We start from the raw sequence: 72,089 nt of genomic DNA on the forward strand, positions 1-72,089 counted from the left end.
GCTTACAACAATTCGAAATGTTCTTAGGCGTGAAGACTTAAAAAAAAAAAAAAAAAATGGAGGGGTATATATAAAGAATGGTTCTATGAATTCTGAGCCAAGTAGCATATGTGAATTACTAGGATGTAGTCCCTAAAGGAAATTTACAATGTCAATCAAAGACCTGTCTTCTTCTCTATAGTCTACTAATATAAGGCTCTGTCAAGGACACAACAGCAATAGTTGGGGGAAATATTGATGACAACTCAATCCAAGGACCTAGTTCAGCTAATTGGTGAATGTGATTCGAGACGGACTTGGCAACATGGACCTAGTGATTTGAGAAGCAAGACGTCTCGTATTCGGTTCCAGATTGGCATAACCTTGTAAGTTGAAACGGATTATGTCAGTTTCTAGTTGTGTTCCTACTCATTTATCTCTTTTCCTATTGTGATGACCCAGACCCAGGGCAGTACGGAGGGACAAACTAAGATTGCCTCGGCAGTACGTGGGCAAGGAGAGTGTGACGGTCGAGCGGCGGTGCGCGGGGAGGAGGGATGGCGGTGCGTCCACGCCTCGGTCCCTGGATGTGCGCAAGGAATGGGTCTCTCTTTTATCCCACATCGCCTAGGGAGGGAGGTCTGGGCTGCCTTATAAGGCAATGGGCCCTCTAATTGTACATACGCGTTTTCTTGGGGTAGTATAAGCTACCCTAAGAAGAACAAAACCGTGAAGACTTAGTGTCCAAAGCGGACAATATGTGTACAGTGGAGACTCAGAGTGTTACAAGTGGTATCAGAGCCGACTCCCAACCGCGTGTGGGGCCACCCACAGCGAGGACATTGTGCTTCTAAGGGATGGAGAGTGTGACGACCTAGACCCGAGGCAGTACCTCGGCAGTACGCGAGCGAGGAGAGTGTGACGGCCGAGTGGCGGTGCGGCGGGAGGAGGGATGGCGGTGCGTTCGCGCCTCGGTCCTCGAACGTGCGCAAGAAATGGGTCCCTCTCTTGTCCCACATAGCCTAGGGAAGGAGGTCTAGGCTGCCTTATAAGGCAATGGGCCCTCTAACTATACATACGCATTTTCTTGGGGTAGTATGGGCTGTCCTAAGAAGAACAAAACCGTGAAGACTTAGTGCCCAAAGCGGACAATATGTGTACAGTGGAGACTCAAGGTGTTACACCTACTCCTATGATTAATCATATCGGGCATAGATTGGCCAAGAAAAAACAAGAGCATTCAAGTGCACAAGGAACAGAGTTTTCCCTCATGCCCCAGACTTGGTGAGTCCCCACCTGTAGTAACCATCATAACTATCCAGAACTTGAAATGAACTAAAGTTTTACTCGAGGAAAGGCAAATTGCACTAACGCTGCTTTAGATCAATAAAATGTATGGCGCCTCTGGTTTATAGAATTTGCATATTTATCCACCTATGTTCACTCGGGTCACCGAAATTCTTGCATCTTCCGTTCGCTTAGCAAATCAACCTTCTCCATATGCCATAATCTTGATTGTTTATACAGTGATTTTCATGAGCAGAGTAATTCTTCCAAACATGACAAGTTCCTCTTTTCAACATGAAATTTTACAACCATGGGCAAATGGAACCTTAATTAGCTGGAATACGTGCTTGTTCACCTAGGTGAGATACTGGAAACAGTTATGTCATTGGCAGAAAGATTAGGTGCCAATGATTGATCGAGTTCTTGGGCAGCTCTACCAACCCAAAAAGCTGGTTTTTTCGGTTCCGGAGGAGTTCCTTTTTGACCTCCTAAAAGTGTCACTACTTCTGACATTGTCGGTCTATCTTCAGGATCTTCTTGGACGCACAAAAGGCCGACGTGAACGCACCTGACTATTTCAGCTGCTTGGCCTGATTCTGCTAAAGATGGATCCACGAGTTCCAACTCTTTTCCTTCGGTCCATAGTTTCCACGCCTGCAAGATTAAATTAATTGTGATGCAAAATGAATGATTATAAGGCAAGATTTTGATTCCCATGAACCGTGGAACATACATATGCAAGAAGTGTCTGAGCCTGTTTTGTAAGATAAAATCTGCTATTTCGTTTTCCACTGATGATCTCAAGCAAAATTACACCAAAGCTGAACACATCTGATTTCACAGAGAACAGTCCCCCCATTGCGTACTCCGGGGCCATATAACCGCTGTCACAAGTATCAAAGTTCACATTAGTCTTTCCTATGTAGTACCTTCTTATTGACAAACCAAATATAGAGTTTTCCTTGGCAAGAGCAAGAAACTCCTAGGTTTTTCAGCTGACCAAAATCAGAAGATGCAAGGACCTACTATGTTCCAACAACTCTTCTAGTATTAGCTGAACTTTGGTTTTCGCAAAATATTCTGGCCATCCCAAAATCTGATATTTTGGCAACCATTTCATGATCCAGCAGAACATTGCTAGGCTTCAGATCCCTGTGAATAATCCTCAGTCTCGAGTCCTCATGCAGGTAAACTAATCCTCTAGCAATTCCATCAATAATATAAATGCATGTGTACCAATCAAGCTGTGCACGTTTGTCTGAATCTGAAGATAAAGGCATCATGCAAAAACGTTCGTGATGAGGACAATTTAACACATGCAATTTCTAAGTAAATGAGTTATTTCTTAAAGTTGGAGAACACGAGAAATTGAACCGAAGATGTAGATATCGAGGCTTTTGTTAGGCATGAACTCGTATACAAGCAGCTTCTCATCTCCCTCTATGCCGCATCCTAGAAGTCTTACTAGATTTCTGTGCTGGAGCTTTGCAATCAAGATGACCTCATTCTTGAACTCCTCGAGACCTTGCCAAGACTTCCTTGACAACCTTTTAACTGCCACTTCTTTTCCATCAGAAAGCAAACCCTGAAAGCAAATTCGGTTAAGCCCTCCACTTACTGGACTTCAACCACCGACAATCGCAAACTGACAGCAAAAGATAAACTACCTTGTAGACAGTACCAAACCCCCCTTGCCCGAGCTTGTTTGAACTTGAGAAGTCATCTGTAGCGGCCTTTATTGTAGCTAGATCCATGAAAGGAAGTTCCTCAGAGCTAACTAGGTTGCCTTCTTCAGTAATTTCCACACTGACTGGATTTACTAAATCATGGAGGACAGCATGCGGGCTTCTTTCCAGGTCTAAAGGTACCCAAGTTTGGATTAGCTTTCCTATAAATATAAATTAAGTGGGACATTTTCTCATACATACCTTGTTTTGCTTTTCTCCAGTTGAAGTAGACAGCGCAAGATCCAGCAAGAACAGCTAATAGCAGTCCCAGGATACCAACAATTAAGACAATCCTTCCTTTCTTCCATTTATCCCCCGTTCCTTTTATGAGTCAAATAAACATCTTGATTAATGGAATATTCTGGAATATCAATAGGCTATGAAGAGAGATGTAATGTCTACACTAATGGTGAACTGCATCCCATAATAATAAAGAGGCTTATTAGAAATGTTCAGCTTGAGCTGATTACCTCAGTAATTTTTCTGCATATTTGGCTATTTCCATAATCAAGGATATGTAAGCTAAGTCTCTTTAGATTCTCTATGTTACAAGTTTCACTATAGGCTATCCCTGACTGAATAAAAGCGATGTAGGCAACTAACAGTATTTCTGAGAAAATGAGGCCACACTAGAAAAATGAATTTGCTAAAAGTTGAATTCTTCATTGGAGGTGAATGAAATAATGGTGTACACAAATTTCTAAGATCTTGATCCTTGTAGATATCTCCTCTGTCATTTTGAAAGAGAACTTTAACTATAAAAGTCTAAGAACACCCATTATGTAGATTAACTTTCTCCACAATTTTCTATTTTGTTCGGACCATAGCTCAAATTGTATAAGCATAGAAGTTAAGTTAATGGCAGGAACTATAGCTTTCTTCTCCTACTAACCGTAACTTCAAATAGATTGCATGTTCTTACCTGTGGAAGCAGGGTAAGATAACACAGAGGTTATCGAGCCATTGAAAAAGCGGTATGGCTCATACCTCACATTGCAATTTCTGCTAACAACCGTGCCACCTTCCCGCAAATAGCAGCATGCTTTTAGATCCCCCAAGGCAGAGTTCAAGCAATTGTAACAGTCATTGCCTGACATATCCCTAGTACACTGGACTAGCCCATATATTGTCTGGCTCAAAGAATAATTTATTTGCCCCGTTGCGAACATTTGGTTAGAGTTAACAGCCTCAGTGGATATGTTCTTCATTAGATACATCAAGTAGGTGTAGTAATCAGCTGGGTCCGATGCAAGTTTTTCCTGACCATTTGAATCTGGGTATTTACCAGTATAAGCCGTGTTTGAAAAGAAATCTTGGAAGGAATATCGCACTTGGCATAATTCATACCAAATTAGTGCATCTTTAGCATTGCACAGCTTCATGATCCCTTGGCTTGCATCGCTGACACAACTCTCACACGCTGTGGAACTGGCATCTCCTCGGCAAAGAGCTTGTCCATTAATTCGGTTAAGGCCTTCTCCGACAGTAGTGTTGTAGAATCCCGTTGTTGCGGTGTTGTGCGACAGTGAATCAAGAAGGAGCTTCAGGTTTGATTCAAACGTGTCATTGGTCAAGTAATTTTCATACTCATACTGACAAGAAATTGTAAGATTATCCGCTTCAACACTCATGTGAAGGCCTCGTGTTGACAGTAATATGAACGTGAACAGAAAATAAAAATGTGGACCTCTCTCCATTTTCTCCTTCCGGCACATCAAATCTTCACATTCGCCCAGATAATTCATTGTGGAAAGCAGCAATTCACGATGAACAAACACAAGTTTCTGGAAAGTAATTTAAACACATATCACAGATATTAGCATTGCGTATAGACTAGAGATCAAATGAAGCCGTATAAGAAACATCGTAATGAACCTGGAAAGTCTTTGTGAAAATGTTATCAGTCATATATGCTGTCTGCTGATGGAGATGGCAAGAACTTACATTGCCACCAAACTTCAGAGAACCTGAAACGTAGAGCCTTTTCATGGAAAATGAGATGCTACTTGTCCCCAAGAAATTTAAAACCCACATAAGACCAGTTCATACTTGATAATGACAAATGAAGAAGAAGCGAGATTGTCGATAAGGACCTACTGCATGAAATAACACGGATGTTTCCGTAAGGCGTTCTATCAAACCGTTGAATCATTCCTGGGGTTTACCGGGGAGAAAGTGGTTTTTTGGAAAATATTTTCTAAATTACTCATTTTCCACGAAACAAACGCCCATTAATCTCGTGGTCACTTTTTTTCTTCATTAGCAAAGCTAATCAAGCATTTACCGAAAGAGAAACCACCAAGTACATAGAAAATGATAGAAAATAGTTTAGTTGTTGCTCTCCCTCTATCCATCATCTCACATATGCGAGACTATAATCTCATATTAGGCATCTTTATTACTTGCAGTCTTGTTAATTAATATATCACAAAAATAATTTTCAACTGCGGTTTTGTGTAATCAACCGTGGATTTTATACCCATGCAAACAATTTAAGAAATTTTTTAGATATTTTAATTGAACTGTAAAAGGGAAGAGCGACATAGAAATTGAAAAGTCTAGATCTGGTTAGCTGCCTTTCTAATTTCTGATTGGGACATCATGGCAAATAGCAAATGACTAAGAGCGCGCATGACAAAATTTCTGTTTCTCGATTTATCTGTTTTCTGTTCCTCGGAACATATTTGGAACAATCCCGTTTCTTGTCACGATTTGATTTATTTACAAAACAGTTTCTTTTCGTAAATGAGAAATTGAAGAAATCGGAAAATAAAATTTTTAACTTCTCGTTTAAAATGGAATCGATACTGAAATCAAACCATATAAAAGAACCTTGTGCTTTCTTGCTAACTTAATTCACTCATAACCACAACTTCACAAATTATTGCTAATTTTCTTTTTTTCTTTATTTTGCTCTTCTTCTTTTTTTGCTTTTTTTTTCAATTTTTTTTTATAACTTCCTCTTTAGAATAAAAGGCAAATGAATGAGTCCCCAATTTTCAAAAACGACCAAAGTTCTTAAATACTTACTTAAAAACAATGAGGCTATTTCCTCCTAGAAAAGGCACACGCATGGCCAGTTGAAGAAAAAATTCTTATGTAATAGATGAATAAAAAACGTGCCTAGAAATTTAACCTTATTTTTTTATGGATTCAAAAGTCTTGCAAAATCAAAATAATTAGATTGTTACACGATCTTGAATTTTAATTCGAAGGCAAGAGATTCAAGAGAATCTCTCTCTTTGCTATGCAATGGCCATTAAAGGTTCATTGAGCAACAATAAAGAAATTAGGGATGAGCAACGAACGATTCAATTCGAGAATCAAAATAAACCGACATTCCCCCGATTGGTTCCTAACCATAAACATTACTTTAAGGTAGAATTCTCATATATTCCTTTACACCATTAATTTTATTTTGTTGATAATTTTGTATAATACTAGTTTTTGATAAAATGACAATGCTGTATAAGCACCATTGATGGCATCCATATTCATGCTTCCGCAGTACTTGTCTAAACCTACGCAAATGAGCTTGTAAACGATATATTGACCGAGGAGGGAAATCAAATAAATACGCTTAGGAAAACAATTGCTAATAAAATTGCAAGGGATAATAATATGCCGAAATTCCATGAAATTGTATTTTCAACTTTTGTAATGTATTAGTATTATTTCGACTATTATTTTGTATTTGAGGATTTCCCATGTTATTTTAGTATTATTTCGATTATTATTTTGTATTTGAGGATTTCCATGTTGTTATCTAATCAATTTCTATTCCTGAAATGAAATTTTGTTCTGTTATCAAACGGATTTTTGTTTCAGAAATAGAAATTTTGAAATCGTTATCAAACGGGTTTTGCTCAGAAACTTGTCCGGGAATAGAAATTAAGAAATTGATTTCTGACCAGAAATCAATTTCTGTTTCAGAAATTTTTTCATGCGCAACCTAAACCAAATCCAACTCTTCCTTTGTCCCGTCCTCTGCCGAGCAAAAGTGATGTCAGGACCACCATCATGTTCATGCCCTTGTCTTGTCATTTTTATGGAAGGATCAATCACGTTTCCCAGAAAGTCCTGACCCGCCAACGCATCAATTTGAGAGGACCATTCGTTTAGAGGACCACTGGTATGAGCCCGTATAGCCACTCAATTTACGCATGCTCTGATGTGAAATAATGCGGAAAGTCATGAATCTTGCTATTCAACACGAGAGAACGAAATTATCAGGGAAAACAACGAGGAACAATGAATAATAGGATGACTTCTCGCAGTTTGGTTTGAGCATTGCTATCAAATAAGCAAGTCAACCACAAAGGATCCACTAATTATAGAGTTGCACTCGCTTACTTAAATATTTCTTAATACCCGTAGTTTTGAGCTTTATGTAATTACTTGAATGTCGTGGCAACAAGCCAAAAGTCACGACAAAGAGAATCAGCCTCAAGGGATCAATAATTAATTGGAGAATTACAGAATTATAATCACTTGTTTCTCAACTCTAGATTACACTCATACCCACAGTGTTTAGCTTCATCTAATTGATCTGATGTCGCACACGACGAGCTAGAAACACGGCACACACCTCCGCAAGAAAGACCCTTCAAGGAGAAAATATGGCAATGAAATATTGTATATTTATGTGTTAACAAAACGGACAAGTAGCCAACTACTAGGAAACAAATTCATTCACGTTTCCTTGCACGACATTCCGACGTCCACACAAAATGGAAATTCAGTCAAACACAAGGGCGACCATAAAATTCCAAAGTTGACTATTCCTTTTCAATTTACGTCGACTTCAGCTTAGGAATAGGATTCCGAATAGGACTTAAAGACCAAGTTACACGCATCCGGGCTTATCACTTTCACGTGGTCCACATATTCCGAGTCACGTTCCATTTGACGGGTTCAAACTTGGGACATAACCCTAACAAGCTCTATAGCAAACAAACTTATAAGTTTTAAGCCAAGTCCCAAACAAAGTTGAAGAAGATGCTGAAATTGTCACAACTCAGGGCACACACCATTACACTGGTGAGGAAAGTATTAAAGTAGGAGAAGAAAGAATAATTTAAAAACCAAAATCATATTTCTATCCGATAATGGAGGACCTGATTAAAAAAAAAACACTAGGAATACATTATGATAAATTAAAGAATTTGGATAGACATCTTGTTAATACCCAAATTTTTTCCAACTAGTCATTTATCGCATGAAAAATTAGGGATCAAATTCAAATCACTTGCATCAGCATTTTTACTTAAGTCATTACATGTAAGATCACTGCTTATCTGATGACGCCTCCACGAATAAGCATACATCAAATCACCTCTCCACAAGGTTGGAATTGAGTTGATGTAGACTCGAGATTTGGCAGATAAGGAAAGAACAAACTTACCCATCTGAGCAAGAGCTTTCAAGATAAACCGAAGCTGATTATGGAAAAGATGGAGGGCAGGTCGTGAAAATGGAAGAGGAAATAAGGAAGGCCAACTAAGTGATGAAAATAAAAAGGAAACGATAGTGGAGATTGGTAAGGGCCACCCGTCTGAGTCGAAGAGGCAAGAATAAGAAGCTGGGGAATCAATGGAATATCAGCAAGAGATTGATGGAATGGGCTGGCTGATGGCAAGTGAAAGGGTCACATTCAAGGCAATATGAGTAGAAGCCGAAAAAGGAAACCAAATGATTGCAAGTGCTAGTTTGGAAGTGAATTAGAGAGATTCAATATCAATTCTCAGTAACAAATCAAAGTCAAAATTCTGCAATTCTCCGGGAATCATCAATCAGCTCCTCGAATCCAGACTTTCCAATGATACGTGGGAGATTTTTGCTATAAAAGGAGACGGACGCACAATTGGGGGAGGCAGTTCACTCACGAGATTCCCAAAGATTCACGAATATCTCATCATCATCACATCCACATAACTTCTCTTGGAGACCTCTTCCTTCCGCTTCATCCGTCATCTATAGTCTCCCACCATGACCTCTTAATTGGTCACTGTCATACAAGGGGACTCTGCTGGAGACTTGAATTATCGAGGAAAGTGATGGTGGAGACAATTGAAATGGCTGGGCATTCTGCGGAGAGTGATGCTTCCACCCTCCTTTCCTCATATTCTACCGATTCTTGTCATGTATGATAGTGACCAATTAAGAGGGCATGGCATGGAGATGACCGATGGAGGAGAGACTATGGATGATAAATGAAGTGGAAGAGGTGTCCGAGAGGAATTATGTGAGATTGTGCTGCAAGAAGGTTGTGACAGTTTGGCGATGCGCTAGGGCCTTGAATTGAAATTCATAGTGGACTTAGGCTCACATTTCTCTTTTTGGAAAATGTTTTCACTTGGCAGTGGAGAGATTAGGTACACCACCAACGTTAGGTGTTAAATAGTTTTGCAAAAGGAAGTTATAAGGGGTGGAGTGTATGCAACCACTTGTTTTGTATGGAGGTGTTGCAAATGAATGCTTTAATTCATTATTGAAGCGATGTATGCATCATATAAATGTTGTGTTTGTTTTAAATGCTTAAGCACTACATCTTGGCACACATTGTCACACCCTAAATCTCGAGCGCATGCACATCCCTTTGGTGGTTGATCAAGTTGCGACATTCCCAGATGCGTCGCCGACCCATTCATTTTATTACACATGCGAAAGATAATTAAACAAACTCCAAACAACAAATAAACATGTGATAGAAAAATAGGACAGTCAATTCACAAAACATATTTTATAAACAAACCAAGTTATATACATAAGTCGAAACCCAAAACAAGCTACTAGGCTAACCCTACCCTAGACCCGATCTACTTGGGATTCGGGTCTACTACGACATCATTAGGGATGTCGATGTCAAAAGGGTCAACCACCTCTACTGTAGGCTCCTTAGCCTCGGGCACTTGGTTTGCCTTGATATTAGCTATAATATCGGCATCCATGACAGGGTCGAGTTCCTCCACATACCCATCATCAACGGCGGGTCCATCAAAGCCATCCAAGGGACCCTCCCGAACTCTATCAGGCCCGTGATGAAACCATGCTTTGAATCGAGAAGGTACCAACTAAGATAGGCCCTCATCTACCCCAATGGTGGTAACTACGAGCTTGCGGGTCCAAGTAGACCCGTGGATAGGGAAGATGGTATGCTCGGTCTCTGCCTCTCGCAGCCACCCAAAACGTACGGGTCGGGCCTTCATCTAAGGACTTGAAAATGTTGAACCATGATAGGGTGTCACAATGTCTTAGTGAGTCTACACCCTAAACCTCAATTAAGATGAAAATTCACCTAGAAGTAGCCTAAACACACATCATATAAGACTTACCTCACCTCAGTGCCTCCCTACACATTAGTACAGTATATATAACATATATATACACAACAAGCGTAAACATTAATTGGAACAATTCAATTTCTTCTATCAACCAATCACAGGGATCTTGATTATAAGGTCAAATCGTTATGACACGTCTCATTCCGTGTCACACAATTTTGTCACATAATCAAGTGCGGTTATCCAATCATTCACACATGTCCCAATTATTATGACCCATCGACCATGTCCAACTCAACAAGTTGGCGGTCATCCGACATAACCAGGCATCATCTCGCCCCATCGAGCACAACAACGTCCACATTTAGACAGCATTCCCAAAGGAGCATTGGTCCGGCCTTTACTGCAATCCGGCATCCATTGTCAAGGGCATCTGAACTTAATCAAGTATCATCCCACGTAGATGCGTCAGGACGGGTTCACTACCCCGCGTAAACATGTCAGGATATTAGGTGATCACATGCACATCCATACTCAACCAAGGACATTGTGCTTTGTATTCAAATGCCTCAATTTCAAATAATATACTTGGACTATTTTCTTCATATTAAAAACACTCGGTAATATAATTGTGTGTGGACACATGATCGATTGAACCATAAAACACGATATCCTCTCTTTTAAAAATCTCACGATTTTATATAGTACTTAAAACCTTTTTGGCATTAAAACTCGACACCTAGTATTTTTCTAATTAAATACAAAAAATCATCTTTTTGAAATAATAATTCAAAAATTATCACTCAGCATCCAATTGCATAAATTTGCAATCAATTTAACAAACCAACACAATCATGATGATCGGCACGAAATTCTAACAAATGACTAGCTATCTCGGTATAATTTACACTAATTAATAAATAATTAAACAAGTTACAAAATATATAAATTAAAACACTTAATTAAATTAAATAACCTAACCGAACTAATCTAATTGAAATAACTAATTAATCTAACCAACCTAACTAATTTAATCTAACGGACTAACTAAATATTCTAACTAATCTACCAAACTATTTTAACTACCTAGTTCACTCAACTAAATTACTAACTAATAGTCACTCTAACTAAATCAACTACTAAACCAAGCTTAAGCCTAAAGTAATTCTCTATAAGTGCAATTAACCCCTAATTAGAGCTTAGGAGGTTAACTCACCGGTTTAGCGCGAAAACCGATTCACGGCGACAGCAGCCAAAACCTGGGCCTACGGCGACACCAAGTGAGGTCAAGAAAGGGCCGGAAAAGGCCTAACACTGCTCAACCCAAGGGCTCAAATCTAGTTCGCCTTGAGCCGGTCGAGGGGGCCGAGGGACCGGAGCGGGTTGGGCTCGAGTTGGCTAGTCCGGAAAGTGAGTGGAGATGGTGGTCTTTGGACGATTGGAGTAACAAGTGGTGGTGGCTACGACTAAGGCGGCGAAATGGCAGTAGCGCTGGTGGACAGTGCACAAGCGGCGTGAGGCGGTCGAGCAGGCTGGAGTCGCGAACAGGGATGGGCTCAAGGGCTGCTTGGCTCGCGGCTTCGGGCTGGCTCAAACACGGAGAAGGGGGCGACGAGAGGGTGGTGGCTTCGGTTCAGGGGGGTGCAGCAACAACAATGGGGGAATAAGGAAGATGAAGTGAAGAGGAAGAAGAAGAAGAAGAATAATAATAAGTTGCTGCTAAAAAGGAGGGGGGAACAAGAGGGGGACAAGAAACCTTAGAAGTCCACCCTAAATATCTAAACACTTGAGTACAAGCCCCTAAAGTCTTCAGCCATCTTCATCAACCATTTTCCCTCCCAAAACTACCTAAGCAAGCCAAATTGAAGTCCAAATGTTGCAGACTGGCAGTGTGACATTCTAATTTTCAGGTTTTGATTTCGATTGAATAAGACAGGCATTTCATTAATGCGACTATAGTGTTTTTCTCTGAGATGGCCACTTATGAGATAACTGACTTATCAAGTGAAGCCATTAAGGGATTTTAATGCAATAGACTTGAGAATTCGACTAGGAATCGACTGCTTGACCGTGCTAGTCTGCAAGGGTCATTACGGCACAATTAAAAATCGATCGGAGACCGGAGATAGGTCGATTCGATTGAGATGGTGATCAAAGTGTGAGTGATTCCATCTAATTGCAAAATTCTCGTCGATCGGCACTAGACCAATTTTCTTTCGTTTTGGATATTGTGTGTTTATATTTGAAATCTCAAGATTTTCACAACCACCGAGAGTCGCTAATGTGTCGAAGAGGTATGTGTGGCTTGAAGAAAATCGACCACTGGTCAATTGTAACAAAATTCATAAAAGCTACCCAAGAGACTAGATCAAGCTAAAACCACGTCTAATTAAAATTAACCACGAATTTGAATTCAATTTGTAAATTGAAAGTCATGTCATATCACGAGTTATTCTAGGAATGTTGACTCACATTTTTGGAATTTCCGTGAGTTCGAGATTTTTTACGAAAAATCAATACAGACAATTCGAAAAACGAACAGAAATTCAGATTGACCAATTTAAAGGGATTTTTGGCATCTGATGTGAGTAAATAGGTGAAAGAAAATTTCATGGACTTTTTCCGCATCAATCGGACCTCAATCGGAGAAGTTTGTTCAAAAATCGAATTCCGAGAAAAAGGAAATAGAATTCAAAATTGAGGGGAATTTGTAGGTTGGAGAGACCGTCTTGTTTTGGTCTTTAATTGGATTTTGAGTTGTGCAAGATGGTGAAACAATTGGCCTTGGGATGACCAATTGACAAGTTATTTTGAAGTTGAACAAATTATAACTTTAGTTTTATGTTATTTTCCTCTTTTCCTTGGACCCACACCCCCCTCCACACGTTTTCTTTTTCTCTCTCTCTCTCACTCGCACATCCCCTCCCAAATCGACAGTTCCTGCGCGTGGTCTCCTTTTTCCCTTTGCCTTGGTTCTTTTGACTTGAGTCAATGTTTATCTCTTACCTCTCTCTTTGCCAACGTCGGCCCTTTCCTCTTTGGCCGCATCTATCCTTTTCTCTCCTTTAATTCGCTGTCCCACAGAAGCCGCGGTCCCCTCTTCCTTTATTCTCTTCTGTTGTCCATGTCCCTCGCATTTTCTGCCACAGACGCCCCCACCGTTTTTCCTCCATTCAGCCACGAGGACCTTAGTCAAGATTCCCAGCAGTCTTCTTTCGGTTGACCCCGATCAGGCCCGTCTCCGCTGCATCGAGGCCGCCTTCTCATCCACCTACGTGAGCCCGTCTTTGAAGCCCAAACAGCAGCCGTTTTAGCACGTCCAGCAGCCATAATTCGGCCCGACTCATGGCTGTTCCAAACTCGACCCGCACCACCACCCGCAACTATCGAACCAAGCCTGAGCCATGCCCGAATCAGCCTCCGTTGCAGCACTTTTGGACCCAATTTCTGAAGCAATTTCCAGCAGGGATTGTGGACATCAAGACCTATTTTCAGGCCCGTCCCGCCCCGCTTGGCGGTCTTGCTTTGGAAGCTATCGTTCCTCGCCGTGACCCTGTCATTTTGATCCGAGCGGACCATTAAAATATCTTGGAGCCATTAAGATGTTTGTTATTTCCAAGCCCTGAATGCCATCGGGATGCTTGTTTGCCAAGTCTACTTCGAAGATCCGAGGGCCATCTTGGGTTCAAGTTTCTTAAGGATCGGCAGCCTTGAAGACTATCCAAGTACCTCTTTTCCCATAACCTTTCAAATTTCTGAGGACCATCCAGGTTAGCGGCAACAGGTTCATATTCCACCTTTGAAATAACATCATTCTCATCACATTTTGAAAGACTTTTCAATATCTGAAAAGAATTCAAGATACTTGTCAAGACTCCCAAAAATTATTTCTTACCCCCAGATCCCCAATTAAGAAGCGACAGGTATGTATTCTATCTATCTTAATTAGCATTGACATTTACATGACATATGAAAATGGGATTCCTTGAAGTCCATTCCTAACAAAAAGATCATTGCATTGCATAGTTTAAATCATTAGCATTTACATCGCATTCTTTATTACACATCATTACATTTTGATAATGGGATCATATTCTTTGAAGTCCATTCCCAACAAGAAAAGATTGTTGCATCGCATTTGCATGGTTTAAATTTAAGTGTCATTTATTTTTGAAGGAAATCTCTATGAGCTTCCCTTTAAAGAGGAACAACTATTGATACTTAAATTTTGATTATTCCACCTAGTCATTTACTACATGAAAAATTAGGGATCGAATTCGACTCACTCGCATTTGCATTTTTACTCAAGTCATCTCATGTAAGATCACTCCTTATGGTATGAGCCCTCCACGGACGATCATTCATCAGATTACCTCTCCACAAGGTCGGAATTGAGTTGATGTTGACTAGAGATTTGGTGGATAATTAAATAACGAACTTACCCGTCTAAGCAAGAGTTCTCGAGATAAATTGAATCTAATTATGGAAAAGACGGAGGGCAGGCTATGAGAATGGAAGAGAAAATAAGGAAGGCCAACTAAGTGATGAGAATAAAAAGGAAACGATAGTAGGGATTGGTAAGGGCCACCCATCAGAGTGGAAGAGGAAAGAATAAGAAGTTGGGGGAAGAAATGGTATCGGGGAGAGGTTGACGGAATGGGTTGGCCGATGGCGAGTGAATTGGGACACATTAAAGGCAATATGAGTAGAAGCATAAAAGGAAATCAAAAGATTGCGAGCGCTAATTTGGAAGTGATTTAGAGAGATTCACAGTCAATTCTCGGTGACAAATCAAGGTTAAAATTCAGCAATTCTCTGAGAATCATCAATCGGCTCCGGATCCAGACTTTCCAATGATACATAAGAATTTTTTTTATTCTTTTTTGGCCCTATGAAAGGAGACGGACGCACACTTTGGGGGAAGGTACACTCACGAGATTTCCCCAAACATGCACAAAAATCTCATTATCATCACAAGCACATAATTTCTCTAGGACACCTCTTCCACTGCATCCATCATCCATAGTCTGTCTCCATGCCATGCCTTCTTAATTGGTCATTGTCATATACGACAAGAATCGGTAGAATATAGGGAGGGAGAGAGGAAGCGCGCAACTTTCCGTAGTGTGCCCAGCCATCCCCATTGTCTCCACCATCACTTTCCTTGATATTCTCACCATTACCCACTCTCCATGTAATGCCCATCATCAAGAGCACATTTACTCTTTAAATTGTCATGAACAGAAGGCAACATGGAGCCGAGTGGAGGAAAAGACCTGCATGAGCGTGGACATCTTCAAAGGAAGAAGCGATCTTGTGCAAAATGGGGAAAAAAGCCAAGCGGTGGTCATGTGGTAAAAGCGACTCACGATAGAAACATACGTACTGAGACACCGAAGACAACGAAGTGCTCTCCTCATGTCGTTGACTCAGCACCTCTCACTGCCTCCGCGCCTCCCAGGATCTTGCTGCCGTGGACTGAATCCTTCGGCCATCGATCAGGAAGCTTCTAGCGGGCCTGGCAAGTGCCGTCTCGTCGTGCCGCCACTGTGTCCGAAGTTCTTCCAACGAGCACCAACATCCTTGGTGTTCAGCTTGGAGCATCCCCAGGCGTACCAGCAAGTCTTTGTGTTCACGACATACTCTTCCCGTTGGCTGTGGTCACCTTCCAGTAAGCGGTCAGACATCAGTCTGCACTCGCGCACCGGTAGGGAACATTGCTCCCTTTGGTGCTCTGTTCCGGGCTCGCCGGACCGGGTTGTTTTGCTTGGTACGAGCGAGTTCCGGTCTCATTCGAGTGCGTGACTCGGTCGCGGGATCTTGGGTGTCGATTGCTGTGAATCCCGGCTCGAGTCCGGGCTCGGTCGTCCCCCTTTCTCACCCCTCAGTCTGCACATATGAAGTGTTCGATAAAATGCCTATGCTAGAAGCCCGTTCTCGATTTTCATTGTGCCCGAGACTTGCTGTCCTTTTGTTCATACTAACCATTATCGATCTGTCCCTTTGCCGAAGCTGAACCTTGCTCGTTCATAGCTTGCTGATTTTGGTCCAAGTTCGTGTCTTGGACAAGCTCAAAGCTTCCTTTTAGCCGACGCCCTCCGCGTGTTCGAAGAAATGTCTGACTGAAGTGCGCGCGTTTATTCTTGGTCTTCCGTTCGTTTTTGTGTCCACCGCTACCCTAGTGTCATGGTTTCTTTCGGGGTGCGTCATGTTCCCACGGGCAACCGGTTCTCGGTCGGTGAAGACAAGGGGCGGCGGCGGCGGTTGTGGCCGCCCATGACAGCTGTGTGGTGGCCGGCCGCGGCTTGTATCGCGCCTGAACAACTCTGATTCAAACTCGGAGTGCTTTTCGTCGTTCGCATCAGCCATTGTTCTTGCTCCTTGGGGAAGAGCGCAGCGTGTGTTCGGGCGTGGGAGTGTGCTTCTGTGAAGCCGCGAGGGAGAAGACGTGGGTTTCGACTAAGGTGGGCTTGGTGTTGCTTTTGGAAGAGTGGGCCGTAGAATTGGGCCCGAGCCTTTTGCGAGTCCAGTCCCACATCCGGACTGGGCCCAGAAGGCCCGTTTTTGTTTCACGGATGGGGGCTCAATTTCGAGCTGAACTGGTTTCGTACATCAGGCCGAGTCCAGCCGAGGACTCAGCCCGGCGGGCCCGGTCGGTCCGACCCGGGTCCGCTCGATTTTATAAGATATTATTATTTTTAATTAAAATAGTTTTAAAATAAAATTCAAAAAAATTCTGAAATTAGGAATGGCGAAAAAAGTAGTTTTCAAGTAGTTTTCTCAAAAAATGAGAATTAGACCTCAAGGTTGAAATAAGATTAAGTATCAAAAAGTTAGTTGATATAAGTGTAATCAAGTCTCCTATCTTAATTTCTCTGATTAGTAGGAGTAAAATATTTCTCCAAATATTTTACTTAGGCTTCTATTCGACCCACCACAAATCGGTTAGGGGCAATTCTTAATTAAAAATAATTTGCAAGTTAAAAATTCAAATCATAAATCAGGAATTGATAGGTTTGGGAGAGCTCAAACTAAGCTTAGACTTAGTAAGCCATCAACCTTAGTGCACGCCGCGGGAGGGCTCCAAAGAGGTCGCGACACTCAGCATAAGCCATCTCGTAGTTACACGGTGGCTTTTGTCGCGTCAGTCTCCGCCTCCCCAGACCAATTCCCAACGTCCTCGCAGCAAAGAGCCAGCAGACTGCGGACACATCTCGCCACCGCTCGACCACACCCCATCGTGTCGTCTCGATCCCCACTGCCTTAGACCAATTCTAGTCTAGGTGAGGATGAGTTTTGTTTGGGTTAATGATGGACGGTCCCAATGTGGGATTTAAGCGCATGTTTTTGGTTGATAAATTCTTAGGTCACCGTAGTTCACTTGTTTCCGTGCATCAACAAAGACAAATTCGGCTTTCGAACCTTTGGACACTAAGATGGAACCCCAACATTGTCTTGCGTAGATTATTATGGTTGAATTTGTTATCAATGATGTGAATAATTCGTTCATCATCATTGCAGGTCGTTGTATCACGCACATGTAGAGTTTAGAGTACATTCATAATTTACATTTTATGGTTTTCATAGTTAGAGCCATGCATGATTAATCTCATAATACTTATAAGTTTAGATATGCTAGTTTTAGAATGCACGTAGATTCAGGCTAGTCTGTAGATTTCTTTTTTAAAAAATCATTAGAAAATGTTATTTAGTTTTCATTTAGAATGCATGTAGACCTAGGGTAAATTAGACCAATGTCATACAATGCATGTCATTCAGCACTGAGTTTTAATAATAATATAGTTTAATAATAGTGGATAGTTCACTAAGCCACATTACAGTCTAAGGTTTTAATCTTGCTATTTTTTATAAAATAAAATAAAATTATATAGCTTGCGTTATAGAATAAATTCATGGTTTCACTTAAGTCATTCATGCATGTTAATTAACTTAAAATATCATGCATGTATTATCGTAGAATTAAAACTATGTCATCTCAAACTAGGATTTAGATTGCATTTTCACTAGTAATGTAGATGTAGGATTAGGAATCATTTCATCAACAATCATGCATAACATTTACGCATACTACGTATTTTTCCAAATTAACACTTTGCAAAATTTCCATGATGATTGATAGTGACATGCTTTGCTTAGCGCGTCCAGGTTCTTCAAAGTTTCTACAATTTATTTATCACTTTAATTATTGAGTGTTACTTTCTTAAATACACATCTGCACGATCACTCCTTACATCTTAGTGGCATAAGATAAAAAGATATAAAAACTGCAAGCAAAACATTTTCAAAATAGAGAGAAAATGTACTTAATATGGCATTAAATTAATCTATCGTAACCAAGTCCTAAATCCATTGAATCTCTAGCTTGCAAAGGTATCTAATTGACCCATAACCGGTTTGGGGAGGTGACAAAAGGTAAGATTAATTATATATCGGATTGAGTACCAAATTGCGATTGGTAGAACTCAGGAGAGCCTGCATTAAACATGAGCAATTACTTTGTGAGAGAAATCTTTGTTCCCGTTTAGTAATCTATTAGCCTTGCCTCTAGTGGGTCACCTCCGAGAAAGCTGCAACACATCTTTTTAAAGCTTGTAAGAAAGGAAACGTTTTTCTTAATCAAGAAAGAAATGAGAAGTCGATATCGTGACTTTCATTAGGAATGAATTTCCCGAGAAAAATAATCTCGGATTTATAATTGTATAACCCGAAGAGACCAACTGAGAAGGGGAAAATTAGAAAATTACAAAGAGCTTTGGTGAATACACTTGATGGTCACTATTAAGGGCAAAGACCCCACGTATATATAACAGATAAAGCATAGATTTTTCACCTAGTTGGGCTAATTAGTCTAAACTATTGTTAACTTATTTTCGCTTGCATTAGCATAACACGTCAAATAAGTCAGGTTAATTTAATGAAATGCAACCAACCCATGACTAAACTGATTCAACACACTTTGATAATTTAAATTGTCAGTAATGAAAAAGTCAACTTGGGATGGCCAGAAGAAAGATATAATTTCAAGTATTATATAATATACGACTCAATGTACTTTTGTTTCATGCATGATGAAATAAGATAATCGGCACGCAATTATCCATCGGTACTTCATGTGATCGGCTCATTTTTTTGGGTACTATGACCATGAAAGTTTCAGGCAAGAAACGCACAAACCATTATCGTGTCAATGGAGCAACATTCGTGAAAGCCCTGAGGCCATTGTGTTTCAGAGAAATTGCAGATGGATTTTCGTACGACAATTGATTTTTCCTAGACTCAGCGACGACAAATCGAATTTGTACTGCAATTAAGCTCCCGCTTTCATCTCCGTAGGCCATGGCAAGTGTGCCATCATTCGGATGAATCGTCATCTTTCGTTTTCTTCCCTAGAGAGAGAGCCAGAAATTTAAGTATATACTAATCACCAGGGGTTATTCCTACACGTTGTAAGATCCAGCGAAGAATAAGAACCACCAGGGGTTATTCCTACACGTTGTTAGATCCAGCAAAGAATAAGAATCACCAGGGGTTATTCCTACACGTTGTGAGATCCCGCAAAGAATAAGAACCGCTTTTGACTTTAAGGTTTGAAGTAATTCAAGCACATGACGAGGTCGAATTTCCACGTGCTATGGATAACTACGGGGCGCTCTGACTTCTTGAACATCGGACACCTCATTTTGATGAGATCTCGTTCTTTTGTTATTGGTCAATCAGTGATTTAAAACATTTCTTATGTTGGGTACTCAACTTTTTTAACTCATTTTTAAGGTATCTAATTCGTTAAGCTATGTCAGATGTATGCAAATGCTTCATTACTTCTGCCAGAAAAATCAGCAATAAGAGATGACTATTAAACCTGTTAAACAAGTGGGTCGGGTTTGGGTCAAATCAAATGTGATTTGAGCCAAATAGATCATTTAACCTATTTTTATACAATGCAAATCTAATGACTCATACCCAACTCGACCCATGCTCAACACAAATTCAACCCAACCCATATTGCTAAAATACTTATATATTCAATATAATTTACAAAAACTCAAACCCAAATTGAGATGAGAATGTGGAGTAAATTAGTGCAATATCGAATGAGGGCAAGAGAAAATAAGAAGAGAATTATAAAGATAGGTTGGATCTAAGTAAATTGTTAATCTATTTATGACCTACTTCAACGACTCAGCCCATTATATATGGGTTAATAAATGGGCCTATGACTCATTTTGACAGGTCTATTGATGTCATTGAGCTAGATGAATGATCATCAGCATGTTGCGTGGTATGAATACTGTGTATAGTATTTTCTTATGGATATTGGAGAAAGTAAGATCGATGGCGTAGTTCATGAGTGCACACAAGATTAACCGGGCGAGTGGCTTAGGTTTGATTACAATAATAACGATGATATGAAGTGCTCCTAATCGGAATGGTTGTCTCCGATTGATGGTCCACCGATTTTATAATTCCGACCACGTGCAATATGTACTGGCAATGTCCCATGTTCTTCCCGTCATGGCACCGAACTTCTTTGCTTTTCTATTGAATTCTAATTCGTTTTATCATTAGTTGATTTCCATTTTCATTTTCAAAATTGCCTAGTTGTAATTTCGTTGGGAATGGCCACCTAATGCGCTTGACTGTTCTAGCTAGTCGACAGTCAAGTGAAAGGGCCTAAGAATTGTAATGTCTCATTGCATAGTGAATCACCACAGCACATGTCTCATTAAAAAAAATTATGTCCAAACGAGTTTCATGTATTGAGATGCACATGTCAGTTACATTAAAATAGCTTTACATTGGAGAATTGATAAATGTGGAGTAGTCAATATATCATAATTGATCAATAACTCATTAATTTAAGTTTTTTGAGAAAAATGTGAATTGAACTAAATATGTTGACGAGTTCAAACTTAGAATCTCTCTTGGCGATATCTCCAAATGAAGCTATCAAATTTCCATTGCGTGTTTTTAAAAAATGGTATCAAAGCCAGGTAGTCTACTCCTCATGTGTATTAGTGTTTGATGAATATAACAAGGAAGGAATCTTGTGACCAATGCAGTTTTCGAGCACCCCTCCCCACGTCTATTAGACACAGTGTCTAGGAATATCTTAAGTAAGTAATTTTGTGACCAACACGGTTTCGATAGTATTCATGATTTGGTAAGGCAAAAGACACCTGGGGTGAAAGTGGGCATTGTGTAGATTTAAGTTGAGACATGTAGATGTATAATGATACCTGAATCAAGATGGGGCATACCTAACATTGTGCTCACATGTGATGGGGTTATGGTTGAGATGCACATGTAAATCGTGTTAGAAAAGTCTCATATGGAGAATTGGTGTTGAGTGAAATAGTTAATATATAGTCATTTGTTCATAACTTATTGATTTAAATTTTTGAGTAAAGATGAATTCAATAGATGCATTGATGGACTCGAATTTGGAGTCAATCTTCTCAAATAAAGGTATTAGATATCTACTTCTGCTCCCAACACGCTAATGAGGCATTTAGGATGTATATTAAGGGTTTTGTAGGACAGATTGCATGTTCCAAAAAGTCAATAAATATGTGTTGCGGAAGGTGGACGATACAATCGACCCAACACGCTAATGAGGCATTTATGATGTACATTAAGGGTTTTGTAGGACAGAAGGCATGTTCCAAAAGTCAATAAATATGTGTTGCGGAAGTTGGACGGTACAATCGATCACACTAGCGAGATAAACGGAGGAATAAGCAAGAAATAGAGGAAAACACGAACCACTATCTATGTGATTCTATCTGAGATTTGAAACCAACTCAACGAGGAGAATAGCGGCAATAAATCCACCATGAACGATGGATAAACGAGCTTAGAACAAAAGCTCTCTCACACCCAAGCCCCAAATCATACCCAATCAATCCTCACCTGGTGTTAACTGAATGTCTCGAGTGCTTTCCTCACAAAACTCTCAAAGAAAACCCCTAGAAATACTCTCAAGAGGTTATGGTGTGTTGTATTTTTTTCTCTCATGAAAAACTCGCTAAAGTAGGGTCTAAAACACATGCTAGGCAGGCTGCCTTCTCGCGTCCTTCAGTCGTCGGCCTCTAAGTTTCAATTCTCGCTCGAGACGTTCGCCAAAACTCAAGACATGCTTAACAATATTAAACTAACTAGCACTTCCTTGATGTTTCTGTTCACATTTCAGAACGTCATAATATATTCTTCAAACAAATCTATATTGCACAATGGGTGTATTCGGCGCTTATTAATAAATGGTTCAAACAACCGATTAGCTGCTATCACAGCTTATTGTTCAATTATTGAGGTTTCACGTGGAGTGGGCAATTATTGGGGCTATTTATATGTTACTGTTGAGGTGTCATCGGATTATATCTGGACAAGTTTCGGGGGATGAATGGCAAGTAGTAAAAAGGCATGACAAATGCATAGAAATGTTTAAAATTTGACACTCTCGAGGAAGAACACCTCAAAGCTTTAGCCCTTGTGAAATAATTTGGGAAAATTATCAAAAAAGTCTTAGACCTATGTACAAATTTAGTCCTAAATATTCTTCTTCTTCTTCTTCTTTTATATTTTTTATTTATTGTTAATTAAGTCATAAACCTTTAACATTTGTACTAATTCAGTCTATCCAACCAACATTGATTGGAAATCGTTGACATGAACATCACCTATCCTACGTGGTGCATCTGGCACCGACGTGGACAATTTCATAATATATTTTAAAATTATTTATTTATTAATTAATTTCTTTCTTTTTTTTTCCTCCTTCTTTTGTTTCTCGTTGGGGACGATAAAGATCACTAGAGCTTGCCAACCATTGAGCGAGGGCCACAAAGCCCTTTCTAGCTAGCTGTGAGGGTAGTGGCCCTTGCCCGACCTAGCCTGGATCTAGGTGAGGCCGTAGCAGCCATAAGCGAGTTCACCTCGCCCAAATTTGCCTTGCTCAAATTTGGGCAAAGGCAACTTTGCCATGGCCTCACTGGCTGCATCTAGGAAAAGGTGCCAAGGCAAACTTGCCTGCGACCGCTATGGCCTCGCCTACTACCTAGCAAGCTCTAGTGACTCTTGTTGGCCACAATGGTAAACAAAAGAAGGAAGAAAAAAAATATGAAAAATTCAAAAAATTCAAAAAATAGATAAAAATTGAAAAACTTATCCATGCTGGCACTATTTGTGCCACGTAGAATAGCTAATATCCATATTAGCGAATTCCTCTCAAAATTGGTTGAATAGATTAAATTGGCATAAATGCAAAACATTTATGCTCAATTGATAAAAAAAAGAAATTATGACCAAATTGGCACAATTACAATTAATTTAGGACTCTTTTGATAATTATCCCAAAGGAACTCCCACGGCAATTTTTCTATCTTAACAATTTTGTAGGTTCTCTAGATGAGAAATCCTCGGATTCTTTGCCTGGTTGGAAGAACTTGGAAGGCATTATCTCGAATTGTGACGGTCATCAGGCATTAATGAACTCATCGTGGTTGCGTAAGGAGCTTATCGTTTGTCCACTGTCATGATAAAATTTTTTGTCTCACACTTCATTGTAAGTTGGCAAAGATATAATGGAATTTTCATCTTCCCATGTGTAGATCATGATCATGTTTCTTCGATATCGATTCGGTGGATTGAATCCAGCAAGCCCTTAAATTAAAACAAAGTCAAAGTCTCAATGCCATGTTCTAATTAAGAGAGTGGATCCGTACAAAATATGGAGGAGTTAGCTCCCAAGTTGGCTCATGCGAAGATGCAAATCGCATATAACAAAAGCATGCTGAACTGTCGTGCGAATGACAGCCCATAAATCATAGCTTAAGAAGCTGGTGCGAAGTATATAAAAGGCCAAAGCGGTTTGTTGATGGAAACATCCACACCAAAACACTAAGATCAAGCGAAAGTAGTCATCGTTCTTCTTGGCACGAAGCAATGGCTTGTCCGAAGCTCTTCTTGTCTTGTTTGTTGCTTCAGTTGATGTTCTTGTTCCTTGTCCCTGAGGTCGCTCATGGTCAGGGTCTCAAAGTAGGGTTTTACCAGAAGACATGCCCAAATGCAGAGGCCATCGTGAAGAAGGTCATGGATCAAGTCATGTCCGTCGCCCCGAGTCTCTCTGGCCCTCTCTTGAGGATGCATTTTCACGACTGTTTCGTCAGGGTAAGTGAATGAATGACCGCACGTACTTCTCTTCCTACTTGTGGTTGGGAAGAGTACTATCTTATGAGCACCTGTATAATGACTGAAAAGAATGGTTTTTACTTTCGTCGAACCATCTGCTAAACATCAATTAGAACAAGTTATAACCTAACGAATGGTGTTTAGCCCCTCAACGTACTTTTCTAGATTCATCCGTGGATACGAACTGTTTTCTGCATGAACTCACAGTCGAATAGTGTTTCTTTCTGGGTTTTTCCACAGGGTTGCGAAGGTTCAATACTCTTGAACTCTTCGACCAATCAAGCCGAGAAGGACGCGCCACCGAATTTCAGCCTTCGCGGTTACCAGGTGATCGATAGAGTCAAAACGGCGTTGGAGAAGGCATGTCCCGGCACCGTTTCATGTGCTGACGTCTTGGCCATCGTCGCAAGAGATGTCGTCGTCGCGGTGCGCATATGCATATGTCACTTGCATTATTCATTCATTCTAATTTTAATGTTCCTCATTTACATATGACATCAGTAGAAATCTCGATTTTCACAAACAATCCATCCTCTCTCATTGGAAAAAAAATTCCGCCCATACGTATCTTCGGATCTAATTACTGCTTGTCAAAACCGAGATTATTTTCACATCGTGCATCATGAAACTCAATGATTTTTCCATAAGAGAAAAACATATTTATATAGGAATTGGGTTTCTTTTTGTTGTCACTTTAGACCGGAGCACTTTCCTATGATGTGGAAACTGGACGAAGAGATGGGAACGTCTCTAGTTTAAACGAGGCGCTTAACAACTTAGTACCGCCTAATGCCAACATTACAACTCTGAAAGCAGATTTTGCAATGAAGGGCCTCAGTGTGAAGGACCTTGTCGTCCTATCAGGTAACACTTAATCTTCAATCATTGCTTCATATGCTTTATCGATTATTTTGTGGAAATTGACATAGATTAATAGGAAGAAACTATAATTTGAGCACGAGATTCATAAACAGTCTGCACCGCAAGGAGAAAACGTAATTTGTAAAGTCAGATCATGCTAATTCTGATTTCTGTTGACCAGGTGGCCACACCCTTGGAACTTCACACTGCTCTTCCTTCTCCGACCGCCTCTACAACTTCACCGGAAAGGGCGACACCGACCCCAAGCTCGACTCTAACTACATAGCAAGACTAAAGCTCAAGTGCAAGCCGAATGACCAAACCACCCTCGTTGAGATGGACCCAGGAAGCGTGAGGACGTTCGACATCAAATACTTCGATCTGATCCCGAAGAGAAGGGGACTCTTCACTTCGGACGCCGCACTTCTTGATGATAGCGAAACCAAGGCGTACATTGACCTCCAGATCAAGACCGGTGGATCCACCTTCTTCAAGGACTTTGGAGTGTCAATGGTGAACATGGGTCGGATCGGCGTGCTCACCGGAACGGCTGGTGAAGTCAGGAAAGTGTGTGCAAAGGTTAATTAAAAGTCTACGAGGAGGATGCATGATGAAGCATGGAATAATTGGAAGTAGTCCATTATTGGTGTTAACTCTGTTTGTCGGTCTATCATTTGTTCTTTTTGTATTATCTGTTTGTTGCACGTTCTACGTTAGGTTCCTCTCATTGTTTCCACGCGGCAACTATTTATTCATTTGGTTTTGTTAAATTTTCGGGTAGGCAGATTCTTGATTTTAAACAATAAAAGAGGATATATGTTGAAATATTTCACACATCTGACTATATGGTTTTGTACTATTTATATGCTTGTTTATATACTATTTATATGCTTGTAGTCGCCCCGCACCTACTATCTTAAGCTTTTTAGTTGGATTTGTAAGAGTTTTTCTAATTGTGGACTACATTAATTGATATTGTAATTTACCGTTTAACGTTTACCATTTTACGGGGTTTGGTCTAAGGTGAGATGGAAGGTTTCTTAATTAGTCGAATATGGGCTGACTAGTATGAGTCGAGTTGAGCCTAGCCCGTAATGAGGGGGACTGGCTGGAAACTTTATAAATAGTGCTCAAGTCTCTCCTCTAACCATAATTCTCACATGTATCTTCACCTAAAAAGCGTTTACCTAATGCTAAATGTGAGGGGACCGCCTCATTGAGCCAGTGATATGGAGGGCAATAGAGGAAAAGGACTTGATGCGTGGATCCCCTTGATATGTGGGTAATCCTTTTTCTGCTTCCGCTTTATGTTTGATGGATCCCAAAATAAGTGCATTAATCTTTCTACTCAATTATGCATGTTCTTGTTCTGGTTATGGAGATCTTGGGATTGCGCAATTTGCATCCTATAGAATTTTCTAACAATATCATATTCGCAAGCCTGTGTACCTTCAAGAATATGAACGTGTTCTCTACTGCTATTGCTTGCATGCATGTTTGATTTGTTATAGCTCCAAAGAGCTTGGATTACTAAGGGACGATAAAAATATCATAACAAATAATAACACTAGTGAACTTATTAAAATGAAGGGAATTCTTGATTTTCACGAGAATAACACTAATATATGCACAAAAGTGACAATGTATGAAGCACCGACATTCTTCAGGAGCTTTCTTGTTGTGTTGAAATATCCGACGCTCTCCGATACTTAGTTAATATATATCGGAAAATTTGATACTTGATCAACTCTTCGACATTTTCTGACATTTGAGTCCAAAATTCTAATATGCGAGTTCGAAATTCTGACACGTAATCCTGAATGTAATGGTCAATTTTAAATTTTTTGAATAAATAAGGAGTCAAAATGTAAATATGTATAGAAATAAAAATAATTAAAAAATAAAAATAAATGGTGAAAGAAGAAAAATATAGCCTTCTCTTCTATTCCGATTCTCACTTCCTATGGTATACAATTCATCCCCCGAGTTTTTTTGTTTCTCTTCTCTTTCGATATACTCTAGCACGAGAGTTCGAATATGGATTGCTTGCTTTTTGGTCCTCCAAATTTTATGGATTATTGCACTGTAATTGAATTTATCAAATTGAAACAATGAATGACATAAACAAATGGTGTATTAATTTTTAGTGTAAATTCATTCTAAACTCTTATTTATTTATTTATTCATTTGTGAATTTATATCAAATTAATTTGATTAAATAATCATAAAAATGATAATTTGTCATGCATATATACGTGTTCTAATGTGTCGAAGTTCTCTATTATTTTAGAAATGACATATCGACGTATTATGTCATGTCGTATTGCGTGTCACGTGTCAGTAACGATACTACTTAGACGACAATTAGTCAAAAAAGGTAACATGTGTCATGTTGAAGAGGAACTTATGTCACTCTTCAATATATTTCTATTGAAGAGAGTTGCTTATGTTATAACGCGTGGCGTTAGTTCAAGGTTGCATGACAAATAACATAGATACGAGAGATGATATTGCATTTGTTGACACCCAAATTTTACTAGCAAACTCATCATGTGTTTCTAGAAAAGAAAATGCCGGGATCCAATACGCCAATGATAGTGCAATTCCATCTTTAATCGAAAATGCCGTGGTTTCATCATCTAGCATTTATTTTTCCCGCCAAACTTATTCTGCACTTTTAAACTACAGACATCATGGTTTCCTCACTGGGCCCGGGCAACCAAAATTTCGACTGACAGAGGCTCAGGGGTCAACCAAATGTCGCCGCTCCGATCCGATTCTTGCAGTAGGGTCCATTGAGAATTTTAGCCCAGTTCGGGCCCATTAAGCCCAATTGCTTAACCGGGCGAGTGGCTTAGGTTTGATTACCATAATAACGTTGATATGAAGTGCTCCTAATCGGAATGGTTGTCTCCGATTGATGGTCTACCGACTTTACAATTCCGACCACGGGCAATATGTAGTGGCAATGTCCCATGTTCTTCCCGTCGTGGCACCGAACTTCTTTTCTTTTCTATTGAATTCTAATTCATTTTATCATTAGTTGATTTCTTTTTTCATTTTCAAAATTGCAAAGCTGTAATTTCGCTGGGAATGGCCACCTAATGCATTTGACTGTTCTAGCTAGTCGATAGTCAAGTGAAAGGGCCTAAGAATTGTAATGTCTCATTGCATAGTGAATCACCACAGCACATATCTCATTTAAAAAAATTAGGTACAAACAAGTTTAATGTATTGAGATGCACATGTCAATTACATTAAAATAGTCTTACATCGGAGAATTGATATAGGTGGAGTAGTTAATATATTATAATTGATCCATAACTCATTAATTTAAATTTTTTGAAAAAAAATGTGAATTGAACTAAATATGTTGACGAGTTCAACCTCAGTCTCTCTCTTGGCGATATCTCCGAATGAAGCTATCAAATTTCCACTGCGTGTTTTTAAAAAATGGTATCAAAGCCAATGTTGATTGGTAGTCTACTCCTCATGTGTATTAGTGTTTGATGAATATATCAATGAAGGAATCTTGTGACCAATGCAATTTTCAAGCACCCCCTCCCATGTCTATTAGACACAGTGTCTAGGGAATAACTTAAGTAAGAAATTTTGTGACCAACACAGTTTCTGATAGTATTCATGATTTGGTCAGGCAAAAGACACTTGGGGTGAAGGTGAGCATTGTGTAGATTCAAGTTGAGACATGTAGATGTATAATGATACCTGAATCAAGATGGAGCAGATCTAACATTGTGCTCACATGTGATGGGGTTATGGTTGAGATGCACGTGTAAATCGTGTTAGAAAAGTCTCGTACGGAGAATTGGTGTTGAGTGAAATAGTTAATATATAGTAATTTGTTCATAACTTATTATTTTAAACTTTTGAGTAAAAATAAATCTAACAGATGCATTGATGGACTCAGATTTGGAGTCAATCTCCTCGAATAAAGGTATTCGATATCTACTTGTGCTCCCAACATGCTAATGAGGTATTTAGGATGTATATTAAGGGTTTTGTAGGACAGATGTCATGTTCCAAAAAGTCAATAAATATGTGTTGCGGAAGTTGGACAGTACAATCGATCACAATAGAGATATAAACGGAGGAATAAGCAAGAAATAGAGGAAAACACGCACCACTATCTATGTGATTCTATCTGAGATTTGAAACCAACTCAACGGGGAGAATAGCGGCAATAAAGCTCTCTCACACCCAAGTCATTCCCAATCAATCCTCACCTAGTGTTTCCTCACAAAACTCTCAAAGAAAAACCCTAGAAATACTCTCAAGAGGTTATGATGTGTAGTAAACTTTTCTCTCATGAAATACTCGCTAAAGCAGGGTCTAAAACTAATGCTAGGCAGGCTGCCTTCTCGCGTCCTTCAGTCGTCGGTCTCTAAGTTTCAATTCTCGCTCGAGCCGTTGGCCAAAACTCAAGACATGCTCAACAATATTGAACTAACTAGTACTTCCTCGATGTTTCTGTTCACATTTCTTGAACGTCATAATATATTCTTCAAACAAATCTATATTACACAATGGGTGTATTCGGCGCTTATTAGTAAATGGTTCAAACAACCGATTAGTTGTTATCACAGCTTATTGTTCAATGTTCAATTATTGAGGTTTCACGTGGAGTGGGCAATGATGCGACCTCTACGAGCTCGCTCAACCGGCCAAAAAATGACTCAAGACCCGACTCGAGCTGACCCCAAAAGTCAATATGCCCATATTCCAATCCAATCCGAATTTGAAAGAATTTTGTTAGGTCTGGGCAAGGTGCCGACCCCCACCCAAAGTCCGGCCGGGCAGGCAAAACGAGTTAGATATATTGATTGTGCATAAAAAGTTTTACAGGATGAAAGGGTAAATCTTACGAGTTAGAAGATTGATATTAGGCTTAATCCATCGAGTTTAGAAGAATGTAACACTATGAGTTGATTTTATCGAGATATGATGAAGATAAATCATAATATAAGGACTGTCTTAATGTGTACACTTACAAATCTTGTTGAAGCTGGAAATGGGAATCACGAACTTGATCTGCAAATGCGCAGGAAGATTGGTTTGCACCCCAACAACACTGATCAAGGTGTCCGGATTTTTTACCCTGATTGGCCCTCGGATGCTTATGTTAGCATTGAAATTGAGGGAAATTTAGAGGAGAGAAAGAGGATATGAACGTTGAGAAGAGAGGTGTACTCTCATAGTGAAAAGTGGAAGAAAAAGTACCTAGTCTCATATTGCTATTTATATGTTACTGTTGAGGTGTCATCGGATTATATCTGGACAAGTTTCGGGGGATGAATGGCAAGTAGTAAAAAGGCATGACATATGCATAGAAATGTTAAAATTTGACACTCTCAAGGAAGAACACCTCGAAGCTTTAGCCCCTGTGAAATAATTTGGGAAAATTATCAAAGAAGTCCTAACCTATTATAATTGTACAAATTCAATCCTAAATATTCTTCTTCTTTTATTTATTTATTGATAATTGAGTCATAAACCTTTAGCATTTGTACTAATTCAATCTATCCAACCAACATTGATTAGAGATTGCTAACATGGACATCACCCGTCCTATGTGGTGTATCCAAAGACCGACGTCAACAATTTCATAATATATTTTAAATTTATTTATTTATTTATTTATTTCTTTTTTTTCCTCCTCCTTTTGTTTCTCATTGGGGACGACGAAGGTCACTAGAGCTTGCTAGCCACTAAGCGAGGGTCACAAAGCCCTTTCTAGCTGGTAGCGAGGGTTGTGGCCCTCGCCCAACCTAGCCTAGATCTAGGTGAGGCCATAGCGGCCATAAGCGAGTTCGCCTCACCCAAATCTGGGTAAAGGCAGCATTGCCATGGCCTCACCGGCCGCATCTAGGCAAAGGCATCAAGGCAAACTTGCCTACGATAGCTATGGCCTCACCCACTGCCTAGAAAGCTCTAGTGACTCTTCTTGGCCACAATGGGAAACAAAAGAAGGAAGAAAAATATTAAAAAATTAATGAAAATTCGAAAAAAAATAGATAAAAATTGAAAAACTTGTCTATGTCGGCATCATTCGTGTCACATAGAATAGCTGGCATCCATATTAGCGAATTTTTGCCAGAATAGGTTGAATAGACTAAATTGGCATAAATACAAAACATTTATGACTCAATTGATAAAAAAAAATTATGACTAAATTGGCACAATTACAATTGATTTAGAACTCTTTTGATAATTCTCCCGAAAGAACTCATACGGCAATTTTTCTATCTTAACAATTTCGTAGGTTCTCTAGATGAGAAATCCTCCGATTCTTTGCCTTGTTGGAAGAACTTCGAAGGCCCTATCTCGAATTGTGACGGTCATCAGGCATTAATGAACTCATCGTGGTTGCGTAAGGAGTTTATCGTTTGTCCACTGTCATGATAAAAAAATTTGTCTCACGCTTCATTGTAAGTTGGCAAAGATATAATGGAATTTTCATCCTCCCATGTCATGTTTCTTCAATATCGATTCGGTGGAATAAATCCAGCAAGCCCTTAAATTAAACCAAAGTCAAAGTCTCAATGCCATGTTCTAATTAAGAAAGTGGATCCGTACAAAATCATGGAGGAGTTAGCTCCCAAGTTGGCTCATGGGAAGATGCAAATCGCATATAATAAAAGCATGCTAAACTGTCGTGCGAATGACAACCCATAAATCATAGCTTAAGAAGCTGGTGCGAAGTATATAAAAGGCCAAAGCGGTTTGTTGATGGAAACATCCCCACCAAAACACTAAGATCAAGCGAAAGTAGTCATCGTTCTTCTTGGCACAAAGCAATGGCTTGTCCGAAGCTCTTCTTGTCTTGTTTGTTGCTTCAGTTGATGTTCTTGTTCCTTGTCCCTGAGGTCGCTCATGGTCAGGGTCTCAAAGTAGGGTTTTACCAGAAGACATGCCCAAATGCAGAGGCCATCGTGAAGAAGGTCATCGGTCAAGTCATGTCCGTCGCTCCAAGTCTCTCTGGCCCTCTCTTGAGGATGCATTTTCACGACTGTTTCGTTAGGGTAAGTGAATGAATGAGCGCACGTACTTCTCTTCCTACTTGTGCTTGGGAAGAGTATTATCTTATGAGCACCTGTATAATAACTGAAAAGAATGGTTTTTACTTTCGTCGAACCATCTGCTAAACATCAATTAGAACACGTTATAATCTAACGAATGGTGTTTAGCCCCTCGACGTACTTTTCTAGATTCATCCGTGGATACGAACTGTTTTCTGCATGAACTCACAGTCGAATAGTGTTTCTTTCTGGGTTTTTCCACAGGGTTGCGAAGGTTCAATACTCTTGAACTCTTCGACCAATCAAGCCGAGAAGGACGCGCCACCGAATTTCAGCCTTCGCGGTTACCAGGTGATCGATAGAGTCAAAACGGCGTTGGAGAAGGCATGTCCCGGCACCGTTTCGTGTGCTGACGTTTTGGCCATCGTCGCAAGAGATGTCGTCGTCGCGGTGCGCATATGCATATGTCACTTGCATTATTTATTCATTCTAATTTTAATGTTCCTCATTTACATATGACATCAATAGAAATCTCGATTTTCATAAACAATCCATCCTCTCATTGGAAAAAAAATTCCACCCATACGTATCTTCGGATCTAATTACTGCTTGTCAAAACCGAGATTATTTCCGTATCGTGCATCATGAAACTCAATGATTTTTCCATAAGAGAAAAACATATTTATATAGGAATTGGGTTTCTTTTTGTTGTCACTTTAGACCGGAGCACTTTCCTATGATGTGGAAACTGGACGAAGAGATGGGAACGTCTCTAGTTTAAACGAGGCGCTTACAAACTTAGTACCACCTAATGCCAACATTACAACTCTGAAAGCAGATTTTGCAATGAGAGGCCTCAGTGTGAAGGACCTCGTCGTTCTATCAGGTAACACCTAATCTTCAATCATTGCTTCATATGCTTTATCAATTATTTTGTGGAAATTGACATAAATTAATAGGAAGAAACTATAATTTGAGCAGGAGATTCATAAACAGTCTGCACTGCGAGGAGAAAACGTAATTTGTAAAGTCAGATCATGCTAATTCTGATTTCTATTGACCAGGTGGCCACACCCTTGGAACTTCACACTGCTCTTCCTTCTCCGACCGCCTCTACAACTTCACCGGAAAGGGCGACACCGACCCCAAGCTCGACTCTAACTACATAGCAAGACTAAAGCTCAAGTGCAAGCCGAATGACCAAACCACCCTCGTTGAGATGGACCCAGGAAGCGTGAGGACGTTCGACATCAAATACTTCGATCTGATCCCGAAGAGAAGGGGACTCTTCACTTCGGACGCCGCACTTCTTGATGATAGCGAAACCAAGGCGTACATTGACCTCCAGATCAAGACCGGTGGATCCACCTTCTTCAAGGACTTTGGAGTGTCAATGGTGAACATGGGTCGGATCGGCGTGCTCACCGGAACGGCTGGTGAAGTCAGGAAAGTCTGTGCAAAGGTTAATTAAAAGTCTACGAGGAGGATGCATGATGAAGCATGGAATAATTGGAAGTAGTCCATTATTGGTGTTTACTCTGTTTGTCGGTCTATCATTTGTTATTTTTGTATTATCTGTTTGTTGCACGTTCTACGTTAGGTTCCTCTCATTGTTTCCACGCGGCAACTATTTATTCATTTGGTTTTGTTAAATTTTCGGGTAGGCAGATTCTTGATTTTGAACTATAAAAGAGGATATATGTTGAAATATTTCACATGTCTGACTATATGGTTTATATACTATTTATATGCTTGTAATCTCCTTGCACCTATTATCTTAAGCTTTTTAGTTGGATTTTCTAACAATACCTATTCACAAGCTTGTGTACCTTCAAGAATATGAACGTGTTCTCTACTGTTGCTGCTTGCATGCATGTTTGATTTGTTATAGCTCCAGAGAGCTTGAATTACCAAGGGAAAGACAATGCTGGAGTCATTTGATGCTCGTATTTCGAGAATCTAACTAACTTCTAGCAATTTTGCTATGAGAAAAAGATTTAAAGTACTTTAGAGCGATTGTCATATCACATGATAAACTAACCTGTACTCAATTGATCGAACTCTTTTTACAGGATGATAAAAATATCATAACAAATAATAACACTAGTGAATTTATTAAAATGAAGGGAATTCTTGATTTTCCATGAGAATGACACTAATATATGCACAAAAGCAACAACCTATGAAGTATCGACACTCTTTGGAAGCCTTCGTGTTGTGTTGAAATGTCCGGTACTCTCCGATACTCAGTCAACATGTGCCGAAAAATTTGATATATGATCAACTCTCCCAACACTTTTCAACACTCGAGTCTGGAATTCTAATATGCGAGTTCAAAATTCCAACACGTAATACTAACATGCAAGATGTCAATTTTAAAAATTTTGAATAAATAAGGAGTCAAAATGTAAATATTTACATAAATAAAAAATAATTAAATAATAAAGGGTGAAAGAAGAAAAATATAGTCTTCTATTCTATTTCGATTCTCACTTCCTGTGATATACAATTCATTCCCAAGTTTTGTTTTTCCTCTTGTTTTCCGATATACTCTAACATTTGAGTTTAGAATGTGGATTGCTTGATTTTTTGTCCTCCAAATTTTATGGATTATTGACTTGTAATTGAATTTATCAAATTGAAACAATGAATGATATTAACAAATGATTGATTAATTTTTTAGTGTAAATTCATTCTAAACTCTTATTTATTTATTTATTTATTTATTTATTTATTCATTTGTGAATTTGAATCAAATTAATTTGATTAAATAATCATAAAAATGATAATTTATCATGCATATATACGTGTCACAATATGTCAAAATTCTCTATTTTTAAAAAAACGACTTATGGGCATGTAATACCATGTCCTTTTGCGTGTCATGTGTCGGTATCAGTGCTACTTAAATGACAATTAGTAAAAAAAAAAGGCAACATATGTCATGTTAAAAAGGAACTTATGTCACTATTCAATATATTTCTATTGAAGAGAGTTGCTTCCATTATAACGTGTGGCATTAGTTCAAGGTTGCATGACAAAGAACATAGATAAGAGAGACAGTATTGCATTTGTTGACACCCGAATTTTACTAGCAAACTCATCATGCGTTTCTAGAAAAGAAAATGCCGGGATCAAATATGCCAATTATAGTGCAATTCCATCTTTAATCGAAATGCCGTCCTTTCATCATCTAGCATTTATTTTTCCCGCCAAACTTATTCTGCACTTTTAAACTACATACATCATGGTTTCCTCACTCGGGCCCGAGCAACCAAAATTTCGACTGACAGAGGCTTAGGGGTCAACAAAATGTCGCCCCTCCGATCCGATCCTTGCAGTAGGGGCCCATTGAGAATTTTAGCCCAATTCGGGCCCATTAAGCCCAATTGCTTGACCCATCAAGCTCACCGCCTAGGCCCAATTACAATAGAATGCAAAGCCCGCAGAGTGGTCGGACCGGACTAGGCCGGCCCTCGTCGGGCCCACCAAGAGAAATTCCAGTACGTCCTTATGGATACCTACGGCGGGTTCTAACTTCTTGAACATGGGACAACTCATTTTGACGAGATCTTCCAACCGTCTTACTATTACTTTGGATTTTGGTCTATTAGCGGAATCAAACATTTGACCATAATTTGTAATTAATCCGAGCAATTTATATAAGTTTGTCTGGCCTATTCCTACTAATTTGACTCTACATGTGACCCCTCACATATTAGTATGAATCCACTTTCTCTTGCAATCATCTTACTGTGTTAGATGTAAATTCAAAATGCTCCATTACTTCTGCTAGAAAATTAAGCAATAAAACGATAACGTAAGTGCTTAATTACGGTTGACGAGATTCAATTGGATTGGTGATCATTAGCATGTTGCACGACATAATCAAAGGGTAATGCACGAAATAGCACCCCAAAATTCTCTCCAATAAGCAGTTGATACTGCCTAGACCAATGAAAACAAGTCGCCAGTTAATTAACCGCTCCCAAACGGCATCGTTGTCTCGAATTGGTGATATGCCCATTTTATAATTTCAACCACATGCAACGTGTACTGATAATGCCAGGTGTTCTTCCGGTCGTGGCACGAAGCTTCCTTTCTATTTGATCGAATTCTAATTGATTTGTTTTTTCGTTGAAAATGGCCATCTAATGTACTTGACTGGATTGTTCTAGCTAGTTGTTATAGTCAAATGAAAGCGGCTAACAACTTATTTAACTACTAGAATTTATTGATTTTGTTTGACATACTTAAACGATAACACTACACAACAATTACACTTCATTCTTTGGAAACTCTCTAAGGGTGTATTTGGTAATTTTCATGTTCTTGGGAACAATATATACTCAAAAATAATTTTTTTCATGTCTATTCTTGGGAATAAAGAAATCATTTTTTTTATTTCTTGTTTATGTTCCAAATTTATTTCATAACCATTTTTCTATTTTTGAAAATAGAAAAAATTAGTCGATATTATCAAATAATTTTCTATTCTTTTCTATACTAGAGAAAAAAAAAAATAAAAGAATAAAAAAAATATGATGGTTATCAAATAGGTTCTAATTATCCTTAAAAATTTTATTATTGCATAGTGGAGTTACCACAGCATGCCTCATTGGATAAATTTCTCTCAAAAGTGAGTTCCTTGGTGAGGCTTTTAGGATGGATATTAATGATCTACTCATTGATAGTGAGATAAAATGGAGAAATAAGCTAGATATAGAGATAACGATTTATAATATTTACATAATTCGATTTGAGTGTTGAAGCATACTCCATGGAGAATTAGGCTTTCTGTATAGTAGGTTTCCTCTTATATTATTCAATACCCTGAGAGGAACCTAACAAAGAAGAACCAACGAAAATCAAAGCACCCAAAAAGTACATACGATAGACCAACAAACAAAGTAAACAACAACAATTGATTATTCCCAATCATTCCATTCTCTATTCCGTGTCCTCCTCGTTGACCCTTAGTTAATTACTCTGAAGTTTTTTTCTTCTTTTTTTGTCGGTCTTACTCTATTCCTACTCTAACTCTCACTCTTAAACTTTTACCACGCCTCATTGCAGAGCGTTGGAGTTGAAATCAATTCCTGAAACTAAACCGTCTCCACCCCAACCCCCCGAAAATGTGAGGATTCGAACCCCTCACATCTTCTTTCCAAATTGAAAAGGTGGCCACTGGGGCAAACGCCAGTAGTTTATTAATCTAAAGTTGAAACAATGAAATATGCATGCTCGAATTAGTAGAGAACAAATTCATATTTCCGAAAGAACACAGGCTTGTAAATAGATTACATCCTCTTATTTATTCAAAGCCAAGAATCTGGTATGACTTTTATTTCCTCTTATTAAGCATTATATCCAATAAAACCAAATCAACATACACTTGCCATATCAAAACTCTAAGAGGAACCTAATAGAGAATGAACAGAAAACAAAGAACACAAAAAGAACAGATGATATACCAACAAACAAAGTAAACAACAATAATAGGGTATTGCAATCATTCCATGCTCCATCCTGTGTCTCCTCATCAATCCTCAATTAATTGACCTTTGAGCACACTTTTCTGACTTCGCCCGCCGTTCCAGTGAGCACGCCAATCCGACCCATATTCACCATCGACTCTCCAAAGTCCTTGAAGAAGGTGGATCCACCGGTCTTGACCTGGAGGTCAATGTACGCCTTGGTTTCGCTGTCATCAAGAAGTGCGGAGTCTGAAGTGAAGAGGCCTCTTCTCTTCGGGATGAGGTCGAAGTACTTGACGTCGAACGTCCTCACACTTCCCGGGTCCATCTCGACAAGGGTGGTTTGATCATTCGGCTTGCACCTGAGCTTCAATCTCGCTATGTAGTTGGAGTCAAGGGTGGGGTCGGCATCGCCCTTTCCGGTAAAGTTGTAGACGCGGTCGGAGAAGGAAGAGCAGTGTGAAGTTCCAATGGTGTGCCCACCTGGTCAATTGGAAATCAGAATTAGCATGATCTAACTATACAAATTATGTTCTCTCGTTGTAGTGCTGACGATGTTTATGAATCTCGCACTCGAATTACAATTTCTTCCCGATTAATTTATGTCAATCCCCATAAAATAATTGACAAAGCATATGGAGCAATAATTGGAGATTAGGTGTTACCTGACAGGACGACAAGGTCCTTCACACTGAGGCCTTTCTTTGCAAAATCTGCTTTCAGAGTTGTAATGTTGGCCGAAGGTGGTATTAAGTTGTTAAGTGCGTCGGTCAAGATAGACACATTCCCGTCTCTTCGTCCGGTTTCCACATCATAGGAAAGTGCTCCAGTCTAAAAGACAACACCAAAAAAAAAAAAAAATCTATATAAGAATGTTTTTCTCATTAAAATATAAAATGGTCGTGTTTTGTCAAGAGCGCCGTAAAAATAATCTTAATATCAACAAGCGATACTTGGATCCCATAATATGTATGGCTAGAATTCGTTTTCAAATGAGATAACACAGATCGTTTGTGAAATCAAGATTTCTACTAACGTCCTAATTATATAACAAACATCCAAATTTAAACCAAAAAATAAAGGAGGTAATGTATGCATATGCTCACCGCGACGACCACGTCTCTAGCGACGAGGGCCAAAATGTCAGCACATGAGACGATGCCCGGGCATGCCTTCTCCAATGCCGTTTTGACTCTATCGATCGTTTGGAAACCTCGAAGACTGAGATTGGGACCCGCATTCTTTTCGGATTGATTGGTCGGAGAGTTCAATAGTACTGAACCTTCGCAGCCCTGTGGAGAGGCCCAGAACAAAAGATATTCAACCGCGAGTTCATGAAGACAGTAGTTCGTAACCAAGGACGAATCTAGAGAAGTATGTTGAGGAGCCAACCATTTACTAGTACATAACTAGTTCTAATACACATTTTCCATTTTATCATATTGTTATCCAGTAAATCAGTCTTGTAAATCTCTATGCATTCCTTCCATGCATTACCCCTTCAGATGAAAGCCCAAGATCTAAATTCTCACGCTCGTTTTTCGCCAGTAAGTTTTTCACCTTAGAATCCGAACATTAGTTACATGCAAAGAATCACGTAATTAGAAAATGGTAAACTTTACACTCGTAGTAGGACGAGTTACACTTATGGTAGGACGAGAATCATGTGAGCTCGCTCTCTTACTTACCCTAACGAAACAATCATGAAAATGCATCCTCAAGAGAGGGCCAGAGAGACTCGGAGCGACGGACATGACTTCACGGATGACCCCCTTCACGATGGCCTCTGCGTTTGGGCATGCCTTCTGGTAAAACCCTACTTTGAGACCTTGACCATGAGCGACCTCAGGAACAAGAAACAAGAACGTCAACTGAACCAACAAGCAAGACAAGAAGAGCTTTGAACAAGCCATTGCTTTGTGCCAAGAAGAACGATGATTGTTATCGCCCAATCTTAGTGTTTTGCTGTGGACGCTTCATGAGCAAACCGCTTTGGCTTTTATACATAATTCGCACCAGCTACTTGAGTCTTAAATTATAGGCTGTCATTAACTTGACAGCTTAGCATACTTTAGTTATTTGCAATATGAATTTTCTTATGAGACGACTGGGGTGCTAACTTCTCCCTGATTTTGTACCGACCTAACTTCTTGATTAGAACACGGCTTTGAGCCTTTGACTTTTATTTATTTTAGGGGCTTGATGGGCTTACACCACCGGATCGAGATTCAACAAAATTAATAAACAGCGCACAGGATCAGCATGAAGTTTGCACGACATGTCTTTGCCAACTTACAATCTAGTGTGAGACAAAAAGGTTCATCACGGAAGTGGATAAAAAATGAACCATTACACACAACCACCATGAGCTCATTTGTCTAGTACCGGAGAGTTGACCTCTCTCGTAAGGTGGCAGGATCATGTGTTTGCTCAACTGAACTATTAAACTAACATGATTTGAAACGATATTGTAAGATCAATGTGGCCCACGATATGGTACAAAACACTCGGCATGTTACTTTGGCCAATTCAGGCCGAATATAACGTTCCCCCATCAGCTGATAATGTCCTAGTGAAGGTTGTGAACAAATGCGCAATTGCACAGGCTTGAAGCTTTAGTCAAATGGAGAGATTGGAGAAGAGAGATTCCTTAACTCATTCATGCCTTACCAAGCAAAGTGTTAATATAATGAGCAAGGGAATCTATTCATTGTATCAAAGGACCATTTGAATCGGTCCTGTATATCATTGGTGCACGTTAGAACAACTGGGATATATATTGCTGCTTTTTATAGCTATGACGCAAGCGTATATTTAGACCTTTTAAGCCCACACGGTCAATCACGTCGGATTGGAAGAGTTGTCATCTTGTCGCCACAATCGAGTGATCTGGTCACTGAATGGGGGAGGCTTCTTTCCACGAGGCTCGAACCAGTGGTCGCTCTTCTAAAGGCGTGCAGTTTGGCGATGAGTAGTGTTAAATAACCCGAGAAGGTCTTCGAGTTTGATTTCCCTGTGATTTAGATGAATTGGGAGTGTCTATTTACCTTCTAAATTCAAAAAACACATTAGCAAAGTCCAGTCGAAAAGCTAGGATGCTAATTATCGCAAATTAGTTGATCTGTTTCTTACACTTAAATTCATCATCAAGAGAATTGTTACTTTCAATTTATCCTTATATCAATAGGATCTAAATCGCTGAAAATGAAGAAAACATTTTACTACTAGAAGAACTTCACGAGAGTCAACCAAGTAACTCACCAAATTTTCGCTAAAGAGAAAGCCTTAATTTGCCAGGTTCATTAGGTTATAGAGTATTTTCATTTTGGGTGTATATTTCAGGTTTTTTTTTTCCTTATTTAATAAGTTAAGCAAACATGATTTGAAATATAAAGCACTTGATACACCGAACCAAAAGGTATTTTCTTTTTCATCTTGGATCTTCAATATCTACAAAAATTCACTTGTTTCAATTTAAATCTCGTTTCAAACTATTTCCCAAATCAATTTTCGAATATTCTAAAGAACCAAAAGGATCCAGTGTGATTCGATCTTGGATCCACCCCAATTCGTGTCTTTTTTTCTTTTATATGTAGTCGTGTGGACATCTTGGAATTTTTTAATCACCCTTATGACATTAGTATCCGCACGAAGTTGTCGGATGATTTGCTCCTAGTTTTGTTCAAAAAGTGTGCACTTTAATGAAGATCGAGAAGGGTTTCCTTGCTTAAGCTTATTCACAAAATTTTATGTATATATACAGGCACACACATTAAAAATAATAGAAATCAAGAGTATTGAAGATTTTGGGAATCTAGATCTAATTTGTCGTGGATTATATCAATTGGCTTTGTTAAAATCGAAATTGGCGAATCCACAGCTAAATAGATTAATAAATAAAATAAAAAAAAAAAGCCAAAAGGAAGCCACACCACGCCACACCACCTAAAGTATCGTAACTTCACCAAAATGCCCTCGCATCTTGTATGAAATAACGTATACACACTAACCAAACACCTAGGCCACCTCATAGTAGAGAGAGAGAGAGAGAGAGAGAGGGTCTCCATCAACATTGACTATTCAGTCAACTTGCTTTAGTCACTTACCCAGCAAGTACAACCTGCCATATATATGCTTACATTCTTTCACTTAAATAATTTAAGTTTTACAAATTCAATTTGTTAAGCTAGTATTACATCCACTCAATAGCGCTAATTCCTTTTTTTCACTCATTTAGGATAAATGGTTGGAAAAGCTAGTATTTAAACCTTTGATATGAATTGGCCATTTGCAAAGCTTGTATCGTGCTCTATAACTGAGCTTAACAATCATACGCATACCCAATTGAGCTTTTGCCCTTTAATCTTACATATAATTGACTCATGTTCATGATTATTAACACCGTTAAATGCGCATTTCATTAAAGAAGCATGATTGTAATCCACCCACAATTGAATACCAACTTAAATGGAAATGAACAACTTAGAGCCAAAAAATAACAATTTTAAAACTTTAGTGGGCTTAATAAATTTTGCGGAGTTCTCTTTGATAGTTTTGATCTGTTTAATACTAGAGGAGCTCAAGTATATGTAGAGATAAATATCATCTTTGCTTGTTTAACCACCCTAGAGTAATAGTGATAACAACCACAAGATTCCGTGATATACACGGTATAGAACATATTTTAGTTTTATCTAGATAGATATAACGTAATAGCTCGTCGTCCATAAAGTTATATGGTGTAAAACGTTACATGCACTAACAGCTTAAGTTTTTTAAGTGAAGTAAATTTATCAAAACTAACAATTATGAGTCCAGTGCCCCTCCACAATTTCCTATTCGGCTTTAATATGGTCACATATATGACTCATCTGAGAAACAGAATATAAGTTAGAGCATAATGAAATGATCTTAGTCATTTAATCATAAAAAATTCCGTACTCTCAGATTGATAAGTCTTGTCCATCTTTATATTAAATTATATCTTATGTCATACGTACATAAGTTTGTTATATTTCAAAATGCCAAACCTAAAGTTGTAATATTCAAAGCCATGTGACCTTAGAAAAAGCAAGTGAGTCCAATACTTGGTTAGGTTAGAGATGGCTAGTGAATCTACACTACACAAAATGTCCAAACAACACTATACTGTTGCACAAGTATTAAATAAAAAGGTGAAGAACAAAGAAAAATAATACTCAAATTTAAGAAACAAAAAGGAAAGTGTAGTCCACATGTGAGAGTATAGCTTTGTCACCACCTCCCTTTCAGGCTCCCTTACGTGCGGGCACGGCGGAGGCTAATGGCTCGCTAAGTATTAGGCTTAGTGCAAGCTCTCCCAAGCCCACCAATTCACGATTTATGGTTCGAATTTTTAACCTACAAGTCAATTTCAGATAAAAGTCACCATTAATCGATTTGGAGTGGGCAATTAGAGACCCAAGTGAGATATCAGGAGAAATACTTCACTCCTGTGCATTTACAGAAATTAGGATCAGGAACTTAATTATACTAATTAATCACCTATGCCCTTCTAGTATCTGATCTTGCTTAAATATCAAGTAAAGCATTTATGTAGCATTTTATACTAATCACGAAATCTAGGATTCAATTCCTCGCCAAATTAAGGAAATATAAATTCATGCATCATAATAGCGTAATTGGAATAAATCAAGATTTGCTTCAAAGAACTTAAACATGATTTCCTTTTTCTTTTTCTTTTTTTCTTTTCTAGGTGTTTCAATGCATTTATGGAGTAAACTAACCAAAAACTATTTTTTAGACCTTTCTGATTTTTTTTTGAAAATATAAATCATTTTTGGATTTTTTTTTATTTTTACAAAAAAAAAAATTTTCGGATTTTAATTAAAATAACAATAAAACAAAAGCAAACCTAGGTCGGTGAGACCCGCGAGCCGTCGATTGGGATTCGGCCTGATTAACTCGAGTCGCCCCTGCCGGGGCTAGAGGTGAGAACTCCCATTTATTTTAAGGGTTAATACTCTGAAAATCCAAATTTGTACACTCATGATAAATTTATCCCAAACTAATTTTTTTATTAAGAAAAATTCCAAACTTGTACAGTTATGACAAATTACCCTGAATGATCATAAAAAAAAACTCATAAACTTGTATATTTGTGACAATTATTTTTCTAAAACTTGAGTTTGGTTGAAAAAGCTCTAGCAACAATATGGGCCGTGTACAGTTGTCCCGCGGCTACCGTGCGTGGCGACGGCACGGCTGCCACCACCTTTCCTCTTTGCCGGCTAAGAGTCGGTCACTTCCGAAAACACGATGTGCACAAAAAATATCGAAACAAAAACATCCAAAGCGAAGGCTAGCGGTGGGGATCTATCAAGCCTCTCTTGACAAACCATGAGCACCAAAAATGGAAGGAGGATCAAGGACAAGTGCATACTCGAACTTATGCCTAAATCGACAAACAATGGATAAGCGAGACCGACCTCAGTACAGGCACGAACGAAACAGAAAAAACTTAGTAAAAGCAAATGATACTAATACCTAGGTGACGTAAAAAATATTTTTGTTAAGGTCAAATTGGTCCTTTAAGTTTCTAATGCGATTTAATCCTAAATATTTAGCCAATATTTAGGTGTCAATAAGCTTTTAGGGTTCTCTCCACCATATGCCTTAACAATTCTTAACCTTACTGTATTTGCAAGAAGCCAAACCTTTGCTATGCAAAGGATTTATATATTTTCTATTGAAATATATTTGTGGCCCAATTAGTTGATATTATTTAAAAATTAATTCCCGATCTGAATTAGGTCATTTTGCCATTATAGTAGGTTTAGGACTAATTAGGTCATTTTGCCATTATAGTTGTTATAGTAATTCGAAGTGCTTACATCTTAACTAAATAATCATAATTTATATTTTATTACAGTGGCTACTATGATGATAATCTCATCTTATTGGGCCAGAAAAACACTTTGCTTATTTTATTAGTTTCCATATCTTAATTAAAAATAATAATTTAAATATCGCTGCAATAGATTTTACAACACTATGTTTAATTGGTTTCATCTCATTGATAGCTGTTTAATAAAGACTTAGCTCATTAATTATACTCCTTTAAGTGTCCAAATCTTGGCTTGCATTTTACATGATTCATGATATTAGATAAGTATTTCCTACACTCAGCAAAGATAGCTATTGAAGATTAATTTTCCGTTAACTATAGACGCACTAGCAAAATTAATTTCTCAAATTGAGAAATATATAATATGAGTTGGTCTTTGTTAATTTGTAGGGGCACCACAAGCCCGCGGGTAACGTAATCAAACACATCAGATGGAATCTTAGAAATTAAAAGATTTGACCGATTCACTGGCCTAACTGAAAGAAAATATATTTAATTCAATTGAATTCACCTACGTAATAGAATAAATCTCTCTCTCTCTCTCTCTCTCTCTCTCCACGAACCAGTAGCAGGATATATATCTTATATACAACTTCACAGAGTTAATATAAAGCATAGGTATGCTGCAATAATGTGGTTATTGAATTGGATAATGTGATGTATCATGAAATATCGAACCATCGAATATTCTATTAGCGGATATAGAACTCAAGTAGTTAATTAGGTTAGCAAAAAGAAAAAAAAACATTGTTAATTAGGTTAGTCGAGCAACTAAATTTAATTAAGGGCGTTCAGTTATACAGACATTATCCTTAAACCATTGTTTGAGCTTAGGCTTCTACATATGTGATGGAACTTGTTCTATTCATTTTAACGACATGTAGGGGTGAGTATGATTTCAAGATAGAATTGAATCAATGAGAATGGGTCAAGTTCCAAATTCCAAAGTATATAAGGTAGGTTTCACATTTCAAAATTTAGGGAACTAGTCGAGCAACCTAAAACTCGGAACAAGTCTTTGTTTTTTCTTGTTCTATATTTTTGCACGATCTTATGACATTCCATGACATCCAACAATGTGTGTAATTTGGAACTACTAATTTGATCTTTCATATTTAGCATATCCATAACTGAGATTTTTACTTTATTAATGTTTCATATTTTTCATATGTTTGAATATGAGTTATGATTAATAGATTATAGCAACAGATAGTTGTCATTAGAGATCATAATTAACTACAATCGTTCAATTAAGAATACATGTAGAACATACGTTGACTCAAGAACCAATACCGAAACTTGCAACAAGGTGAGTTCCAAGTTCTAAAGTAAGTAAGGTAGGTTTTATGTTCCAAGAATTTGGGAATCAATTCCGACGAGTAAATTCTAGGTTTGAAGTTTCAAGCAGAACATGGACTAACCCTGAAATTGCTCACCCCTAATGCAATAGACATGCACCCTAATTATTCAAATTATGGAATTTTATCTACTTTAGGTACAGTAGGCTCCGAATTAGCTACTGCTGAATATGTGTCGACCTAATTAGTGAAAATATGGAATTTCATCTACTTTAGGTTTTGTAGGCTCCAAATTGGCCACTGCTGAAGATGCGTCGGTATTTAATTGAATGGTAAGTGAGAATATTTTATTTTACTTCATAAGAGGAATATGTGGACAGGATTGCGTGCCTTGAACGGAAATAAGTGGATGAGGCGACGAATTTTCTCCTTTTTCTCCGCCGGGACTTTGTTTCCTCATCCATGTGCCTTGCAAATGCATTCGATGCCTCTTAAATAGGTACTACTGGAGAGAAAAGCTTATGCATAATTACTTCAATATTATCTGCACTTCATTATGGTATCCACTACACTTTTAGTTTTAGGGTTTAGTGACTTTAAACTAGCATGAGACTTGGGGCTAGGTTTTGCCGTGCATTTTCTTGCCGGGACTTGGGTGCATTGTCAATCGGATGAATCTCAACCATTGATAACAAAGGTCTCATGTATATTATGAAGTCATACAAAATCCAGCGGCAAATTGGATCTGAATAAGAATTCGGTGGTCAACGACCCACGCATTGTTTCAAATTCTTCTATACAAACATTCACCATGTCCTACCTCAACTTTCGTGGCCTCATGTATATGAACTTGGACTTGCACTCCGCTCCGGTACATGGCGAACCAGAGGAAACAAATAAGAGATACAAGAAAAATCAGCACCACAAGTAGGGCAAATGAGGCGAGGTCAAGCCTCGCCGGAATCTGGCGAGTTCCAGCTCACCGGTTATGGCAAGGTTCAAGGAGAGCTCTTCCGATTGAGGTGAGGTCAAGTCAAGCTTAGGTCAAGGCAAGGTGAAGGAGCCTCTTGCTCGAGACTCAATAGATTCCAGCGAGCTCGAGCCACACCCAAGGCTGATGAGGTTCAGCTCGCTTGTGACCGGTCGGTGGCCATCGCCCAGTCGCCATGGCTAGCGACCAGCCGAGGAAGAAGCAGGACGGAAAAAAATAAAACAAAACAAAAATAAAAATAATTAAAATTTTGAATTTTTTTTTTAGAAATATTTATATAATTACTAACATTTCATTAACCAAGTACCCAAGCAAAGCACCGAGGGCTCATGCACAACCATTGTGGACCTAAGCCAGAGTGTCAAGGACCTGAGCACAGCCTTTGTGGATCTGACCTTAGGTGTTGGGGCATCGGGCATGGGCACAAGCACCACAGGTCCGAACCCAGCCTCGATAGACCCGGGCCTAGTTGCTAGAAACTTGATCCTAAGTGCCAGGACCTAGGAACCAACATCGGGGTTTCTATGCCCAAATGTAGAGTTTTCAAGTTCAAGAAACGATACTTAGTCATATATCTAAAAATTGTTTTCTAACTTTATAAAGAGGAAATCAGTTTTCTGAATTTAAGCTTTTATATGAAAACATTTTTCATTGACTCATTTTCCTAAATAAACCAAATACCAAAAACTAAGGTATATGTTTTCCTTAAAACAAATGACGCCTAAAAATGATAATGTAGACATCGCTATAACAAATATTGAAACGCTATATACAATTGGCCTCATCTCATTAATATCTATCTAGTAAACATTTGACTCATTCATTTCAATTCTTTTAAGTGTCCACATCTTAATTAAAACCCAAATTATTTTTTTCATAATTGTTATAATGATACTTTTGAGCGGCCTCATCTCATTGGGCCTAAGAAGTTGACTTCCAAGCCTTCCACTTTACAATATTTAGGAAAAGAGTATCCAATTCCCCACTTTGATATATTTACAAAGATAATAATATTGATAATCTTTGGAACATATTGATTGGTCCATGAAATGCAGCAGCGACAGTACACAGTAATTATTCGATTCTCCATATCATCGCGTGAATGGAATTTCATGTTTGGATCGCGCACTAAAAGTTTGCCTTACATCTTATATGATTCGGGATATTAGAGAAGTATTTCGTACACTTAGAAATATTGATTAATTTTCCCGTTATTAAAAGATGTACTAGCAAAATTAATTCTCAAAATGAAAACTATATGATATGAGTTGGCCTTCCTTAATATCTAGTGGCACCACAAGCCCGCGGGTAACGTAATCAAACACATCGGATGGAATCAGAAACTGAACTGCATGGTGATGAATCAAAGCATTTGACCAATTCGTTGGCCAATAATTGAAAGAAAATATATTTAATTCACTTGAATTCACCTTAATTAACTGAATAATTAATTTAAGATCTCTCTCTCTCTCTCTCTCTCAACTGATATAAGTGTGCAATAATAATGTGGTTATTCAATTGGATAATGTAATGCGCCATGAAATACTGAATCATTGAATATTCAACTCGTGGATATAGAAGTCAAGTTGTTAATCAGGTTAATGAAAAAAAATGATGTTAATTAGGTTTATCGAGCTACTAAATTTTCTCTCTAGAGATGTTCAATTACACGGATATTACGCTTAAATCATTGTTTGAGTTTAGGGTCCTATATATGCGATGGAACTTGTTCTATACATTCTAAACCCATACACGTGCATTTGCTCCTTGAAATCCTAATTAGTCAACTCATGGAATTTCACCTACTTTAGGTACAGCAGGCTCCAAAGTAGCTCCTGCTGAAGATGCGTGAGCATTTAATTAAAATTAATATTAAATTATATTTTTTTACTAGATATCATTAAAAAAAAAAAAAAAATGTGGGCAGGATTGCGTGCCTTGAAGGGAAAGAAGTGGATGAGATGGAGGAGGATTTCCTCCCTGTTCTCCGCCGGGATTCTGCTTCCTCTTCCATGTGCTTTGCAAATTTTTCCAACGCCACCTAATTCTCAACCGTTGATAATATGGATCTCGTGTGAATGTTGTCATACAAATTCCGACGGCAGATATCGCCCGGTCCACAACGGATCGGATCTAGATAATTATTTCGGGGGTCGATGGCACACGCGTTTCTTTCGAATTCTCTTATGCAAACATTCACCAGGTTCTCCCCTTCTCTGTTGACTGGATCCGCACACGCCTAAATCCTTCAATTACTGATATAAAGTAAGCGCATTCTAGTTGGATGGGTGCACGATGCCTGCGATCCGGAATTTGCAAAGGAGATGTAACTTCCCCATATGATCCTAGGACTAATCCTAGGTTATGATTTGCGCATGTAGCTGTCTTACAATGCAAATGAGGCACTAATGAAGAAGTCGTGATCACGATTAGTGAACTGCACATGTAGACTTTTATATCTAGAAAAACGTTACAGCTATGCACGTAGAAGTATACTATTTTCTAGCAACAATTGGAGCATATGCATATCATTGGGGAAAGTATCAAAAAAATTATAAATCTATTGCATTAGTATGAATTCAATCATAAACCTGTCGATTTAACAAATTTAGACTTAACTTTTTTGCATTTGTGCTAATTGAGTCCATCCGGTTAATTTTGGTCGGAAATCACTAATGTGGGTACTGGTTATCCTACATGATATGGCCGGTGTCGACATGAATAATTTTTTAATAATATTTTGAATTCTATGTTGACCATTTCTGCTTTAACATAATTTGAAAAAGGCCTGAATTGAAGCTAGGTTTAGGAAAATTTCCTCCTAATATCATCAATGTAACTTCTCCACTGCATTCATGTCTGGCGTTCTTGGCCCCCGGATGTTGCTGCCAAAATGAGGACGTGAATCATGCATGTAAGCCGGTCGGGCAACAAAGATTGGGTTAACTGATATGCTCGAACGTTACTTGGAGATAAAAAACACTATGAATGTCATAACTTTTATTTGACGCTCACTTGAGCACTATAATTTTATTCACTCACTTAAGTGTCACATCGATATAAAATTGCTTACTTGAGTACCTACTTCGACAATTCATTTTGCATGGCTTTTTTTTACTAATTTTTTCATTTTTACATGGCTTTTTCAAAAGAAATTAAAGTCAAAACATGGAAAATCTTCATCCAACATGGCAAGAGTATAAAAAACATCATCGTTTTTCTCTCTTTCTCTCTAAATGCTTCTTTTACAGAAACGACGATCTCTCTCTCTCTCTCTCTCTCTCTCTCTCTGTTGTGTTTCGTGAGGTGCATTTTTTGTTGTGTCTGGATGTAAATCCAAGCCAAGGTTGATGTGATCTCTAAAATAGTGTATTTTGTAAATGGTTACAGGATGTCTCTCAGAAAGTGAAATCAACAACTTATTTTTTAAAAAGTCGAGGAACCTAAGTCTTCACTTCTAACAAATTTTGACACTTAAACAATCACTCGTAAACTTATTGGAACTTCTACTATCCTTCAACCCAATATGAAAAATAGCCAAAACCACCCCAAAAAAAAAAAAAAAAAATGTATAACCATCTCTGTTTTTACTATAGAAGCTACATTACAAATTGCAAAGCATCTATTTTTTCTACAATAATCAACAATAATGCACAAATTACAACACAAAACGCCATTTCCACCAAATTGACCATATAACATGTCATTCAACCTAGGAACTTAATCATAAACGAGGCCATTCACCCTACATACACAAAATATAATGAGGTGATTTGCCACTATTTGAAGCATTGGCGTTCGATTATATTTATTGAAGAAAGAAGTTGAATTATGCCCCAATTTCTTTAAACTAGGTTAGGATTCTACAATCAGATGTCTAAACAACATTGTTTGCCTTCTCAATTGCTGACTTCATCTTACCAACGAGCCACATTGGATGATTGATTTTTAATTAATGCCACATTAGATTTTGAAATAAGGCAAATTGTTAATGGCACTCAAGTGATCGATTTATAAAAAAATTTGCACTCAAGTGAGTAAAAAAAAATTATTGCACATATTTGAGCATCATGCAAAAGTTATTGCACTCCTAGTGTTTTTATCTCATCTTATTTGAGACTAAGGTTGGTCACTTCGGGCCTTTGTTTGACATAAAGGCCACTCCAGTCCTTTTTTTTAAAAAGAAGATGGCTCAACTTCAAGCCCTTAATTGTGACAAAATCAAATTCAATAAAAAGGCTTCACTTAAGGCTCTTAGTAAAGAAAAGCCTACTATGAACCATTTTTTCAAGAAAATGGCTCCATTTTGTGCGCTTATTTAAAATTTTCCCCACGTTATACAAACATATACAAATAGCGTACAGAATATTATAAATCTCATCATATCTTCATCTAACATAACCTTATCCTATCCAATAAAAAGTCTAGACAACCATAAGCAGCCTAAAGGTGTGACTAGTTCTCCTTACTATTAAGTAAAAAAAAAAAAGTGAAAAAGAAAATGAAAGAACAAGACAGCGACTTGCTATAGGAATAAATGTACTAGATATTTTAAAACTTGTCATGAAAATACAAATAAATTTTGGAACTTGTTAGATTGGTACAATCAGGTCTTTTTCGTGACTCCATACATTGGCTAATAGAAAATGATTACGTGACTTTTTTTGTTATTTTTTTCTCTCCTACATGATAATGACGTGACTAAAACACAAATCATAAGGTTAACATGACATTGTTTTGGTCAAAATCTAATTTTTTTAATAAAATTTTATTTAAATTATATAAAAAATAAGTAAACTTAACAATTTATTTAATATAATTTAAATAAATTTGCTTCCTTGCCAAAGTTTAACGTTCTTTCTATTTTTTGTGTGTGTTTAAAATGTTCTTATTTTTAATATAATTTAAATTAATTTGTAATAAAAGTCATATTTACACTAAAATGACGTTATTTTAGCCACATAAACGCCATGTAGGAAAATATTATATAAAAAAACCACGTTAGCATTTTACATCAATCAAATTAGTCATGGTTAACTTGAAGACTTGATTGTACCAATTTGATAAGTTTTAAGATATAATTTTAATTTTTGAAAGTTTTGGGACTCAACTACACTTTTATTATAAGTTGTAGGATTTACAGTGCACTTATTCCGGAGACTTACATACATTTTGTTGAAGAAGAAAGATGAAGATGGCCACTTTGGAAGCACATCAACAGTCTCGGTCTTCACTCCTTCGCGTAGAATAAGGTTGTTTCCACGTCTCTAGCTTTGATCAAACCCATTGTTGGTGGTGGCGGCGGTGGAAGACAGAAGATCAACGTACGCATTTGAACAAGTCGTCTAGCTTCAGTTTCAATGTCCCTCATCTCTTCGTAGTCATGAGGTGATATACTAGGAATTGCGCCGTTCGGCGCGCCATTTCTACCGCAGTTGTCCAGCTTCTCTCTCTACAAAATGATAATTTATCCGTGAATCTAGTCCATTGTAATTGAGAGTTTCCCCGTTCTAGAAGCTGTCCTTTATTTTATTTCTATTTGACTGCTCTATTCAGCTTCCCTCCCTCCCTCCCTCCCTCCCTCCCTCCCTCCCTCCCTCCCTCTCTCTCTCTCTCTCTCTCTCTGTGACAACTTTCTCAAGATTTAGCAAGGCTTATGACTTAGTACGCAAGATGGGAATCCAGAGAACTTCTGAGAATTTCGTTGTCAACATGGAAAGCTTGTCGAACATCGCCATGAAAGAGAGTGCTAAGAGCTCCTGGATCATGGTGAGTTTTTTCTTTTTCTTTTTCCTTTTTTCTTTTTGGGCTCTTCAATTACTCCAACACGTTGTGGTTTCTCATCTTGTTCCTTTTCCAGATATATCTTCTCGGAAAGAATAATGTTTTTTCCAGTTCCCACATATTCTTCTCTCCAATTCTGGATTAATGTATGAATGACGATGAGCTCCAAAAGAACAGCAAATCGAAATGCCATTTCCAATTTGCTAAAAAAATAACTCATTGTGTTCTTGCCTTCGTTTTCATATATGATATTCGTTACATAATGAAATGTTCCTACGCTCTTCATGGCAAGATAACACTTGAAAACTTGCAGACAGGGGCCACAAGGAAGAGCTTTAAGTGTGGAGCTGAGAAGAAGACTAATGCTAGTGCTAATACCAATGCTCATGATCATAAGACCGATGCAGAAAAAGCAGGTACAAGATATTTTTCTCTTCATAAAAACTTCATTTGAATTTTGGAAGAATTTGTTCTCATTCCTCATGATGTGCTTCTTCTTTTTTTTTTTTAAATATTGTCTATGCTTATTCCGAAAGGTAATTACCAGGATAAGGAAGCCATTTATCATGATAATTGATACACAATTTATTCAAATTTTCTTATTAAATTTATTGTTTTCATACCAGAGGTAATGGCCTTCTTTAATGTTATGTCAAAAGAAGTAAGATAGGTAGGGGGTAAAGGGTTAGGTCACAAAGTTAATGAATTGGGCACCCTCTATTTACGGGTGAGAAGAATCTGTCTTTTGGCTTTCCATCTTCTAAATTCTCTAGGAATTGAGAATCGAAAAAAATTTAAGAAACTCTCTAATGGGTGCTCTCCTACTTGGAGGTCTCTTGGCCAGGCTTCCTATATTAGAGAATTTTCAAATTAAGTGGGACTACCTACTAAAGATTTAGGGGTTTGATATAAGGATTTTGTTAGTTATCGTAGAACAAAAAAGTTACACTTCAATGTTAGATGAGTAGTGTGTATATTTGGAGTGTAGTTCTGTTTTTTTTTTTTTTTTTTTTTTTGGTTGGTTATTTGGAGTGTAGTTCTCCAACCAAATTTTTCTAGGCGTCAATAATCGACCGGTGAGGATATAAGTAATTTTTTCTACCGGCAATGGAACTAATAAAAATTGGGTTCTAACAGTAGCTTTCTTTGATCGACACATCAATAGATCTTGGGTAGGGTTCCTGTCTTTTTTACCCGCTTATTTGTAATTAATTATTTGACAAAGGAACATCTAATTTATTAATCGGCATTCTCAACAGAAGAGGCTTTCATTATCAGCACACCGGAAAGACCAAACATGGAAGCCGGAGGGATGACAGCCGAGCATTCTAACGACACACGAGCAAATCATCAGAATACTATCACCACCACCATCTCCGGTGTCGTCAATGATGGCAAATGCACCATAGCCGGTGGCAAATGCATCGTTCGGAAGAGTAGCTCAAGACGTACTTCTCTTTCATGGATTCTTGAACCCAAGAGGATTTTCGTCTTCTTTGCTACCTTGTAAGTGCTCTTGAGTGTCCTCACCTGGCCATCTTTCTACAGAACTTTTCAGCTCCATTGCTGATCTTAAAGCACTTACACTACAATCGTCTAATTGTTTAGTTGTATTGAACCAAAATTACAATATGTTTAGGTAGACATTGAAGTAACGCATTGATAATCATTCCATTTCACTAAACATTTCCCTCTCTATATGGCAGATCAAGCATGGGAACAATCCTTCTCATATATTTCACTCTTTCTATTACCAAACCCCAACCGAATGGCAATTCCCCTTGATCTTGAACCATCGAGTTGCATTCATGTTCGGACATTGAAACACACCCAGTTAGTCCTCCATAATGCCAAAGAAAATCATTTCTTTGGGATCTAGAAACAGCTTTGTTGCATCGTCGTGTGTACATCTAATTCAGTGGGCACTATTTCTGAGGAATCTTCTCTGAGCATGGAATTTGCAAGGCGTGATGATTAAAGGTGAAGTCAATTCAAGAAAAAGGAGATAGTGGAGGGAGACGTGGTCACATAAGGGACAGCTGAAAGCTCACATGCTTTTTGCTATTTAACAATCTCTCAGCCTCACTTGTCTTTTTCTTTATTGTTTTTAATCCTTCTTTTCCCTTTTAGAGGAATTTTTCAAATGAGAACAAGGCCATGTGCCACTGAGACAAATAGTGGGAATCTTGTATTTCTAAAGGCATGGTAATATTTTATCTTATAAACAGAGAGGATGAGATAATGTCTCTTTTTGCCTTTTTTGGCTCCACACCTCTAGCCTCTATTGCACTTTGGGCGGTAAGGCTTCATCAATCGAAACCTTTTTATTTCTTTATTCATTCGTTTATTTTTATTTGGTTTCAATTTGCCTCATTGAGTGTGGGCGGAAAGCTTTTTGAAGCCAATCAAGTGTTTCAACTTTGAGCTTGCGCGCACAAGCTTGCGCAAATTTACTTGCCCTTTTAACATTTCGTCCTAAAGAAATCCTTATTCTTCTATATAAATGAGGTAAGAATGAATTGTCAAAATTGTAACCATGAAGTAAGTGTTGGAGAAAACTCTTAGATTTTGAAGCTGACAAAACTTCTCTGGTTCTATTGTCATTTTCATTCTAATGAATACGAGACTTCTGTGTAACTCTTTCAAAAACTATCTTACATTAGAAGTCTACTCCACTCTGACGAAGACCTAGACTGAACGCAAGTGAAGAACGAACATGATATATATGGCTTTATGGATGGAAATCTTACTTACCTTCTTTGGATATTATTATCAAAATCAATTAAGAATGGTAATATCATTTTGGAATGCAAGTTTATTTGGAAAGAATCTACTTATGGAAACCTAGATCATGATTGTATAGGCGACTAGGATCTTCAGACTTTCATCTCAATCTTCAAATGACTCGAGATCTCCTTGATTGATTCTATCCAATGGGATGATTGGAAGAATTTCTCTGGAAAGTGCCAACGGTTGAGAAGGCATAGAGGAGTATTTAAGGAGGTTGTTCAAGTCATTCGAAGTGTGTGTGAAAGAAGAATTCCAAAGTTTGAAGCTTCCAAATTACTTATTCTTCCTCCTACGGTGCTCAAAATTGTACTTGAAGAAGAGAGATAAGTTCTAGAGAGTGACTTTGTGAGAGTAATAGAATCTCTTCACTGAAAAGTCGAGATCATAAGACTGTAACACTCTTTTTCGATTCATAGTGAAAACCAGTTAGAAGGCTGTCAGCGTGGACAGTGGACGTAGGCTTGATCTAAGCCGAACCACTATAAATCTTGTGCTCATTTTCACTTCCTTGAACTCCTTTATTTTATCTGTTGTGATATCTTTCTCTGTTTCGAAATTGTTGTTAAAGTCTGAATTCCTTTTCAAAGTTTGTTGTTCATCAAACTCAGTTTAAAAGTAAAAGTATTTTTACTGCATTTCGCAAAATCTGTTTTCACACCTATTCACCCCCCTCTAGGTGCTTATACTAGCACTTTCAATTGGTATCAGAACTTGTGTGCTTATTTTGTTGAAGTGTTTTTACTTCTAAGCTAAAGAGCTTCTATGGCTAGTATTCTGGCTCCAGGATTGGTTGAAGGACAAAGCAACACCAGACCTCCTTATTTCGATGGAAAGGAGTACAATGTGTGGAAGAACAAAATGAAGGCATTTCTCAGATCTAAAGATCCTCTGGAGTGGGATGTTGTTGAAAAAGGAATCAATCTAAAGGCAACAACAACTTTAGGAAAAGAAGTGATTGAGAAAGCTGATAATGAATCCACACAAGCTGAAATTATAAAAAGACAGGCTATTGATGCAAAAGTAATTTACTCTTTATACTGTGCTTTGTCTCCCATTGAATATAACCGAATTTCTTCTTGTGAAATAGCAAAAGAAGTTTGGGACAGACTACATATTACCTATGAGGGGACTGACCGTGTGAAGGAAACAAAAACAAACATTCTTCTTGGACAATATGAAGCATTCGGAATGAAGTCTGGAGAATCTATCTCTGATATGTTCAGTCACTTTACAGAAATTGTAAATGACCTGGCTTATCAAGGTCAACTAATTTCTAGACCAATGAAAGTCAACAAACTATTGTGTGGACTTTCAAAGGACTGGAATCATGTGAAGACTTCAATTAGAGAAACTTAGAAGGTCATGCCTCTATCAGTTGACGAACTAATAGGCACACTTCAGTCGTATGAAGTGGAACAGATCAATGATGAGGAAGATCCAAAAGATAAGAAATCGATTGCATTAAAATCTAACATTAATTCTAATGATACAGATTCGGAAGATGATATGGATGATGAAGAACTGGTACTTATGATAAAGAAATTCAGAAGACTAAACAGAAAAGGTAGAAGGTTCAATTGGAAGAAGCAAAGCATGCAGAATTCTCAGAAGAAACCAAGAGAAGAAGTTGAAACTAGTAGGGATGTAATATGCTTCAAGTGTAAGAAAAAAGGGCATATCAGACCAAACTTTCCTTTGTTAGAAAAAAAGAAAGGGAAGTCTAAAGAAATACAAAAAGATTCTTAAAGCAGAAACTTGGAGTGACACCGAATGTAAAGAAAGCGAAGAAGAGTTTGCAAACATATGTCTGATGGCTCACTCAGAGTTAGACTTGGAATCAGAGATGGATATTGATTCAGATTCTGACAAAGAAATCAGATTAGTCACTCTGAAATTCCTGTTAAAGTCTCTATGTAGATAGATGAACTTTGCCTTAATTTCAATTCTTCTCTTAAGAGGATTTCCGAACTGAAAAAGGAAAATTCTAAGCTCAAGCAACAGGAAGTTTCTTGGAAGGAAAAGTTTGAAAGTCTGAAAAGAAGCTTCGACGATTTGAAAGAAAATTCTGATTCTCTTTCAAAAGAAAATGTTGTTTCAAAAATGGAGATTTCAGATATTTCAAAAAGGATTTCAAAAGGATCAGAAAAATTAAAGAAAATTCTTACAATTCAAATATCATATTTTAACAAGTCTGGTTTGGGTATAAATAATAAGACTATTCCTTTAATTGATTTTCCTAAAGTAAAAGAGAGACTTAAACAAATACCTGCAAAGACATTTTATAAAAAGCATTTTCAAAAAGTGTTTGTAAAACTTGTTGACCGAAGTGCCCTAAGATGTTCTAAGTGTAACAGCTCAAAACATTTCGAGAATGATTATCCCAAGGTTTGGAGGTCAGTTAAGAAAGATTGGGCAAAAACTATTTTTAACACTAACACATCTGAACCCAAGAAAATCTGGGTAAAAAAGAAAGTTTGATTTTTTTTTTCTAATTGCAGGTCACTATTAAAATAAAAATCAAATGGTACTTGGATAGTGGCTGTTCTAGGCATATGACAGGAGACTCAAGCTGTTTCATAAAGCTTGACAGACTAAAATGAGGAAAATTTCTTTTGGTGGGAACAGCAAAGGGAAGATTATAGGACACGGAATTGTGAAGATTTGAAGTCTAACTATCAACAATGTTTCCTTGGTGAAAGACTTAAATTATAATCTGCTGAGTATAAGTTAGCTTTGTGACATAGGTTTTAGAATAAACTTTCAAGAATGCATTTGTTCTAGAATAAGTCAAGATTTCTCTCAATCCTTTACTAGACAAAGGCATGACAACATATACCTTCTGGACGTAAATCTAGAAAATTCACAATGCCTTATTTCTATTCAAGATTAAGTAAGTCTTTGGTATCGAAAGCTCGGTCATGTAAATATGAAGCAGATTGCCAAAATTTCTTCTAAGAAGCTAGTTCGAGGGCTTCTTAATTTGGCTTATCATAAGACTAAGTTATGCACTCCTTATGTCTTGGGAAAGCAAGTCAGAAGTTCTTTTAAACCAGTAAATTAGGTTTCTACTAGTCGAGTATTGCAGCTTCTTCATATGGATCTTTTTGGGCCTACAAGAACTCAGAGTCTTGGCGGAAAGAAATATTATCTAGCAATCGTGGATGATTATTCACGTTTCACTTGAGTATTCTTCTTAGTAAACAAATCTGAAACATTTTCATATTTTTCAAACTTTGCACAGAAAGTTCAGAACGAAAAAGGTTATGCTATTTCAAGCATAAGAACAAATCATGGAGGAGAATTTGAGAATCAGGATTTTGCAGACTTCTGTAATGAATCTGGTTTTCAGCATGTTTCTCTTCTCCATATACTCCAGAACAAAATAGGGTTGTGGAAAAGAAAAACAGATCTTTACAAGAGATGGCCAGAACTCTACTAATAGAAAATAAAATATCCTCTCGATTTTGGGCAGTTTCTACTGCTTGTTATATCATCAACAAGGTATTTATAATACTCCCTATGAAATATATAAAGGGAAGAAGCCAAATGTGTCTTATTTTCATGTTTTTTGCTATAAGTGCTTTATTTTGAAGAATGCGAATGATCGTTCTGGAAAATTCGAGGAAAGATCGGATGAAGGAACTTTTCTTGGCTATTCAATGTCAAGCAAAACTTAAAAGATCTTTAACAAGAAGACTCAATCTGTAGAAGAATCTATGAACATCAAGTTTCAGGATTATGTGCAAAATCAACCAAATCAGATTCAACTTGAAGAGTCTGAACCAGTTCCAGACTTAATAAAGTCTATTTCCCCCAAAGAGGTTTAACCTTCTGAAGTACAGCAACAATCAGAATAAGAAGATTCAAACGGGACAGAAGATCAACAGATTCTCAAATCAAATAGCAACTGGAAGCACAAGTCAAGTTATCCCAAAGAACTCATCATTGGCAAAATTGATTAAGGAATCTGCACTAGATCCAAAAGAAAAGAAGACTCCAATGCATTAGCACTTGTTTCTGAAATAGAACAAAAAAGAGTAGAAGAAGCATTGTCTGATGAAAGCTGGATAGAAGCTATGCAGGAAGAACTCATACAATTTAGCATCAATGATATGTGGGAGCTGATTCCAAAACCCAAAGGCAAATTTGTTATTGGAACAAAATGGATTTTCAAGTATAAGATGGATGAGAAAGGTAAAGTAATCAGAAACAAAGCAAGACTTGTGACAAAAGGATACACACAGGAAGAAGGGATAGACTATGACGAGACCTATGCACTAGTAGCAAGGTTAGAAGCAATTAAATTGTTACTTGCTTTTGTCTGTTTTCAAAATTTTAGGTTATTTCAGATGCATGTCAAAAGTGCTTTCCTCAATGGATTCATTTAAGAAGAAGTCTATGTGGAATAATCACCAAGATTTGAAGATCCAAGAAAACCAGACTCTGTCTACAGATTGAAAAAAGGCTTTGTATGGTCTGAAGCAAGCACCACGAGCTTGGTATGACAGGTTGAGTAAGTTTCTAACAGAGAATGGTTTTGAAAAAGGAAAAGTTGATACTTCTGTGTTTACAAAAAGAGAAGGAAAAGATTTTTTGCTTGTATAGATTTATGTAGATGATATAATCTTTTGTTCTCCTAACGAAAGTCTCTGCAAGAAATTTTCAAGATCTATGCAGGATGAATTTGAGATGAGCATGATGGGTGAATTGACATTCTTTTTGGGACTACAAGTCAAGCAATCAAAGAAAGGTATATTCATTCACTAGGAGAAATATGCCAAAGATCTTATCAAGAAATTTGGATTAGAAAATTGCAAGAGGACAGAAACTCCTATGTCGAGTTCATCAAAGCTGGACAAGGATGAAGGAGGGAAGAAAGTAGATCAAAAGTTATACAGAAGCATGATTGGTTCTCTTCTTTATCTTACTGCCTCTAGACCTGATATTTTATTTAGCGTGTTCATCTATGCTAGATTCCAATCCGATCCAAAGGAATCCCACTTAAGTGCTATTAAACGCATCATAAAATATGTTGCGACTTTTCCAAAGCTGGGTCTATGATATCCAAAAGAAGGAAACTTTACTCTACTTGGTTATTCTGACGCTAATTTAACTAGTTGTAGAGTCAACAAAAAGAGCATATCTAGCACTTGTCAACTGTTGGGACAAATGCTGGTATCTTGGTTCTCAAGGAAACAAAGTACGGTGGCATTATCAATAGCAGAAGCAGAATATGTTGCTCTTGGGAGTTGTTGTTCTCAAATTCTCTGGATGAGACAACAATTAAGAAACTTTGGAATAGAAGAATCTTGCACAGAGATTATATGCGACAACACAAGCACTATCAATCTCACCAGAAACCCAATTCTTCATTCTAGAGCAAAGCACATCGAGATCCGTCATCATTTCATAAGAGATCATGTTCAAAATGAAAGATTAATGTTCAATTTATTGAGTCAAAGAACCAACTGGCAGATATCTTCACGAAACCTCTGGTGAAGAACCTATTTGAGTCTATTCGTAGCAAGCTAAATATTATCTCTCCTATCGGTTAAAGTCTAAAGTTGCTCAAACTCAGAACTTCAACTTGAGGAAGCTACTTCAATATGTACATTCTCTCCAATCCAGGTATTTTATTTTTAGTATGAAATTTCTGAACATGAATGATTTTATTCGAATCATCACTTGCCTATTTTATTTTTAGAAATTACTATTTTCTTGCTAAAATTCGATTTCAATTTTTTAGCAGTTACCATTTTTAAATTTGTTCTGAAAAGGTATTTTTTTTTGTGACGTTTCATTTACCCCTTTTTGATTTCTTTAAATACCTCAAAACATTTCTTTCGAGCACAGCTTTTCAAAACCCTAATCCCGAATCTCTTCTCCCTCGACTTTTACTCTCAAAATTTCTCTGCAAGTTTCTCTCTTTCTTTCACTCGAATATGTCAACAAAATCCTCCAAGTCTGTAGCAATGTCACACCAGAGAAAATCCTCTCATATAGCAAGTCAGGGTCCTCGAAGTATGCCAGAAGGACTAACTCACTTCGATCTTATTGGTGAAGAATCTCCGCAGAACTCTCCTCGTCAATCTGTAGATGAGGAAGTTGATCAAGAAGCAGTTCATCTCAAAGTAATGACTCCTAAGGTACTCTTCAATCGTTACACATTTTTGAAACGGGGAGGAAGTCCAATGAGTTTTATCACTAGTTTCCTGAAAGATAATGGGTACGGGAATGAGACTTTATTTTTGAAAACAATGGAAAGACTAGGAGTAGCGCCAAAAGGAGTGGCTGAAAATGCGTTTGTGAACTTTCCTTCTGATCCTCGTTTTGGGTCAAAAAGTCAGGCTGAGAACAAAGATGATGATGAGCGAATTTTTACAAATTTCCAACCCTGCATGGGTGTGGCTATTGAGGTCTCTGGAGAAAGAATGAGACTATTTCGTTCAAAAGAGCATAAAAAGGTTTATGCTCATATGCTAAACAAAGGAGTGATGAACCCACACATAGTGGACTTTGACTTCCTTGACTCCATGAAGGTTAATTTGAGGGAAAGGTTAGCCAATCTTCAATTTGAAAAGTTTTGTGCTGAGACAGTGGTAGCTTATCCTAAATTGACGGCGTATTTTTACTCCAATTTATCTTTCCTGGATCAAACTCACATTTAGTTCACTATTTGTGATAAAGTGTTTGTTGTGGATGTGGATATTCTGGCTGATATTTTGGGTGTTGAACGTAGTGGTTTTCAGCCTATTAATGTTAACATCAGTCAAGCCACTCGATTTCTGGTGAAGGACAGATTGCCAAGTGGGAGTATCACTTACTCTCGTTTGCCAGCATCAAACATTATGCTACACAAGATTGTCATTAATTGCATCAGACCCAAAGCTGCCTCCAAGATTGATGTCTCAAGATTTGAAGCAAAGATTATGTGGGCTATTTGCAATGGAGTTCCTTTCTCTCTACCTCACACTATCTTCTTGCATATGTACAGAACTATGATGAAAGAAAAAGGACAATTGCCCTACTCTGCCTTGATTACAAAATTGTTCCGACACTTTCAAATCTAGTTTCCCTCTCAACTTTGTTCAAGAAATATTAGTCCTATGGAGATAGGAATGAAGATGATCTCCAAAATGAGGCTCATAGATCTGTCTAAGGCTTTGGAGCATTTGAAGAAGGAATCATCCAACAGAATGAAGGAAGGATCTACTGTTGCAAGGAAGTGAAAGGAAAAGATATTGTCCAAAAGACTTCAAAGAAAAAGAAGTCTACCCTCTTGATGGACGAAGAAGAAAAGGAGGATGATCTGACAATTTCTACGCTTGCCTTGCGAAATCTTTAAGGTTCGGTTGATTCTGAAGAGATAGAAGATAAGGACAGAGAACAAGAAGCAAAGGAAGAGAGTGATGTAGAAAAGAAGAATGAAGATGTTGATTTTGAAGCAATTGAAGAAGATGAAAGAGAACGAGAAGAAGAGGAAGCGAGTAATGCTAAAAGATCAATAGAAAATGAGAATAAAGATGAAGATTCTGAAGGAGACACTAGTGCAATACCAATATCGGATGACTCTATAGACAATAAGGAAAATGCTACAACTGAATGAGAAGACACTGAACAAGAAAAGAGATCTACTGTTGGAAAGGAACAGGTACAATAAGATGAGGTCTCCTCTTCACCTACAAGCACCAAAGCAGGGGGAGATCTTGAGAAAACTCCTCTAATTGCACCTATTGCTAGTGATGGCATTAGTAGATGTCCTGCAGACACTGAAGATGTTTTTGCATCTCATTTCCCTGAAGTTGATGCAAAAACTCCAAGTCAGGGTGCAAAACAAACTATCCTCGATCAAGTTGATGTTCCCTCATTTTTGAATACTCCACAAACTCACTTCGCTGAAGCCAGTGCTCCAACAGAACTTGATGCAAACTATTCAAGGATAGTAGAGCTTCTTTTGGAGTTAAAAGCACAACAATATGCAATGGAGGTTGAAATTCAGAAGCTACATACTGCCTTACGGTCTACATCAAATTTTCTAACTGGCAAAGTACAGTCTCTCAATACTCAAGTTCAGACACTAAATCAACAGGTTTTGCAGACTGTCGCTAGAGTAGAGAATGTCTATCATCAGTGCCAAGAGAAGCTTGAGGAGGCAGTGCAATTGATGGGGGATTTCCAACTTGTTCGTGTTCCAAGACAACCCCGAATGACTCCATCTCTTTTTATCCATTTTATTCACCCTTTTTATTTTGACTTTCTCTTTCTTTTTGCTGTTGACAAAAATGGGGAGAAAAAAGAGCAGATCTAAAAGTTCCTGTTTCTTTGAACATTGGTAGTGTGGTAATGTTAACTTTTGAACTTGAACTCGGTAGTGTTAACTTCTGTGAATGTTTATGTTCTGCAGTTAACCTTTGTGATTGTGAATTTGGATTGAATTTTTGTGGTTCTGGAACTCTTGAACTCTAATTTGTCAAGACTAATGTGGCTTTTGAGGATACAGATTCAATCTCATTCAGTTCTAACAATATGTTCTTATTATAAGATATCATGTGCTGCTAAAGTATTGTTTGCAGTATATAAGTGTTAAATCTACAGGAAAGTTTTGTCACCATAAAAAATGGGAGATTGTTGGGAAAAACTCTTAGATTTTGAAGCTCACAAAACTTCTCTGGTTCTATTCTCATTTTCATTTTGAGGAATATAAGACTTTTGTGTAACTCTTTCAAAGTCTATCTTACATCAGAAGTCTACTCCACTCTAACGAAGACCCAGACTAAACGCAAGTGAAGAACGAAGATATAATCAGACTCTTGATTATTTTTTCCTTCAAGACTTCAGTATGAACGGGATATATATGACTTTATGAATGGAAATCTTACTTACCTTCTTTGAATATTATATCGAAATCAATTAAGAATGGTAATATCATTTTGGAAGGCAAGTTTATTTAGAAAGAATCTACTTATGGAAACCTAGATCCAGATTGTATGGGCGACCAGGATCTTCAGACTTTCATCTCAATTTTCAAATGGCTCGTGATCTCCTTGATTGATTCTGTCCAACGGGATGATTGGAAGAATTTCTTTGGAAAGTGCCAACGGTCGAGAAGGCATAGATGAGTATTTAAGGAGGTTGTTCAAGTCATTCGAAGTGTGCGTGAAAGAAGTCCAAAGTTTGAAGCTTCCAAATTACTTATTCTTCCTCCTACAGTGCTCAAAATTGTACTCGAAAAAGAGAGAAGTTCTAGAAAGTGATTTTGTGAGAGTAGTAGAATCTCTTCAGTGAAAAGTCGACATCATAAGGTTGTAACACTCTTTTTCGATTCATAGTGAAAACCAGCCAGACGGCTGTCAGCGTGGAGAGTGGACATAAGCTTAATCTAAGTCGAACCACTATAAATCTTGTGCTCACTTTCACTTCCCTGAACTCATTTATTTTATCTATTGTGATATCTTTCTGTGTTTCGAAATTGTTGTTAAAGTCTAAATTCCTTTTCAAAGTCTATTTTTCATCAGACTCAGTTTAAAGGTAAAAGTATTTTTACTGCATTTTGCAAAATCTGTTTTCACACCTATTCACCCCCCTCTAGGTGTTTAATACTAGCACTTTCAGTAAAAACTACTGTAAGTGCTCCCCCTTAGAGATATATCCTTAAGCATGTCAATCAAATTAAAGCAAGACCTGAATCAAGGGATCCATTCCAAGGGGGGGCGATTTACCACCAAGACCCTGGAACCCAATCAATAAGGGTTGATTCTAATATTTTGGAACCAAAAACCGAATTGAGACCCTTTGGAACCAACTTGAAACTGACCTAAAATTTGTCAACTTGTTTTAGAAATTACCAACCTCTATTAGAGTTATTACCAGCTTTTCTTTAATTGAGTTGCCATCTAATTTATGTTACCAACTCTACTTTGAGTTAGTTATTGATGTTTATTTAGCTTTTTATATATCAACTTTTTTTTTATCTCTAACAAAAGTAAATTCTATTATCTATTACCGACTTTTATTCTAATCTATTACCAATTTATTCAAATCTATTACCAATAACTTAATTTACCAATTTCATATGGAATTATCAACCTTTATTTTAGTACCTACTATTTTTGTGTGATTAAGTTACCAACAAATTTTAAGTCACAGACTTTCATTTATGTTATTTTCAGATTTCTTTTTAAGGTACAAACTTTTCTTATCATAGAACAATTTTATTTGTCTTGCTTATCAACATTTTAAAACTCTTTTTAGAAATTACAAATCTCAATTAGAGTATCTACCGACTTTTCTTAGGTCCAATTAATAATGAATTTGTTAATTCTTATTTGAGCTAATTACCAATGTTCTAATGTTTGCTCATAATCTCAAATGATGAAATTCCTAACGTTGCGTGAATTCAAAATATACCTATATGCTATCTTTTCAATTTATGAGATAATTTTGCACAAAAATTCATAATCTTTCGGTCACGTGTTACAAAAATGGAATCAGCTATTCAATTACATGAACTCATAGGAAACTCTAAACGTATAAATATGCAAAATAGTTCACAGTGAAATGTGCTAATATGAACACCTAGAGGGGGTGAATAGGTGTGAAGACAATTTTTGCAAAGAGCAGTAAGAATATTTTGCTTTTGAAACTGAGTCTGATGATCAGCAGACTTTAAAAGAGTTAGACTTTAACTATAAAATTGAAAGTACGAATAAAGTAAAAGAGTTCAGGGAAGAGAAAAAGAACGTAGAATTTATAGTGGTTCGGCTTAGACCAAGCCTATGTCCACTCTCCCACACTGACAGCCTTCTGACTGGTTTCCACTAAGAATCAAAAGAGAATTTACAATCTTGTGATCTCAACTTCACAGTGAAGAGTCTCTACTGTTCTCACAAAGTCTCTCTCTCTTTTGAGTACAAATTTGAGCACAATGTAAGGAATAACAAGTAAGTAGTAAGCTTCAAACTTTGGAATTCTTCTTTTCACGCACTCTATCGAACAGCTTGGAGGCCTCCTTAAATACTCCTCTGTGCCTTCTCAACCATTGGCACTTTCCAAATGAATTCTTCTAATCAACCTGTTGGACAGAATCAATCAAGGAGATCTTCGAGCAGTTTGAAGATTGTGATAAAAGCCCGTCAATCATGTTCACCCATACAATCAGGATCTTGGTTTCCATAAGTAAATTATTTCCAAATTAACTTGCTATCCGAAAAGATTTGATGTATCTAAGTTGATTCCAATAAAAATAATCAATCTCGTAGGTGATATTTCCAATCAGAAGACCATATATATCCTGTACGAACCGAACCCTTGAGAAAGAAAGGTAATCCCGCGTCTGGATAAGTCTTCATTTTTCTCTTGCGTTCAGTCTGGAATTTGTCAGAGTGGGCAGACTTTTGTTATAAGATAGACTTTGACACAAAAGTCTAACAATCTTCATAATAGAACTTGGATAAGTTTTGTCAGCTTCAAAACAACATAGGAGTTTTCTCTAACAATCTCTCCCTTTTTTATGGTGACAACATAGCAGATTTAAAGAACTATATCCTGCAAAACAATACTTTAGCAGTACATGATAACTTATAAAAATAGATTGAGGATCTAGATAATATCGATTCTATAACCACAGAAAACTCGTTAATCTTGAAAATCTAAACAAGATTTAATCAACCATATCCATAATCACAATCACAACCACTAAAGATTACTGCAGAATATAAACAAACAAGTTCAATCCAAACAAGTTCAAAGTTCAAATATGCAAAAAAAAATAGTTCAAAGTTCAAATCTGCACTCATTCTCCCCTTTCTTGTCAACAACAAAAGAAAGAGAATTTAAAAAAAAAAAATAGAATTGAAAAGATTAAATCAATTAGGTTTGTCTAAGGGCTCGAACTAGTCGGAAATCCTAAAGTGACTGCACTGCCTCTGCTACTTTGGCTACAACCTGGGATGTCTGTTGATTCAAAGTCTGAACTTTATTGTCAAGAGACTGTACCTTGCCATCAAGAGAGTTTGTTGAGGACTTTAAGGCAGTGTAGATCTTCTGAATCTCGTACTCCATTGTGTATTGCGGAGCCTTAACCTCCAAAAGAAGATCAACCAACCTTGTGTAGTTGGGATCAATTTCAGTTTGTACACCGGTTTCAGCGAAGTGAGTTTGTGGAGTGTCAAGAGATGGAGGAACATCGACTTGAATACGAGCATCTTGTTGATTGTCCTAATTGGGAGTCTCTTCTTCAATCTCAGTCTCAGGAAAGTGAGATGCAAAGACTTCTTCTGGAGCTACAGGGGATATGCTAATGCCATCACTAGCAGTAGGAATTTTCTCAACATCTCCCCCTAACTTGTTGCCTTCAGATTGAGATGAGACTTCTCCTTCTGTAGCCTTTTCTTTCTCAGCACTGGATCCCTTCCCTTGTTGATTTTCTTCGTCTTTGGAAGCAGCATCTCCTCTTTCTTCTTCAGATATTCCTTTCTCAGTTTCTTCTGAAAGTGGTATGGCACCACTTGCTCCATCTGAGTCTTCATATTCATGGTCCTTCTCCGTTGATCTTTCAAGCTCAACTTCTTCTTCGCGTTCATCTTCTTCTTCTTCTGCCTATTCTTCTTCTTCTTATTCTTCCTCTTAGTTTACATTTCGCTCCGCTCAGGTTCTACTTCGACTTCTTCATCCTCTGTTTCTTCAGAATCAACTCCTTGAAGATTCCTCAAGGCAAGAGCAGAGATGGTCAGGTCATTCTCCTCTTCTTCATCCATCAGGAGGACACGCCTCTTCTGCTTCTTCGAAGTTGCTTGGGCAACACTTTTCCTTTTTATTTTCTTTGCAGAAGTCGATTCTACCTTGGTTCTACTTGTTGATTCCTTCTTCAGACACTCAATTGCCTTGGTTAGATCCTTCATCCTCATCTTCGAGATCATCTTCAGTCCTATCACCATAGGACTAATGGTTCTTGTGCAGAGCAAAGAGGGGAATTGGATCTTGAAGTGGCAAAACAACTTGGTGATCAAAGCGGCGAAAGGCAATTGCCATTTTTCTTTCAAGATTGTCCTGTACATGTGCAGGAAAATAGTGTGCGGCAGAAAAAGGAATGCCATTGCGAGATGGCCCACATGATCTTTGCTTCGAACTGGACTCATCGAGTCTTTGATGCTACCATGGGTCTTAAGCAGTTAATGACGATTTTGTGCAACAGAACACTAGTTGTTGGCAATCGAGAGTAAGTGATGCTCTCAGTTGGCATCCTGTCCTTCACCAAGAAATGCGTTGCTTGACCGATTGAGATTTGGATCAGTCGAAAGCCACTTCTTTCTATTCCCAGAATGTCAGCGAGGGTGTCAACATCCACAACAAAAGCTTTTTCACAGACAATGAATTGAATGTGAGTCAGGTCAAGAAAAGACAAATTGGAGTACAAGTAAGCAGTTAACTCTAAATAGGCCACATCAGTCTCAGCACAAAAAGTCTCAAGTTGAAGAGCAGCCAACTTTGCCCTTAAATCAACCCTGATTGAGTCCAGGAAATCGAAATCCACTGTTCAAGGGTTTATCACCCCTCTGTTCAACATCTGGTTATAAACCCTTTTGTGTTCCTTTAGAACGAAACAATCTCATTCTTTCTCCGGAACATCAGCAACCACACCCATTCCGGGTTGGAAATTCAAATAAATCCGCTCATCATCATCCTTGTTTTCAGGATGCTCAGAACTGAATCTAGGGTCAGAAGGAAAATAAATAAAAACTTTGTCTACCAAACCTTTTGACGCTATACCCAAACGTTCCATCGTTCTTAAGAACACAGTCTCGTTGCTATGTCCATGTCCTCTTAGAAAATCAGTGATAAAAGACATTGGAGTACCACCCATTTTCAAATAAACATAATACTTGTAAAGAACCTGGGGTGTCAAAGTTCGGAGAGGAACAGCGTCTTGTTCAACTTCCTCTTCCAAAGGTTGGCGCGAAGAGTTCTGCGTAAAGTTCTTCGGAGAGTTCGTGGAGAGTTTTCTTTAGTGAGATCCAAATGCATTGGTCCTTCTGGCATGCTCCTCAGACCTTGACTGGCTATCCGAGAGGACTTTCGCTAGTGTGACATGGATGCAGACTTGGAGGATTTCGTTGACATTTTCGAGTAAAAAATTTGAAGCTTGCAAAGAAATTTTAAGAGAAAAAGTCGAGGGAGAAGAGAATCGCGATTAAGGTTTTGAGAGGCAGTACTCGAAATGAATCATTTTTGGAAGATATAAAGCATTCAAAAACAAGAAGTTGAAATGATACAAGAGAAAATGCCTTTTCGGAATAAACTGAAAATGGAAACTACCAAAAATTCAAAATTCAAATTTTAGCAAGAAAAAGATAACTTCTAAAAATAAAATAAGCAAGCAATGATTCGAATAAAAACGTACATGTTCAGAAATCTCATACTAAAATTAAAATACCTGGATTGAAGAGATTTCCTCAAGTTGAAGTTTTGAGTTTGAACAACATCTGACTTTAATCGATAGGAGAATACTCAGCTTGTTGCGAATAGACTCAAATAGGCTTTTCTCTAGAGGCTTCCTAAAGATGTTTGCCAATTGATTCTTTAACTCGATGAATTGAACCAAAATCTCGCCATTTTGGACATGATCCCTTATAAAATGATGTCGAATCTCTATATGCTTCGCCTTTGAATGAAGAATTGGGTTTCGGGTGAGATTAATGGCACTTGTGTTGTCGCATCTGATCTCGGTGCAGGATTCTTCTATTCCAAAGTCTCATATCTATACAATTTGAGAACAGCAGCTCCCAATAGCAACATACTCTGCTTCTACTATTGATAGAGCTACAGTACTCTACTTCTACTTTTGATAGAGCTACAGTACTCTACTTCCACTATTGATAGAGCTACAGTACTCTACTTTTACTATTGATAGAGCTACCGTACTCTACTTCCTTGAAAACCAAGATACCAGCATATTTCCCAATAGTTGACAAGAACCAGATGTGCTCTTTCTATCAACTCTACAACCAGCTAAATCAACGTATGAATATCCAAATAGAGTAAAATCTCATTCTTTTGGATACCATAGACCCAGCTTTGGACAAGTCGCTACATATTTAATGATGCGTTTTACAGCACTTAAATGAGATTCTCTTGGATTAGACTGAAATCTTGTACAGATGCACACACTGAATAGAATATCAGGTCTAGAGGCAGTAAGGTAGAGAAGAGAACCGATCATGCTTTTGTATAGCTTCTGATCTACTTTCTTCCCTTCTTCATCCTTGTCTAGTTTTGAAGAGCTTGACATACGTGTCTCTGTCTTCTTGTAATTCTCCAATCCAAATTTCTTGATTAGATCTTTGGCATATTTCTCCTAGTGAATGAAAATACCTTTCTTCAATTGTCTGACTTGTAATCCCAGAAAGAAGGTTAACTCACCCATCATGCTCATTTCGAATTCATCCTACATAGATCTTGAAAATTTCTTGCAGAGACTTTCATTAGGAGAACCAAAGATAATATCATCTACATAAATTTGTACTAGCGGAAATCTTTTCCTTCTCTCTTTATAAATAAAGTAGTATCAACTTTTCCTTTTTCAAAACAGTTTTGAGTTAGAAACTTACTCAACCAGGCTCGAGGTGCTTGCTTCAGTCCATACAAGGCATTTTTTAGTCAGTAGACTGAGTCTGACTTTCTTGGGTCTTCAAATCCTAGTGGTTGTTCCACATAGACTTCTTCTTGTATGAACCTATTCAGGAATGCACTTTTCATATCCATCCGGAATAACCTGAAATTTTTAAAATAAGCAAAAGCAAGTATAATCTAATTGCCTCTAACCTCGCAACTGGTGCATAGGTCTTGTCATAGTCTATCTCTTCTTCCTGTGTATATCATTTCGCCACGAGTCTTGCTTTGTTTCTGATCACTTTTCCTTTCTCATTCATCTTGTTCCTTAAAACCCATTTCGTTCCAATCACATATTTGCCTTTGGGTTTTGGAATCAACTCCCATATACCGTTGATGCTGAATTGTCTGAGTTCTTCCTACATAGCTTCTATCCAGCTTTCATCAGACAATGCTTTTTCTACACCTTTTGGTTCTATCTCAGAAACAAGTGTTAAAGCACTGGACTCTTCTCTTCCTTTGGATCTGGTGCGAATTCCTTCATCAATGTCGCTAATGATGAGTTCTTTGGGATGACTTGACTTGTGCTTCCAGTTGTTGCTTGGTTTGAGAGTCTGTTGATCCTTTGCTTCGGTTGAATCTTCTCGATATGCTTGTTCCTGTTCTCTAAAAGTCTGAACCTCTTCGGGGGAAATAGACTTTGTTAAGTCTGGAACTGGTTCAGACTTTTCAAGTTGAGTATGATCTGGTGTTGTTTTGACCTTCAACTAAACTTGGAGCTAAAATACTAGCCATAGAGGATCTTTAGCTTAGAAGTAAAACACTTAAATAAGTAGGCACACAAGCTCTGATACCAATTGAAATGTGCTAGTATG

General features: G+C 37.9%; 4 protein-coding genes across 5 annotated transcripts; 2 read left to right on the forward strand and 2 right to left on the reverse strand.

Moving 5' to 3' along the window:
* Positions 1–1,456: 1,456 nt before the first annotated feature.
* LOC108959428 (putative receptor-like protein kinase At4g00960) lies at positions 1,457–4,828 on the reverse strand. Of its 2 annotated transcripts, XM_039312104.1 has the most exons (8): positions 4,681–4,824; positions 3,916–4,534; positions 3,195–3,314; positions 2,934–3,124; positions 2,641–2,851; positions 2,293–2,530; positions 2,000–2,150; positions 1,457–1,920 (listed from the first exon to the last, which is right to left on the reverse strand). In XM_039312104.1, exons 2-8 carry the CDS (start codon positions 4,373–4,375, stop codon positions 1,618–1,620), a joined length of 1,674 nt encoding a protein of 557 aa, XP_039168038.1. In that variant the 5' UTR covers positions 4,376–4,534; positions 4,681–4,824; the 3' UTR covers positions 1,457–1,617. The 2 variants fall into 2 exon arrangements, with proteins under 2 accessions (XP_039168038.1, XP_018728595.2); XM_018873050.2 differs by having other exon boundaries at positions 3,916–4,828.
* Positions 4,829–24,165: 19,337 nt separating this feature from the next.
* LOC120293179 (peroxidase 27-like) lies at positions 24,166–26,026 on the forward strand. The gene is made up of 4 exons (XM_039312106.1): positions 24,166–24,463; positions 24,725–24,910; positions 25,183–25,348; positions 25,527–26,026. Exons 1-4 carry the CDS (start codon positions 24,239–24,241, stop codon positions 25,931–25,933), a joined length of 984 nt encoding a protein of 327 aa, XP_039168040.1. The 5' UTR covers positions 24,166–24,238; the 3' UTR covers positions 25,934–26,026.
* Positions 26,027–32,113: 6,087 nt separating this feature from the next.
* LOC104445539 (peroxidase 27) lies at positions 32,114–34,129 on the forward strand. The gene is made up of 4 exons (XM_010059437.3): positions 32,114–32,385; positions 32,647–32,832; positions 33,103–33,268; positions 33,447–34,129. Exons 1-4 carry the CDS (start codon positions 32,161–32,163, stop codon positions 33,851–33,853), a joined length of 984 nt encoding a protein of 327 aa, XP_010057739.2. The 5' UTR covers positions 32,114–32,160; the 3' UTR covers positions 33,854–34,129.
* A 3,542-nt stretch (positions 34,130–37,671) lies between these two features.
* Positions 37,672–39,833, reverse strand: LOC104445538 (peroxidase 27). Its single transcript, XM_010059435.3, has 4 exons — positions 39,548–39,833; positions 38,966–39,151; positions 38,525–38,690; positions 37,672–38,342 (listed from the first exon to the last, which is right to left on the reverse strand). Exons 1-4 carry the CDS (start codon positions 39,770–39,772, stop codon positions 37,936–37,938), a joined length of 984 nt encoding a protein of 327 aa, XP_010057737.2. The 5' UTR covers positions 39,773–39,833; the 3' UTR covers positions 37,672–37,935.
* Between the last annotated feature and the right edge of the window lie 32,256 nt (positions 39,834–72,089).

This window comes from Eucalyptus grandis, chromosome 5 (genome assembly GCF_016545825.1).
Source record: "Eucalyptus grandis isolate ANBG69807.140 chromosome 5, ASM1654582v1, whole genome shotgun sequence".
NCBI lineage: Eukaryota > Viridiplantae > Streptophyta > Magnoliopsida > Myrtales > Myrtaceae > Eucalyptus > Eucalyptus grandis.

What these genes read in the sequence shown, in the direction of transcription:
- LOC120293179 (XM_039312106.1), top strand. Translation starts at nt 24,239, where the DNA reads ATGGCTTGTCCGAAGCTCTTCTTGTCTTGTTTGTTGCTTCAGTTGATG. An exon ending in TTCACGACTGTTTCGTCAGG is followed by an intron (nt 24,464 to 24,724) that starts GTAAGTGAATGA and finishes GTTTTTCCACAG; the next exon opens with GGTTGCGAAGGTTCAATACT. An exon ending in GGACCTTGTCGTCCTATCAG is followed by an intron (nt 25,349 to 25,526) that starts GTAACACTTAAT and finishes TCTGTTGACCAG; the next exon opens with GTGGCCACACCCTTGGAACT.
- LOC108959428 (XM_018873050.2), bottom strand. Translation starts at nt 4,738, where the DNA reads ATGAATTATCTGGGCGAATGTGAAGATTTGATGTGCCGGAAGGAGAAA. An exon ending in ATCTTACCCTGCTTCCACAG is followed by an intron (nt 3,315 to 3,915) that starts GTAAGAACATGC and finishes GACTCATAAAAG; the next exon opens with GAACGGGGGATAAATGGAAG. An exon ending in GGTTTGGTACTGTCTACAAG is followed by an intron (nt 2,852 to 2,933) that starts GTAGTTTATCTT and finishes ATTTGCTTTCAG; the next exon opens with GGTTTGCTTTCTGATGGAAA.
- LOC104445538 (XM_010059435.3), bottom strand. Translation starts at nt 39,772, where the DNA reads ATGGCTTGTTCAAAGCTCTTCTTGTCTTGCTTGTTGGTTCAGTTGACG. An exon ending in CTAGAGACGTGGTCGTCGCG is followed by an intron (nt 38,691 to 38,965) that starts GTGAGCATATGC and finishes GTTGTCTTTTAG; the next exon opens with ACTGGAGCACTTTCCTATGA. An exon ending in GGACCTTGTCGTCCTGTCAG is followed by an intron (nt 38,343 to 38,524) that starts GTAACACCTAAT and finishes CCAATTGACCAG; the next exon opens with GTGGGCACACCATTGGAACT.
- LOC104445539 (XM_010059437.3), top strand. Translation starts at nt 32,161, where the DNA reads ATGGCTTGTCCGAAGCTCTTCTTGTCTTGTTTGTTGCTTCAGTTGATG. An exon ending in TTCACGACTGTTTCGTTAGG is followed by an intron (nt 32,386 to 32,646) that starts GTAAGTGAATGA and finishes GTTTTTCCACAG; the next exon opens with GGTTGCGAAGGTTCAATACT. An exon ending in GGACCTCGTCGTTCTATCAG is followed by an intron (nt 33,269 to 33,446) that starts GTAACACCTAAT and finishes TCTATTGACCAG; the next exon opens with GTGGCCACACCCTTGGAACT.